Consider the following 72089-nt stretch of genomic DNA (forward strand, 5'->3'; position numbering starts at 1 on the left):
TCCTGGTTTAGCCAAATACTTAAGCATGTGCTTAAATGTTTTGATGAATCATGGACTCCGTGAAAGATGACAGAGGCAGACTGTGGTGGAAGAAAAGACCAGCAATTGCAGCTGTAAAAGTTAATGAGTATAGCTGCAGAGAGAGGTGATTCCATTCCACAGTGGATTTCAATATTTATTTGGTTTCATTCTGATTTGGAACAAAATGAAAAATGTTGAATTTTTCTATGGAAGGGATTAGTGCCTGCATGGCTGGCTTCCATGCAGCCATGGATCCTAGAAACCCTGGGGTAACCTATTCAGAGGAAGTCCATGTCATGGGCAGCCTCAGCCATGGACTGCTGAGAAGCCATGAGCATAGGAGCCAGCACTTCCAAGTTCTTAACTACCAGTCATCCTGTTTGGTGGGCAGAAGGACAGCCTAGAAGCTGTAGGAGCCCTAGCTCAGCTGGAAGCCATGACACTTGGGAGCCATGGTTTCCATACTCCCAGCTTCCTGTCAGGCCCCCTGGCCTGGCAAACTGAGAGCCTGGAAGCCCCATTTTGCTGCAGTCCACCAAGAAAACTCTGGAGGACCTTGGTATCCAGGTTCTCCAGGGTCTCATCTCCCTGTCACACATCAGGCAGGCTGCTGAAGAGCCAGGAGCCTGGGTTCCCCAACAGCCCGACCGGGTGCATGGGAAAGCTGGCAGGCAACCAGCCAGGTTTGGGATGGAAACAGATAGCAAGCAGGTTTGGACTCCTGCCTGGTTTGATGTTGAACTTTGTCAAAATCGAACCACTTCTGTGAGACATTTTGCTGAACTGGAATTCTCTGGTGGGAAAATGTTCCATTGGAGTACTTCCAACTAGCTCTAATCATGAGAGGCTTTATTTTATATTCATTTTTTGATTCCTCCATTTTTATTTCTTATATACTTAATTTGTGATCAAAATAAATGCTCCCTAGCACTATAGATATTTTAACAGTCAAATGGGCAGGAATAGTGGAGTGGAGGTCAGCAATGGAAGACTGACTAATTGAAGTAAGCCTTGAGAAATGATTCTCAAATAGACTTGCAATAATTTTCTCAGTTTCATTGTAACCTTGTAGATTTCCTGCCCTTCTAGCCCTTAAAATAATTTTAAGTGACATTTTACAAAGTTGTTTAACATTATTTTATTTTTATAAATATAAAGTTTTTTGCAAATGCACTACACCTTACAGCTGCAAAATGAATTTCTTCCCACCAGCTGGCTTATCATTAATGGTGTACATCATCAGATGAACATGACTCTTATGATGTTTTATGTTAATACATCATCAAAATGATGATGTTTTGAAGATTTTTTTTTTAAACTATGAGGCCATCTGGCAATAAGATATATATTGAGATCCCTTAAGTTTTGCTAGACGTTTCAGTTTTCTGAGCTGTTTTACAATTCAGTTTTAATTGAATGTGCTGGTAGAGTGCTACCAAAATGCACTGTCTTTTACTTCATGACCATTAATATTTTGTGATTTCCCCCCCCCCACACACACACTGATATTTGGTCGATTCCATGTTAAACTTTGTAGAACATTTAGAAATGTAATGACTCAATTGGATCACATTCCTCACTCATATGAGATGACAGGGACTAATAGATAATGTCATAGGTGCCAGAACTAAGGATGCTGCCGCACCCCCTGGCTTGAAGTGGTTTCCATCATATACAGGGTTTAGTTTGGTTCAATGGTCCCCACCATAAAAGTCGTTTCAGCACCCCTGGCTAATGGTGATATGTACTGATTGCCTACGATACTGAATCTGTGCGCTCTGCTTCCCTTTTCACAAGTACCTTTTTGTTCTACTTGATGGGAAGGAAAGCACTTTCTACATCCAGTATGTAGAGGTGGGATAGGAACCTAAACATATAATTAATCTTGTACTGAGACTACTCAGTTGTGTCATATTTGCTGTGTTAATTTTAGTCAAAAGTAATGATATAGTTTGAGTATGCCAAGGAAGCAAAATTGTATGCTAATTATTCCAAAGAAAGCAGGCATGATTGATCATATTTTATATTAACTACAAGTATGTATGAGAGTGAAGGTCACTCTTGAACTTTGTGTGACATGCTAATAAAATCTGAAGCGTTTTATCAAAATGCCCATGCTTCAAATTAATGTAAGATCACATACCTTTATTTGATTTTATTTTTTTCACTTATCTCTACACATGAGAAATCTTGAAATACACACACAGAATACATTAAGTTAAATATTCTCATGTATTTTAGCAAATGAACATTATTTTTTGGTTAAAAATTTCTTTTAAAAGAAGGGAATTTATGACACCATTGTACAGGCTCCAGGAAGACAATGGTAACTGTTAGTTATGTACCCAAAATTATACATATTCTTGGTTATTGTTTAAGATAAATGCCTTCCCCTTTGTCCAGAAAAAACAAGGTAGGCACGTGCTTATCTGTAAAATTTATAATGTTTCGTGACAAATACTATATAAAATGAATAAAATTATGACAATATGTCTGATTGGCTATTTTCAATTATAAGTGTGTGAGAGTAAAATAGAGGCCCATGCAACATTTTGTGCTATTTTGGGTACTTGGATTCATTTTGTAAACCATTTACTAATAGTATTTAGCATTTACATATGACTTATTCTTGCAGGCTTCTGAAAAGTGTGAAAAGCCAGTGATAGCACTCCTTGGGGCTAATCCACAAGCCATTGAAGTCAAGGGGAGTCTTTCAGTTGACTTCACTAGAATTTAGGTCAAGTCCATTGTTTTGCTTAGTTGCTGTTGTGGATAAAGAGATTCAGAATATGACCGAACGTCTCATTGCACTGGAAATGGGCACTAGTGAGAAGTGAGAGGGGATGGAGAGATGAGTCCTGGTCAGTAGGGCTTATAGGCAATCCGTGAATTTATAGGATGTGTGGTGTGGCTAATTTTTCAGTCACCCCCAAACTGCGTTAGGAGAGAGGATTGTCAACTTTCTAATTGCTGCAAACTGAACATCCTTGTCCTGCCTCTTCTCCAAGGCCCTGCCCCTGCTCACTCTCCCCAATCCCTCTGCTCGCTCACTTCCCCCCTTTCCTGGACTCATCCGCTGGCTGCAGAGCCAGGCTGGGAGGAGCTGACATGGAGCCTGCCCATCTGCCCAATCTGGAGGTAGGGGGGGCGTTGGTTCCCAGAGCAAGGGGCTGGGGCTGGTAGGCGTTGGTCCCCATAGTGAGGGGCTAGGGCCAGGGCAATCAGCAGAAGGGGGTGTGGACAGGATTTCTTCCCTCCCCCCGGGGCAGCGGCACCTACCTCTTGGAGCCCAGTTCAGAAGCCAGCCATTGCTCTCTGTCAGGCATCAGCAGCTGAGTGAGAGCAGCTGCTGCTCTTCCCACTCCTCAGTGGCGGAGGCCAGTTACTGTGGCCAACCGGAATTTTAGTGTCCGGTCAGGGGGGCTGACCAGCTGCTTCCAAATCCCTTTTTGACTGGATGTTCCGGTCAAAAACGAGACCCCTGGCAATCCTATTAGGAAATATAGAACAGCTCCTGTTCATAGAGGGCCACTGACACTCAGAGAGATACTTTAGGGCATGGACAGATCAAATAGTACTCTTCACAGCTGGCTGTTCAGTAACTCATGAAATAATTGAGCACAATTCTGGGCACACAGTTACTGGACACTGGCTTATAAGCCAGTTCAGTGAACTCAGAATCATCAGCATTTTTAGCTGACCCTACTGTCTTTTGGGAACTAGCTCATGCAGAAGGTGCATTTATTCAGTGGGGAAGATTGGAGCAAAAGCTGAGTTTTGGGCTTTTGTGATTTTTAGTATAGTTGGGAAAGAGTCAGTTTAACCAGCCTCTTCTCATAGTGCACTGAGTCACCACATCCATCTATTGCCCTGGACATGCACCTTTCCAGCTTTCAAGCTGCACCCCCATACAGAAAGTATCTGATGTTTTCTGCTGCTGCAGCCTCATTCCATATATTGCGCTGCTGGATCACTCTGCTATTAGCTATGCCAATACAAGCCAGTGTTGACTCAGGATGGAATCTGGGCGTGAATTTAGAAAAGCTAAATATAGTCACAAATCAGCTTTTAAAAAGCCTAAAATAAATTTTAGGCCACAATTAATTAAAAAAAATTAGAGGCCTAAAGTCCCTCTGAGTTCTTAAATCCATATTTAGGTCTCTGTATTAATTATGTAAATTTTCAAAAGTGCTGAGCATCCATTAGCTTCCATAGACTATTGTGGCAGCTGCTGGGTCCCTCAGTATGGATTTTAAAGCCTAACTTTAGGGCACTCAGTCTTGAAAATCTTGTCCTAACTGTTTTTTTAATTCTTGATAATCAAGAAGTATGACTTTTGACGGGGGTTGGGGGTCATGGGGTAAGCAGTCAGGTGGCAATATTCATAGATGATACAAAATTACTCAAGGCAGTTAATTCCAAAACTGACTACAAAGGGTTACAAAAGGATCTCACAAACCTGGGTGGCCGAACAGCAAAATGACAGATGAAATTCAGTATAGGTAAGTGCAAAGTAATGCACATGGAGGAAAAAAATAACCTCACCTATACATACAAAATGCTAGTCTAATTTAGATGTTGACACTCAAAGAAATATTGGAATGATTGGGGGTAATTCTCTGAAAACATCTGCTCAATGTGCAGTGACAGTCAAAAAAGCTAACAGAATGTCAGGAATCATTAGGAAAGGGATAGATAAGACAGAAAATACCATAATGCCTCTATATAAATCCATGGTATGCGCACACTTGGAATTCTGTGTTCAGTTCTGGTTGCCCCATGTCAAAAAAAAATGGAAAAGGTGCAAAGAAAAGCAACAAAAATGATTAGGGCTATGGAACAGCTTCAATATGAGAAGAGATTAAAAAGACTAGGACTGTTGAACACAGGGGAAAAAATGACTGGGGGGGGAGGGAATATGATAGAGATCTGTGAAATCATGAATGGTGTGGAGAAACTGAGGAGGGAGGTGTTGTTTACCCCTTCACATAACATAAGAGCTAGAGGTCACATGATGAAATTAATTGGCAGCAGGTTTAAAACTAACATAAGGAAGTATTACTTCACACAATGCACAGTCAATCTGTGGAACTCATTGTGTGGGATGTTGTGAAGGTCAGAAGTAAACTGGTTTAAAAAAAAGAATTAGATAAATTAATGGAGGATAAATCCATCATGGTTATTAGCCAAGATGGTCAGGGACACAAGTACCAGATGTCTCTAAATCTGCAATTGACAGAAGCATCTGGCATTGGCCACTATCAGAGAGGGTATACTAGGCTAGATAGACCATTTGTCCGACCCAGTATGGGCATTTTGATATTATCTTGGGCAAAAAGCTGTTACAAAAAGGTAGCCTTAAATAACCATATGAAAATTTTTTAAAAGAAAGTTAGGTGACACTTCTGTCGTAATTAATCCCTTTAGACTAATTTCACAGTGTTCACCGATTCTTAAGTGTTGATGTGTGCCACTTTTTATTATGTTAAAATACCTGCTGCAAACACAACCGAGTTACAGATGCTTTCTTTAGCTTTGCTTATTATTCAAGTGTGGTTTTTTTGAACATTAAAAACATCACCATAATTAGACTTAAGTCTGAGAGGGAACATACGTTTTCAAGTACATAAAAGGTTGTTACAAGGAGGAGAGAGAAAAATTGTTCTTAACCTCTGAGGATAGGACAAGAAGCAACTGGCTTAAATTGCAGCAAGGGTGATTTAGGTTGGACAGTAGGAAAAACTTCCTCACTGTCAGAGTGGTTAAGCACTGGAATAAATTGCCTAGGGAGGTTGGGGAATCTCCATCATGGGGATTTTTAGAGCAGGTTGGACAAACATGTCAGGGATGGTCTAGATAATACTTAGTCCTGCCATGAATGCAGGGGATTGGACTAGATGATTCTCGAGGTCCCTTCCAGTTCTATGATTCTATAATTATATTTCTTATTTTTGCCTTCATAAGTGTATGAATTAAGTTAATACTGAAGTAGCAAACTCTCCTTGTTTATCTAAAGTCTGAAAGACACAGAGGGCATGCAAGCAAAGGCTGAACAGGGAAACACTGTGACAGGAAAATTCTCAAGATTTTCAGAAACTGCAAGATCTTAAAAAGTAGAATAAATATTTATAAAGTGTAAAACTTGCAGGCATTGGAATTCTGGAGAATTTTTCTGTCTGTGTATTCTGTTACATCCTTTGTATATTCAGAGTGTTTCTCAAACTTTAGATCTGAACTACAAAAGCTCTTTTCTCCATCTGCCATCTTTTCTGGCTAAAATAAAATATAGATTAAAAAAAACCACAGTTGTGAGGTAAAATGTTGTGGGATATCCGTAGATTCTCTGCTTATTACTTATTTTCTTCCATCTATAATTCATATGGATTTATATTTGTACATTCTTCTATGCTAAGTGGCAAAGATATATTGTCAAAAGATATATAGAAAACAAAAGGTATATAATTTATTTAATTCATCTCTGAAAGTGACTCTGATATATGGTGTAATGATTTTGAATATGGTCTTGTGGATTTCTATTTTTGTATCTCCGTGATTTCTCAAACAAATGTGCTCAGTTTAATATAAACTGCCTTGGACTGAGAGCCAAGCTGGGTTCTTTCCTTCTAGCACATGATCACCATCAGTAAATGTTCTGCAGACCAAGCTTGTGCTGCTGGTGACACTTGTGCAATCTCATTGCCTTTTATGAAGTTTACAAGTGTTACTGAATACTAAATTCTGGTTTCTAGCCAAACAATTCTGTTGATACAAAAGAAGGAAGAGAATCCAGTTCAATTCTCTTTAGCTCTGCAGAGCCAACAAAACTAAAAGGAATCAAAAGTGGTAAAATCATTTATTTATTTATTTGTAATTCTGAATGCACACAGAGAACAGATCTGTGGGCAGAATGTAATTTCTATGTAGTCACTTTTCAGAGCAGACCTGTATTTTTTAAATCCTCTTCATAATTTTCATTTTACCACTAATTTTAAAACCTATTCACTTGTATGTTGCTTGTTATGCACCAATAATGTGCTTGGCACCATAAGTCGCAGATAAAGACAACCCCTGCCTTGAGGAATTTACGATCTGCAAGACAAACATACACTCTCAAGATGAGACACAGGGAAATCTAGAAGTGATGAGTCAGAATTATGAACTGTGTATTTGTTAATTTGATTTTATGGAAATATGAAAAGTCTGTTATACATTTTGGTTTCGATGTATAATACTAACGGCTAAATCTTCATCTGTGCTAAACTCTGCATAGTAGCTGAGGAGAGTGGGAGACAAAGATATAGATTTCAGTCATCTCTATGCTGCCATGATAAATTTGGCATCAGTTCAGCCCCTGGCATAATTTAGAACAGCCTCAGGGATGTTCTAAATTCTACTGGCATGTAAAAGCCATTACACCCAAACCACAGCACACTTGAGTCATGCCCCCAGCGCTCAGTGAAGGAAGGAAATGATGAAAATAAAAATAAAATAGCTAAACGTAAAGAACTATTAACAAGAAATATATTTAAAGTATGTCAGAAGAAGAGCTGGAAAATGCCAGTTCATCAAACTTGAAATGTATTGTAGAAACAGTTTGGGTCTGAAGAATTTTTCATCAACTCACAGGCAGGATTCCATCAGAAACCTGCCTAGCAGGCTTCTGGGGACACCAGGGCTTCCAGGGTCTGCAGCTCTGGGGAAGCCCTGGCATGCCAGAGCTTCCAGGCTGTCCGCTGTGGGCTAGACTCCTGGCTCCACAGCAGGGAGCATGGAAGCACTGGGGGCTCTCATGGGTGCCAGGATCCTTTCCATGGACACAGGAACTTGGAAGCCTCAGGGAATCAGCTGGACTAGGAGTTTGGAAGTCCTGGAGTCCCCAGCTCTGAGGCAGTCACCATGGCAGGGATTTTGGCAAAAGCTGAGCAGTGGGATGTCTCAAAGTTCTGGACTAAGATTGTTTAATGTTGTTGTTCCTCTGCTGAATGATGGCAGATGTTAGGGCATTGCAGGTCAGCTTCCCGTTGGAGGGAAAATAAATGACACATGGTATATGTTTTTAATGCAGTTTGTTTTATTTATATATATACACCAGTCCTAGCAGTCTTAAATGGCTGACAGGCAAACTCCTTTTTCAGGGAATCTCTGATCAGATACCAGTGTCTGATTCTAGTCAGTCTCAAGCCATTGATTCATGTTAGGGATAATAAGGCAGAGAGAACTCCCTTTCTGCCTGCCACAGCTTTCCCAAAAAAATACATAAAAAACTCACCACTATCACCCCAGTTTTCTTCCAGGACTTAAAAAAATCTTGCTCTCACATTAAGAAAAAGAACTTGTAAGACACTGTAAGCACCATCTGGTGACTCCTGTCCTAACAATATATATTGCCTCTCTGGATACAGCAACTGCAGTAAGAGGTGATGGTTGGCTGGCCAGCCTGCTGTGGTGCAGTTTTTTCAGCAGCCGTTCTGTTAGTCCCTACTATTGCTCAATTAAAATTTTGTATTCTCTGGGGGTATGTTTGCAGAGTTTTGGTGTAATTCCTATGTTGTCAAGGTTCCTCCCCCACTCTGAACTCTAGGGTACAGATGTGGGGACCTGCATGAAAAACCTCCTAAGCTTATCTTTACCAGCTTAGGTCAAAAACTTCCCCAAGGTACAAAATATTACACCCGTTATCCTTGGACTGGCTGCTACCACCACCAAACTAATACTGGTTACTGGGGAAGAGCTGTTTGGACGCGTCCTTCCCCCCAAAATACTTCCCAAAACCTTGCACCCCACTTCCTGGACAAGGTTTGGTAAAAAGCCTCACCAATTTGCCTAGGTGACTACAGACCCAGACCCTTGGATCTTAAGAACAATGAACAATCCTCCCAACACTTGCACCCCCCCTTTCCTGGGAAATGTTGGATAAAAAGCCTCACCAATTTGCATAGGTGACCACAGACCCAAACCCTTGGATCTGAGAACAATGAAAAAACATTCAGTGTTTTACAAGAAGACTTTTAATAAAAAAATAGAAGTAAATAGAAATAAAGAAATTCCTCCTGTAAAATCAGGATGGTAGATATCTTACAGGGTAATTAGATTCAAAAACATAGAGAACCCCTCTAGGCAAAACCTTAAGTTACAAAAAAGATACACAGACAGAAATAGTTATTCTATTCAGCACAATTCTTTTCTCAGCCATTTAAAGAAATCATAATCTAACACATACCTAGCTAGATTACTTACTAAAAGTTCTAAGGCTCCATTCCTGGTCTATCCCTGGCAGAAACCAGCATACAGACAGACACAGACCCTTTGTTTCTCTCCCTCGTCCCAGCTTTTGAAAGTATCTTGTCTCCTCATTGGTCATTTTGGTCAGGTGCCAGCGAGGTTACCTTTAGCTTCTTAACCCTTTACAGGTGAGAGGAGCTTTCCCCTGGCCAGGAGGGATTTCAAAGGGGTTTACCCTTCCCTTTATATTTATGACATATGTACATGAGACTTTAATTTCATGAAGGTCAAGATGTTATCAGAGCTGTTAGCTCCACAACAAGGTTGTTGTTATGGGTGGTCATGGGGATGTAGGAAAAGGGTACAGTGTATTAGCATTGACAAGATCTATTGACAGGTTTGGGATATTAGCATCTATCCTGAGATCCTGCCTACTTTCTCTTTTTCTAAGCTTGTTAACCAAACTACTTTGAACCTCTAAGGTTTAGATTCTGTTTAAGCAATAGGAACCAACTTGCATTTTGTCCAGGCAAGTTTACCTTATTTAATATAAACCTTGATCTAGCTCTATCACTGGGTTACCCTTTTAAAGTTTGCGGCCAGAATCTCCTGCAGTTCTCTCTGAGTAGTTTAGAAGCTGGAAGATAGCTGCAAAGAATATACTACATGCAGTAGCTAAAAGGAAATTAGACAACTGAAAACTTTTAATGGGAATCCAAATCTATTGAGAGGTTGGCTAGGCCATCTCTCCTAACAAGACATAGGACATAGTCATTCATTTTACGCAGACCTTGGTAAGAATAAAATGTGAAACTTTTTTTTTTAAAAAGTAAAGACTTCGATTCCCACAAAGGGAGTAGTTTTTTTTAAAAAAAAGAAAAGACTGGGATACATGGATTACATAGTTAAACACCGTACAACTACTATTTTGATTCATTGCAAACATCCACTGAGAGCAGTCAGGCAAGTGAAATCAGACCAGTGAATTACAAGAATCTCCCAATCAGTATGTAACCTGGATATGCTTCTGCTCAAATAGCTGCCCCGCTGAGATTGACTGTTCAAACAATGCTAGAACCGTTTGCTATGGTAAGACTTCAGACCCAGAAATCTGAAGGCAGAATTAGATCCTCAAGAGAAAATAAGGCAAATATTTAATTACAAAGCTATTATTCCATGTACAAGTTCTGAGAACTGCCCAAAGCTTCACTGATGGTGAATGACCTCCCCAGAGGCTCTCAAAGGTATTACATAGACTTCTAATTCATAGTTGTCAACCATTTGTTCTACTTTATTCTATATAAACAACCACTCATTTTTTTCCCTTAGTTTGTCTTTCTTTGGGTCTTTTATGTGGAAGTAACTGTGAGTAATTATAACCAGGAACAAACCATGAGATTTTTAATTATTTGGTGGGGATAGATGGAATCACTTGTTTTTACTCAAGATAGTGCATGTCACCCACTTAAGCCTTTGGGAGACCCAAATTGTGAATGGAATTTAGGAACATATTCACTTTTCCTTCCCAACTTCACATCTGTGCAAGTGGATTAGATACTGTGTGCATATGCTAATACAGAAAAAATATGAAGGGAGGGGGGTTTCTGTGTAACCACTTCATGGTTGCCTGAGTAGTTTGCGGGAACGTGCTGATGGCATTGTCTCTAGTGAACACCCGATCACTGATATTTCTAGTCTAAAATTTTGTGTGCCTGTTGGTGCTTAATTTTAAATTAAAGATGTGCCGGGGCTCAAGCAATTTTTAAAGTTTCATAACTGACGTGGCAAGCCCAGAGGTGCCAGGGTTATGAACCGCCAAGCCTACAGGTACCAGACCTGGTTCAGCTCTGGCAAGCCCTAGTCCAAAGTAAGCACTGACACCTTTGTGATAAAGATTTAATAACTCATATTGCTTACTACAAATTTGTCTCTGTTATACTATAACATTTTATTTTACTTTATTTTATTTCATGCGGAGTTTACTGTGAACACAGCAGAATAGTTAGTAGTTAGTCTAACCAAAATTTGTTTTATTAGGAGGAGAGGTGACAGAGACAGAGGCGAAGAGGTGGGAGGAGAGGGGGACATGAGGGTTGGTGATAGGCAGCCTTGGATTGGTTGTTTGAAAACATCTGTATTTTACTAGCCCCTGGAGTAGGGGTGGAAAGGCAAGTGATTATTTCTTGATCTCGGAGCAGATTATGGTGGTGTGTCCAAAAACATGTAGCGTGGAGGTTTGGAACTGATAGCTTAGGTATCTTGACTTCTGAGGAAGAAGAAATATATGCCTACTAGTGTTTCCAATATGTGTATTCTGGGTGATTCCTGGATCACGACATTGCAGAAAGAAAAGGAGTACTTGTGGCACCTTAGAGACTAACCAATTTATTTGATCATGAGCTTTCGTGAGCTACAGCTCACTTCATCGGATGCATACCGTGGAAACTGCAGTAGACATTATATACACACAGAGACCATGAAACAATACCCCCTCCCATCCCACTGTCCTGCTGGTAATAGCTTATAAGATATAATGTCTACTGCAGTTTCCACGGTATGCCTCCGATGAAGTGAGCTGTAGCTCACGAAAGCTCATGCTCAAATAAATTGGTTAGTCTCTAAGGTGCCACAAGTACTCCTTTTCTTTTTGCAAAGACAGACTGACACGGCTGTTACTCTGAAACCTGACATTGCAGAAGTTTGCCGGAAAGGAAGAAGCAAACATAGTATAGGGATTGCTGACTACAGGCTGATTTAGGGGGAGAGAGGTGGCCTGCATTGACATAATGTTTTACCCACTCTGCAGCATCTAGCCTGCGACTTAGGGGGTTGTGATCTACCGGACATTGTGATGACTCACTCGGGTGGAAATGAACTGGGATTTATTCCTGGTATATACCTCATACAAAGTATATGAACAGATTTGAACCACATCAGAGATTTGTGTCCAGGAGCGATGACCGTTTTCTCTGATTGGACTGAGCCTCCGAATAATTGCTACGCACACCGTATGACCTCTCTTAGTAAGTGTTGGGAGAACATTATTTAGGAAATGGGAGTGTTCTTGGCTGACGCCAAAACGTGTACTGTTTGGCATAGAAACGTTACAAGCTCTGATGCTTCATTGTTTCTCAGAGATGGGGTACATCTGTTAGGCAGGGGACAAAGAATCTTTTTCTCACAAGTAAAAGTGTAAGTATTGTGGAACAGAACTCTGTCTGTGATTTCTTTCCCAGGCCCTGTCACAAACTCCACTTTCCAACCATTCTGTAACATAACCAGGAACACCATTCACTGTAATGCAGTTGTCTATCTCTCCAGGCACTACATGTGCGCTGAGTTATAGGAGTGTGGAGGGGAGGAGGGACAATGACAATAGAAATGTTTGCATACCAGAGAATGAGGACTTCAGGGAGATGCTTTCCCTGCTTGCAGTCGGGGTAGGCAGGCTGGAAGGGGGAACACAGTAAATGGGTCAGGGGCATGGCTGGGTGAGCTGAAGAAGGGCTGATAGGGCCCAACTGATGGGTTAGGCGGGAGTGGGAGAGAGTCTGGGTGGCTTCATTTGCAAATGGCAGGACATGATATGTACAACTGCCTATATGACTAATAATTCCTGGCAACAACATCTCTTTTCCTGTTTAAAAATTTTTAAAAAAGGAAATCCAATGGCAAAAAACTACATTAACAGAGGTAAGCGTGCTAGGTGGTGTGTCACCCCTTGCAGAACACTAAGTTGAGCAAAACTCAAACTTTGGAAAACCAGGAAATGCAGAGTTAAGATTCCTATGCAACCCTTAACTCTGCCCTCTTTCAGCAATCCCCCTATATGCCCTGTTTACACATACATCTTTATTCTGCCAACTGCACAGTTGATGAAATACACAAGCTCTTTACCTCTTGGTTCAACCCATTCACTCCCATGGGGATCCATCTAACACTATTAGAGGACAAAAATGTTGGAGAAAATGGGAGGTTGCCCATAGCATCTTACTTTTACCCTTTTCAAATAATGCTTGAATATGTGCATAATACATACTCTCACTGGCTCTTGGCACTATAAAATTCAGGAGGTTTCAGATCCTGGCATGCACTCACACACTTACCCTACGCCCCAGAAAGAATACCACATGTGCAATTTAAGAAGTATTTCAGATCTTTTTACAGCTCCCTTTCACTTACTCACATGATACCATCTCAAGCCACATTTTCACTTAACTGTCATTAAAGTATTACAATCCTGTCACATTCTACTTCAAAGTATGCATCTAGAGCAGTCGTTTTCAACCATTGTTCATTTTTGGACTCCTAAAACATTTCAAATGGCAGTGCAGACCCTTTTTGAAATCTTAGACATAGTCTACGGACCCCCAAAGGTCCACAGACCACAGTCTGAAAACCACTGATCTAGAAAGATCTTCTAAATCTTGAACACTTGCTTTCTGCTTCTTTATGCAGTGCCTGAAATGGTTCACAGCTGAGAGAGCCAATCTCAAGTCAGACTGTCAGAAAACAAGATCCATTTGAACTGATGGTATGATCTATAATTAAATTTAAAGAAAACTAGCAACAAGTGTGTGCTCCTGGGTCACTGTACTAGCATACTGTAAAGCCACAGTCAGTCCCCTTAGACGCTCCAGTCTATATTACCATCCAGACAAACTGGACTTAATGATGAAAGGTTATTAAACCCCCAAATCATCACACATTTCATACTCCCAGCCCAAAAGGGCCAGTCAGTTACCCGGGGTCGAGGTATACTTCAGATCTCACCAAAGACAAATCTGAAGCCAATTTCTTTAGTGAACTAAGCTAAAGATTTATTAGCTAAGAGAAAGAAATTTAGAGTTTTTGAGAGGTTAAAACAGATAAAATACATTACAGGTGAATCAAAGTTTGTCGTCCAATATGATTGCAGAGGTGCAGTAATTTGCTGGTTTCCAATAGTCTCTCAGGGTTACCTAGAATGACTCTAGGGATCTCAGTCCAGTTGCTCAGAATTTCATCCTATCAGAATTTATCAGTCCAGAGATGCAGGATGATTCCCTTAAACCAGCATTTATAGATCTTGCTCACAGCAAAAAAACTGACAGATGTCTCCTCTCAGGTGGGTTTTGATGAGTAGAAGCTGCTGATTGAGCTGTGAATGTCCATTATTGAACATGAAAGGACCCTTTCTTTGAAATTAACATTCTACTTCCTCTGCATACACAACTAATCTAGTCACAGTGACAGACATAATGCAATTGCTAGCCATTCATTACATTAGGGATGGATATGTGGGAGCAATTTAGGTATCCTTCATTAGTGTTTGTGAAGTTCTGCACACTAAGTAAATTCCAGTCTTTATAAACTAACACACTTTTTTTGATTTAGTGTTATTTACTACAGGGCATGCATTAGAGCAAATGAACAGGATATAGTCAAGCGTAACAGTTACATCTTCCATATGAATTGGCTTGAACACACTATGACCTTTTAGTATTTCTTTGATATACATACATCAGTTAATTGCCCCATTGCTCTGATTTCAGCTGGTCTGTCTGTCACAGAGTTGGTAGCCTGTTTATATAGCATACATGTGGCCTCTCTATTACTGGAGGTTTGCAACAATGGTGGCCCATTATGTATTATCTTCTGCTAATCTTTGTGGATCAGTAATTCTTATGATACATGCTGGATACCACATCATCCATCCAAGATCATCATTTTTCTGCCTCATGTTATTCTGCCATCAACTTTCCCTTCAAGTTCCCCTAAACATGCTGTCAGGGATGGGTAAATATAAAGGGAAGGGTAAACACCTTTAAAATCCCTTTAAAACACCTTTAACAACCCTTTCACCTGTAAAGGGTTAAGAAGCTAGGATAACCTCGCTGGCACCTGACCAAAATGACCAATGAGGAGACAAGCTTTTTCGAAGCTGGAGGGGGGGGGGGGAGAAACAAAGATTCTCTCTTGTCTGTGGGTTGCTTTTGCTGGCAACAGAAAAGGAATGGAGTCTTAGAATTTAGTAAGTAATCTAGCTAGATATGTGTTAGATTCTGCTTTGTTTAAATGGCTGATAAAATAGCTTTGCTGAATGGAATGTATATTCCTGTTTTTGTGTCTGTTTGTAACTTAAGTTTTTGCCTAGAGGGATTCTCTATGTTTTGAATCTGATTACCCTGTGAGGTATTTACCATCCTGATTTTACAGAGGTAATTCTTTTACTTTTTTTCTTCAATTAAAATTCTTCTTTTAAGAATCTGATTGCTTTTTCGTTGTTCTTAAGATCTAAGGGTTTCGGTCTGTGTTCCCCTATGCAAATTGGTGAGGATTTTTATCAAGCCTTCCCTAGGAAAGGGGGTGTTGGGTTTGGGGAGGATTTTGGGGGGAAAGACGTTTCCAAGCAGGCTCTTTCCCTGTTATATATTTGTTAGACGGTTGGTGGCAGCAGCAATAAAGTCCAAGGGCAAAAGGTAAAATAGTTTGTACCTTGGGGAAGTTTTAACCTAAGCTGGTAAAAATAATCTTAGGGGGTTTTCATGCAGGTCCCCACATCTGTACTCTAGAGCTCAGAGTGGGGAAGGAACCTTGACACATACATTGCCTGCTGAACCTCGTAAAATTCGCTTGGAAATCAAATGTTTTTTTAATTAGCTCTCTCACTGGCATTTGCTAAGTTCCAATACTTTTTCATTGGTTATTCAGTCTACCCAGCTATTTTTTTTAGAATTCTTCTATAATGTAATGAGAAGATTTTAATTTCTTTATTTTCAATTTTTGAATTCTATGTTTAGCAGCCATAATTTAACACATACCTAATGTAAGTGGTTGTTTGTTCGTTTGTTTTTAATAAATCTGAAGACAAAATTCCCTTGTCATCACATGTTTAATATTCTGAATGTCTCTTTCACCCATGCTATTCTGACTTTAGTATCCAATCTTCCATCTTCTGGAATTATACTCTCTACAAAGCAAAAATTTCTCACTTGCTTACAGCTGTGTCATTCACTGGAATCTTGAATATTTTACCAGGATCCTTGTGTATCACTATAGATTTTTGTCTTGTCCACATTCAATCCTAGACAATATTCTTTCCATATTCATATACAATCTACACCAATGTCAGACATTTTTCTGAATCAGCCAACAGCACTGTCATTTGCATAGTGAATGTTATTTTCCATTCATATTAGTACCTTCTTCTGTTTTTTGAATTAATTTAATCAAACACTTTCTATAAATGGTAAAAGTTGGTAACATTATACTACATTGTCTCTCTTCTCTCTTAATCTCTGTTAGATTTTCATTTCCCATTACGATAACCTTCTGATTCCAGTACAATTGTTATGATATTTGGAATTTATATCCATCAGACTTTACTGATCTTAATTTGGTGAGTGATTTATAGGGGGTAGATTCTGTCCTATGCTTTTTGGAAGTCAATGAAAAACAAGTATACCACCTTTCCCATTTTAATTGATCATTCTAATATGAGATTCAAGTTAACAATAGTGTTTATCATGCCCTTTCCATGTTTTAAGCCATATTTTTGTTCAGTTATTTCCTTATCAGTTCTGTCCTTGCATTTTCTCTTGAACAACTTGCAGAAGTATCTTGGAGGCTGATTGTTCAATAGTCTTCTTTTGGGGGAATTTGGATACATGGTGAGGCTGAAAAGTCTTCCGGCAATTCTCCTGTCTCAAACATATTCTTTATCTCTGACAGGGCTTTCAAGCCTTCATCCCCTATGCTTTTTAACAATGCAGCTGGTATTCCATCACAATCTAGTGCTTTTCCATTCAGAAGTCTTTTTCTTGCTGCCATTTCCTCATCCATTATTGATGGGTTTACTTGATTAATCTCCAGTTGATCTTTTTCAGGCCCATCATCACCATGTAGTTCCTTGATATATTTTTGCCATTTCTTGCTCTTGCCTTTAGGGTCTGTCAAGTATTGTCCATTTTTGTCCATAAGGGTTGCATTATTCACTTTTCTTCTGTAATTGAAGGTTCTTATCTTTTGATACATCTCATTTTGTTTGTTCAATTTCTTTGCTTTTTCTCTTTCAGCCATTCAGACTTTATTAATCTGAATTTATGATTTATATCTTCTTTTTTGGTTAAAATAATTTCCCAGAGAGGGGAAAAAGAGTAAATTGTAACAAAACAAATCTCTTTTCAGTATTTTGTTTACAAAGACTGGTGAGACATTATTAAATCTGTGACGTTGTTGCTTGTTGAATGGTGGAATAAATTCCTGCATATAACTCATAACATCTGGCATTTTTATATCACTTATAATCCTGGACTGCAATAATTTGTATTCTAAAAAAAATAAGATGTTAACAGCACTTTATTATACGTAGGCATCTTCTAGCTTCTCTGAATCTGCTCTTTTCAATGTTGTGAGTTACTTAGGTTGGGGTATAAAAGAGAAATCTGTCACCTTGTACATATGAGCAAAGGAGTGGAAAACCGTGTAATAAAAACTCTTTTGAGTAAAGAACCTAACGTTCATGTAGAAATCAAACAAACAGTCCTGTAAGGATCAAGCCTTAAAGATAAAAGTATCAGGTGGACCTTTTGCCCTATTCCTCCTTCTTGCCAAAGTGAATTATCAGATTAAGTAGGCCCTGCAGCCTACTGTGGATTGAAGTTGGAATTGATTCTTCACTTATTAAATGTTTGGAGTATTGAGCACCACACATTTGTGTGTGGTGCAGCTTTGGGTACTCTGTTTCCAGTTACAGTCGTTTCTCTGATGCCATTATATGCTGTTAAACAATCTGTAAATGCTGAGAAAAAAACATTCTAGGTTGAAACATTTATTTTGACAGACCTTATGACCTGAGATGTGAAGAAGTAATCGATCAGTAAGCCTGTTTTGCAGTTTGTTTGGGTGTTCAAGCATATTGGTAGTATGTTTCAATTACAGTAAAGTATGTAGGAAATGAACATTCAGAGAAAAGAATACAGAACACTTCTGAGTAGGATATATTCTGTTGGGATTACATGTTCTAAACTGTGGAATATATGTAATTGTTTTGAAAGCGAGCAGCAGCAATCAGACAGGGTTGAAAGAATGTTATTCTTACCAGCACTGCCATCCTAGGGCTTTATAGATTTGATTTGATCAGTGAAGTTGTATGGAGAAGGAGCTTCTGCTTAGCCTCTGTAGGTTTGAAAGTGTCAAATTACTGTTCTCAATATCGCACTGTTTTTGATTTTTAGGATCACTCTGCTTAATTATTTTAAATATAGTGATGATCCTGAAACCCTTGAATTGTGGGGGCGATAGGTGTAGTATTTTGCCCACAGACTTGGGGGACAACACTCTGCTGCCGCACAAGACATCACCTGCTTGCTGCAACCGCATTAAGGTTTTCAGAATCACAATTTTTCTCCATTATCCCTTAAAAACCAAAGAAACAACATAAAAAACCCAAATCCCACCACCTACTTTGACTTCAACAATTAGATTGTGTTCTAATAGTTACTGATTGCATATCCAAATGAAACAATGCCCCCTTCTGAGTCGTCTGTGGGGGCTGAGCTTTGGAACCTCTGGGTGTAACAAAGTACGAGTCTTTACCCCTTGAATAAAGGAACCAGATCTCTGAAGTACGAAGGTAGTAGCAGAGTCATGAACCTCTGTGTGTGGTCTACTCACTAGAAGGTGGCACAGATCACTCTGTGTGTGTGTGTGTGGGGGGGGGGGGTTGTGACATTATCTGATTAAACTATGACCATGTAGATCATTGTTGCTACCACTGTTATATAATTGGAACACATCTTGTACAAAATGTGGCATGTAAGATGTCTATGGAAAGGTTATGGTTTGCTGAATATGGTTATGCTATTTGAATGCATGCATTATTTTTGTATCTGAAGTTATGAGTATTGACTCTATACCTGTGTTTCTAATTTGTTTGTTTCTGGGAAACACCAACGAGATGTTTATCCAGCACATTGTGAAGGAACTATTCAAGTTAAGTGGATCATCAAAAGGACATTTAACTCACAATGGAAGATGTCCATCTGCACTGAATGGACTGTCCTGTGAACATTCTGTCTGGAGTATAGGTAATAGCTTCTTCTGTGACTAAGCGGAATCATGCAGGGACATGTGACTTACCCATGTGACTCCAAACTCCATCTTTTACCTGTAATTTTCCACTAGCTGTATTGAGGGCTTTGTTTGAAACAATGGATTTCCCTGCACATGGCGAAAGCTAAAAAAGGCACTGGAAACATCTCCATTTTGCTTCTTTCCTGCTCAAACCTCTGGACTATGGACTTATACGAATGAGAGCATTCTAACCAAGGGACTGAGGACCTTCCAAAGATTTGGAAGCAACCAGAGACTTGACTTAAGGCAGTAGTTTATTTCATCACTGCAACAAGCCTGACTTTGCAATCGTTGTAGGTGTTTGATTCCTTTGACCAATTTTACCTCTTCCTTCCTTCCTTCCTTCCTTTCAATTGGCAGGCCACATCCTTGATCTAGCATCATCTCCTTTGCAGCCCTAGTAGTGCAAAGAAAACAGAAAGCTGGCTTAAAGAGACAGATGGGAATTCTCTTGTTAAGAGAAATGCCCAGGGGACATTGAGCTGCCTCTACTCCATCTGCTTTTGACCCTGTCCCCTGAATCTGGAATGAAGTATGGTGGAATTAGCCTCCTGGACTATGCCTGCCAGCACATGTTAGAGCAGCCCAGAGGCTGCTTTAGTTTGTGACAGGGACAAAACTGACCCCTCATTGTTTCCAGGAGTGGAAAGGCAGAAAGGTGATGGGAAGCTACCTATGTCCCCTCCTCCCGGTTAGGTGGATGGAGTGCTACTCTGGCCATGAGACATTCTGGCAAAGCATGCACAAAAGCCATTTATAGAAGTAGGTTGTGCTCATGTTAATTTATCACCAGAGTTTGTGCATGCTATGGTTTGAAAAGTGCACATGTAACATTGCAGGTGCACTAATGGAAGCCATTTTGTGAATATTTGGCTTAAAAGGAAAAAGTGGAAGTAACCAAACGCTTTCTGTGCATTACTGGTATATTCTATAGAGTTGTACAAACTGTGTAGAATTGTATCCTGTTTGAGCCTTCATTACCAACCTAACATTTCGGTCAAGATGCCCTAAAAGATTTTTTAAAAAAATTTGACTCAATCTGGGTCAAATTTATAAATCCATTTCCTATTCAGATGTACCCCCCCAAAAAATATCATTTCAACTTGAAATGATGTGAATCACAGTAGTTTGGACTCGGAGTTTTGAGCTTAATTTGAACTTGAAAATGAAGTTTGGGGTGTAAATCCAAATTAAAAAAGATTTGTAGTTTTAACATGGAGTTTCATGTATTTCCAATTCTCCATATTTGAATCTCCAGAGTCTTCACAGAAATTAAAAGACAATACATTTAAGTATGCAAAGTATGGCACATGCTTCTCTGATCATGTTTTAAGACATATTGTATTTGATCCATTAATGGGGAGGGGGAAGGGGAATCCAGAGTGTCAGGGATCAATCACACCACAAATGGCTTTTTTTTTTTTTAGCACACACACTGAAATTCTAGATTTTTCACAGCTGCTCATCCAGTGTTGTATGATACTGATGGAGACTGTGTAGTGGCAGAAAAGTCATACTTAAGTCATTACAAGCGTCTTTTAGATCTCCAACTCTGGTTACTTTAGTGCTATTACAATTGTAAAATCTCTAGAATCATAGCATGGAAACATGCAGTCAGTTCTACTGGATATTTTGCACTTTGGAATTATGTCTTCCATGTATTTGTGAAAACGCTGTGGGACAAATCCTAGTCCTCATCCCCTTCCACAGCCAAAGAGTGCCCTGACTCAGAGGATATGCTAGGAAGATGTGAACAGGATCTTATGGAGGTGGGTACATGTATTCTGTGCCATAGAAAAGGCTCTGTGTGCCCCCAAAACTTTAGGGACCTGATTGTCATTTATACTATATTTTGAAGAGGGAACACTTTTGGATTTGTGACTAGGTGCTGCTCACCTAGTCACAACTGGCTATTCCCAACAAGAAATGGCTATTGCCAACAAGAAATGGAAATTCAGGAAAGTCAGATGCTGTTACAGGAGCTCTTCTGCCATTCCATATTTTGGGGAAGGATTCCTTTCCTCTGTCCCTACAGACATCTCTTGCACTTCAACCATTACATGGGCAGTGGAATGGACCAGGATTTGTCTGTTTTTTAAAGGTGAAAAGGACTGCAATTCCATTGTTTGTATTTTGTCCAATTTTTCACTTGTCTACACTACAAAGTTAGGTTGACTTAAGCCGCGTTGTTAATGTATGTGTCTACACTACTGAGTCCCTTCTGCCAACCTAAAGGGCTTTTAAAGTTGACTTCTGTACTCCACCTCTGTGAGAGACTTAGCAGTTGAGACGACGTTCACATGTCTACATGGGGATAGTGTAGACACTGCATTATGTAATTTGAATCAATTGGCCTCCAGGAGGTGTCCCACAGTACTCTGCTGTGACCTCTCTGGAGAGCACTTCAACTCCACTGCACTTCAGCCAGGTAACCAGGAAATAGCCACCCCCTTTGGAACTTTTAACTTTTCCTTTCCTGTTTGATCAGCATGGAGAACTTGTCAGCACAGCTGACCATGGATGCTCAAGGCCGCAAACACGCTCCAGCATGGAGCATACAGGAGGTGGTGGATCTTATTGTTGTGTAGGGAGAACAGTCTGTGCAGGCAGAGCTCCAATCCAGCAGAAGAAACGCTAATATCTATGTCAAAATCGCATGGGGAATGGGGGAGAAGGGCTACATCAGGGACACATAAGTGCTGCATGAAAATCAAAAAGCTTCGTCAAGCATACCAGAAGACAACGGAGGCAAACTGTCATTCTGGTTCTGAGCCACAGACATGCCGCTTCTATGAGAAGCTGCATGCGATTCTTGGCGGTGACGCCACCACTATCCCCAAATGCTCCATGGATACCTCCCAGGAGCCCCGGGCGATCTCGAGCAACAATGAGAACATTGTTGAGGAGTAGGAGGAGAATGTGAGACAGGCAAGCTAAAGATCCATTCTCCTTGACAGCCAAGAACTTTTTCTAAACTCCGGAGCCTCACCGGACCAATTGTTGGCAGGGGTTACATGCTGCTATTGTTGAATCTGAATTTACAAATTGAGATAGTGGTTATCAATGGCCATTCCAGCTACAAGGAGGGTGCTCTCCGTAAAAGACTGTTTATGTGCACAGGGTTGGCCCTGGAATCCTCCATGGAGATCTCTAGGAAGCTTTCATGGAGGTACTCTGCAATCCTTTGCAGAAGGTTTCTGGTAAGGGCTGCCTTATTTCATCCATGGAAGGACACTTTCCCATGCCACTCCAGTATTAACTCTTCTGGCATCATTGCAGCACACAGCATTGCAGCATAAGGACATGTTCTGTACTTGGTCTTGCAGCATCTTGCTCCCTTGCCGCCTCTGTTACCCTCAGGAGAGTGATATCGCATATGGTCCCCTAGAGGAAACAGGGGAAGTTTTAAATGCTAGCCTTTAAACCACTAACAGTTCAACAGGTAATCCACCTCCAGTTTGGTGAATTCTGGGTCACACAACAACGCTTTCCCACATGTGTCCTGGTTGTGGTCGGAAGGGATCACGGAACATTGCAGCCAGCATTTAAAAAAGGGTGTGGGGATGTTTCTTGTTCGTCTGCCTTCCACCCAACCCGGTGCCACTTTTGTAATAAACTGTTTGTGGGACTTTATGCTGGTGCCTGTTCTCAAGCACCATCCAGGTTGCTAGGGTAAAGGGGGCATTTCTGAAGTTCCAACCAGTGATTTCCAAGGATGTCTTCACAAAAGCAGCAGCACAAGACCTCTCGCCCATGTCTCGTGGCCTTACTCACCATGGCTGGAGCAGCAAACTGACTCTTGCAGTTGCCAGTAGTTCTGATTACGCTGTGACTTGCAGGGAAGTGCATTGAGGGGTGTTTCTTTTATAAAAAATATTTAACCTTGCACCAGAAACAATATATGCACAGTCAATGCCTCTCTTGTGCTTTGTGTTCCTTGCAGCTGAAACCTTTTCTGTCAGCACAACCTCCACATTGAGACAGAGACTTCCCAAGATTAGAAGGTGGAAAAAGAAGACTCGGGAGGACATGTTCAATGATTTATGAGGGAGCAAACAGTATGTTGAGGCATCTGGCTGAGGTTCAAGAAAGGTAGCCTATGCTGAACCTGCTGCCATCATCGCCAAGTTCCACATCCTCCTCTCCCAGACATCCTAGGATATGGCTGGGGGGGGGACAGGGGTACAAGGACCAGAAGGTGCCCATTCCCACACCTTTGATTGTTACTGCAGTGCAGTTGTAAGCAAGCTGTCCTTGTTTCTGCCCACCCGCAGTGTTATCAGCCCTTTTGCCCCAAGTGATCTTACTTTTCTTTGCTGTCTGTCGGTGTTTGTGAGCATAATAAAACTTAATGGATTGACGAGAAGTGCTCTCCTACTGGACACTCAATAACAGACTTAAAAGTGGCAATTCTTCAACAAAAAAAACTTCAAAAACAGACTTCAGTGAGAAACTGCAGAACCAAAATTAATTTGCAAACTGGACACCATCAAATTAGGCCTGAATAAAGACTGGGAGTGGCTAGGTCACTACAAGTAATTTTCCCTGTGTTGATATTCACCGCTTCTTGTCAACTGTTAAGAATAGGCCACTTCCACTTGATTGAATTGGCCTTGTTAGCACTGACCCCCCTACTTGCTAAGGCAACTCCCATCTTTTCATGTGCTGTAATATATATACTGCTTACTATATTTTTCATTCCATCTGATGAAGTGGGTTTTCGCCCACGAAAGCTTATGCCCAGATAAATTTGTTAGTCTCTAAGGTGCCACAAGGACTCCTTGTTTTTGCTGATACAGACTAACATGGCTACCACTCTGAAACCTGTCACCTTACTGTGCGTCATTGAATAAACTTGTTTTCAAAGCCTAAGGAGACAGTGTCCCTCAATGTACTCTTCTTGTTGCCCTGGTGTTTGGCTGCCAAGCAATCTGCCTCAACCCTCCACCCTGCTGGAAATTTTTCTCCCTTTGTTTCACAAATATTATGGAGCACACAGTCACAACAATGAGGATACTGCTTTCACTGAGGTCTAACCTAGTAAGCAAACTATCCCAGTGGGCTTTTAAAAGTCCAAAGGCACATTCCACCACCATTCTGCACTTGCTCAGCCTATGGTTGAATCAGTCCTTACTGCTGTCCAGGCTGCCTGTGTATGGCTTCATGGGACATGGGAGCAAGGGGTAGACTGGGTCCTGAAGGATAACTATTGACATTTCAACATCCCAAATGGTTATTTTGCAGTCTGAAAAGAAAGTTCCTGCTTGCAGCTTTCAGAATAGACCAGAGTTCCTAAAGATGTGTGGAACCTTTCTTGACCGTCCCATGTTGATTTCAGTGACATGGCCCCTGTGATCCATCAGCACTTGCAGCACCATTGAGAAGTACCCCTTGCAGTTTATGTACTCTTTGGCAAGGTAGGCTGGTGCCAAGATAGCGCTATGCGTTCCGTCTATTGCCCCACTGTAGTTAGGGAACCCCATTGTGGCAAAATCATCCAGTATGTCCTACAGGTTTCCCAGAATCACAAGCATTCATAGCAGAGGTCTATTGATTGCCCTCGCAACTTGGATCACAATAGACCCCACAGTAAATTTACCCACTTCAGATTAATTCCCCACTGACTGGTAGCAGTCTGGCGTTGCAAGCTTCCACAGACCTATCACCACTTACTTCTCAACTGTCAGAGCAGCTCTCATTTTAGTATTTCTGCACTTCAGGGCTGGGGAAAGCTCTTCACACAGTTCCTGGAAAGTGGCCTTATGCATTCGAAAGTTTTGCAGCCACTGCTCGTCGTTCCATAGCCGCATAACTATGCAGTCCCACCAGTCAGTGCTTGTTAACTGGGACCAGAAGCATACCAAGGTGATGTGCGACTGTTCCCAGCATCTGTAAATTGCTCTGCTCCATGGCTTCCAGCATCACATTGTTCTGTGCGGCAGCTTTGGCTGTGCAAATACTGCTGGAAAAGGCACAAGGTATTTGTATTGCTCAAAACAACAGTATACAGCTGAGCGGGGTCCATGCTTGCCATGCTATGGCATCTGCATGGATAACCCAGGTTTAGGAAAAAAGGTGCAAAAAAGTCTTGGTTGGTTTGTCGTTGATTTCAGGGAGGGAGGAGGGAGGTAAGTGCATCATGGGAGGCTAATTTCATGTTCCCTCAACCACCTGTGCAAATATTTTGGTCCCATGAGGCGTTGGAAACCCAAGCCAACATTCTACTTAGCTCCATGCACCATGGGATAGCTACCCACAATGCAGCGCTCCATGAGTCAATGCATGCAAGCCCTGCTAGTGAGAATGCACACTTCTGACCCAATGAGCATAGTGGGGATGTGCAAAATCAACTTGCTTAAATTGGAGGCTCAATGTCAACTTAAATAAAATCAATCTAATTTTGTAGTGTAGGCATACCCTTAGAGTGCAGACTAAAAGCTAGATCTGCCATATTTGGGTTCCTTCTGCTGAAGAGTACCATCCAATGAGCAATTTGCTTCTGCTAATACCTCCTCTTTGTTAATACTGTATTTGTACAGGAGTGAAAAAGAAACCTTCATTGGAGCATCATCACAGCCATTCTTTTTGTGACCATGACATCCAGATGTTAGAGAATCTTAAAATTTTCAGATAGGAGCCAAGGGAACAAAACTACATTTTCAAAACATTTTTTTTCTTTTCTCTTATTATGTTGTTTAAGAAATGGGACCAATACTGGAACCACTTATCCAAATCTCTCCATTCCAACCTGAACTTCCAAGGTTTGGACAAAATGGGATAAGTTACCAACTCTTTTTTGTTTTAAATCTACCTTTCTCTGCTTTTCACCCATCTATTTTTCTTAATGTTTTTTGAAAAATAAAACAAGTTACTTCAAGTTCATTCAAAGAGACTTTTTTTCCTACAGCTCTTTTCTTCCTTGGTTTGTTTGCCTGTGAAATTATTTAGGTGCAGATTGGAGTTTTGATTTCTTTATGTCTAACAGAAAATTGAATAGTCTTAGGAGTACTCCAGAGATATACATTTTAATAAAGGAAACATTTAGCTGTCATAGTCTTCAGTCTCACTTAAGAATGAAACTGGCTCTTCCTGACACTTAAATGCAGTAAAATTGTAGCTTGCAGAGAAATCATTGTAAACTAAGAGAAAATGTTAAAATATTTTAGATTCTTTTTAGAATTAATTGTTACTTCTATTGAAATGGATGTTTTTTAAAAACTAATAATTAATTGACACATCCTTGTAAAAAAAAACCTATAAAACTGCTTCCTTTTATTTCATTTTTAGAGTTGCCATTAAAATATAGTTAGGCAATGGGACTTTGCAATGCAAAGTTCATGCCACCTTTGTTCCCTTTATCACAGGAGGAGTATGCTGCCCCTAGCCATCCTTAAGGCAAAAAATTTGTAATTCACTGAGCCTGCAACAGCTGGCAGTTTAAAAACAACTATTTTTTAACCTTTTAGAGATCATCGAGGCAAGGGGCATGTCTAATGGAGTTGAATGGAACTTGGAGTTGCAGTTGAATGGCAGAATCCTACCATTCTAGTTGCCACTCCATATAACTGAAGTACTATAGAGATACAGTATCCATATTCCTATTATCCATAGCCATGTAGTAATTCAGGGGATGATGAACTCATAGAATGCTCCCCGTGGAAGGAAAAGGCCTGGGTAGAGACCGTCGAATCATGGAAGTCAACGAATGGCTATGCAGGTGGTGTCGGAGAGAGGTCTTTGGATTTTTTGACCATGAAGGAAGAGTGCTAGGCAGACACGGGCTCCACCTAATGAAGAGAGGGAAGAGCATCTTCGCAAGCAGGCTGGGTAACCTAGTGAGGAGAGCTTTAAACTAGGTTCACCAGGGGAAGGAGACCAAAGTCCTGAGGTAAGTGGGGAAGTGGGATACCGGGAGGAAGCACGAGCAGGAGCGCGCGAGAAGGGAGGGCTCCTGCCTCATACTGAGAAACAGGGACGATCAGTAAGTTATCTCAAGTTCCCATACACAAATGCAAGAAGCCTTGGAAACAAGAAGGGGGAACTGGAAGTCCTGGCACAGTCAAGGAATTTTGATGTGATTGGAATAACAGAGACTTGGTGGGATAACTCACCTGACTGGAGTACTGTCATGGATGGATATAAACTGTTCAGGAAGGACAGGCAGGGCAGAAAAGGTGGGGGAGTTGCATTGTATGTAAGGGAGCAGTATGACTGCTCAGAGCTCAAGTATGAAACTGCAGAAAAACCTGAGAGTCTCTGGATTAAGTTTAGAAGTGTGAGCAACAAGGGTGATGTCATGTTGGGAGTCGGCTATAGACCACCGGACCAGGGGGATGAGGTGGACGAGGCTTTCTTCCGGCAACTCACGGAAGTTACTAGATCGGACGCCCTGGTTCTCATGGGAGACTTCAATCACCCTGATATTTGCTGGCAGAGCAATACAGCGGTGCACAGACAATCCAGGAAGTTTTTGGAAAGTGTAGGGGACAATTTCCTGGTGCAAGTGCTGGAGGAACCAACTAGAGGCAGAGCTCTTCTTGACCTGCTTCCCATAAACCAGGAAGAATTATTAGGGGAAGCAAAAGTGGATGGGAACCTGAGAGGCAGTGATCATGAGATGGTCGAGTTCAGGATCCTGACACAAGGAAGAAAGGAGAGCAGCAGAATACAGACCCTGGACTTCAGAAAAGCAGACTTTGACAACCTCAGGGAACTGATGGGCAGGATCCCCTGGGAGAATAACATGAGGGGGAAAGGAGTCCAGGACAGCTGGCTGTATTTTAAAGAATCCTTATTGAGGTTACAGGGACAAACCATCCTGATGTGTAGAAAGAATAGTAAATATGGCAGACGACCAGCTTGGCTTAACAGTGAAATCCTTGCTGATCTTAAACACAAAAAAGAAGCTTACAAGAAGTGGAAGATTGGACAAATGACCAGGGAAGAGTATAAAAAATATTGCTCGGGCATACAGGACTGAAATCAGGAAGGCCAAATCACACCTGGAGTTGCAGCTAGCGAGAGATGTTAAGAGTAACAAGAAGGGTTTCTTCAGGTATGTTAGCAACAAGAAGAAAGTCAAGGAAAGTATGGGCCCCTTACTGAATGAGGGAGGCAACCTAGTGACAGAGGAAGAAGCTAATGTACTCAATGCTTTTTTTGCCTCTGTCTTCACGAACAAGGTCAGCTCCCAGAATACTGCACTGGGCAGCACAGCATGGGGAGTAGGTGACCAGCCCTCTGTGGAGAAAGAAGTGGTTCGGGACTATTTAGAAAAGCTGGACGAGCACAAGTCCATGGGGCTGGATGAGCTGCATCCGAGAGTGCTAAAGGAGTTGGTGGATGTGATTGCAGAGCCATTGGCCGTTATCTTCGAAAACTCATGGCGATCGGGGGAAGTCCCGGACGACTGGAAAAAGGCTAATGTAGTGCCCATCTTTAAAAAAGGGAAGAAAGAGGATCCTGGGAACTACAGGCCAGTCAGTCTCACCTCAGTCCCTGGAAAAAATCATGGAGCAGGTCCTCAAGGAATCAATTCTGAAGCACTTAAAAGAGAGGAAAGTGATCAGGCACAGTCAGCATGGATTCAGCAAGGGCCTGACTCATCTAATTGCCTTCTATGATGAGATAACTGGCTCTGTGGATAAGGGGAAAGCAGTGGACGTGTTGTTCCTTGCCTTTAGCAAAGCTTTTGACACGGTCTCCCACAGTATTCTTGCCAGCAAGTTAAAGAAGTATGGGCTGGATGAATGGACTATAAGGTGGATAGAAAGTTGTCTAGATTGTCGGGTTCAATGGGTAGTGATCAATGGCTCCATGTCTAGTTGGCAGCCAGTATCAAGTGGAGTGCCCCAAGGGTCGGTCCTGGGGCCGGTTTTGTTCAATATTTTCATTAATGATCTGGAGGATGGGGTGGATTGCACCCTCAGCAAGTTTGCAGATGACACTAAACAGGGAGGAGAGGTAGAAATGCTGGAGGGTAGGGATAGGATACAGAGGGAGCTAGACAAATTAGAGGACTGGGCCAAAAGAAATCTGATGAGGTTCAACAAGGACAAGTGCAGAGTCCTGCACTTAGGACGGAAGAATCCAATGCACCGCTACAAACTAGGGACCAAATGGCTAGGCATCAGTTCTGCAGAAAAGGACCTAGGGGTTACGGTGGACGAGAAGCTGGATATGAGTCAGCAGTGTGCCCTTGTTGCCAAGAAGGCCAATGGCATTTTGGGATGTATACGTAGGGGCATTGCCAGCAGATCAAGGGACGTGATCGTTCCCTTCTATTCGACATTGGTGAGGCCTCGTCTGGAGTACTGTGTCCAGTTTTGGGCCCCACACTACAAGAAGGATGTGGATAAATTGGAAAACGTCCAGCGGAGGGCAACAAAATGATTAAGGGACTGGAACACATGACTTATGAGGAGAGGCTGAGGGAACTGGGATTGTTTAGTCTGCGGAAGAGAAGAACAAGGAGGGATTTGATAGCTGCTTTCAACTACCTGAAGGGGGGGGTTCCAAAGGGGATGGATCTAGACTATTCTCTGTGGTAGCAGATCACAAAACAAGGAGTAATGGTCTCAAGTTGCAGTGTGGGAGGTTTATGTTGGATATTAGGAAAAAACTTTTTCACTAGGAGGGTGGTGAAACACTGGAATGCGTTATCTAGGGAGGTGGTGGAATCTCCTTCCTTAGAAGTTTTTAAGGTCAGGTTTGACAAATCCCTGTCTGAGATGATTTAGTTGGGGATTGGTCCTGCTTTGAGCAGGGGGTTGGACTAGATGACCTCCTGAGGTCCCTTCCAACCCTGATATTCTATGATTAGTGTTTTAATGTGCTGAGAGGAGGGCCATATGTGCTGCCACACCCCCTGGATTGAAATGGTTTCCGTTATATCCCGGGTTTACAGTTTGGTTCAGTGGCTGTCAGCACCCCCACTATACAAATTGTTCCAGCACCCCGATGAGGGGAGGTGATTAGAGCCGTGTGTACTTACCACAAATACATTTTTTCACTTCTCATCTGCCATTCGGAGTGTTTAGTTCTGAGAATGCTACTAAATTAGGTAGTGACTCTGATGTGACTGGCTTAATTCAGATATCTGAGTATTCTGTGGGCCCTAGAGGGTCTCCTCACCCTGTCCATGTGGGAAAGTGTGTGTGTGCGTGCGTGCACACGCACACTTTGTCCCTGAGTCTCCTATTTTAATGAGCAAAAGAAAATTTTCGATTTCCCCTGCATGTGCCTCCTCCACCCACAACAGAAGAAAAAGTATTCTCAAAGAAGTTTTAAATTAATGCCTTTGATTTTCCAATATATGCAAACACTTTTACCATATAACTTGCTAATTGGGAGCTCATCTGGTCATCTCAGCTGCTGAAGAGCCCCCAAAAGGGACACGATCGTTTTGCAGTTAATCGGGTGTACTAGTGAAAGGCCCTATCCTGTGAAGCACTCACTGATGCTATTTTTAAAAAAAGGCTATAAGCTAAAACCTAGCAAGTATGACATGTAAATGGCTGATGGTAAAGACAGATTGATGCTCTTACATCCTGTGTTTTACAATATCTCGGTACACATATCAAAACTTTACTAGCTAAATGTTGTACTGATATAATTAGATTTCCGAAGCTTGGTATGAAAAGTGCTCCCAACAGCCTAATATTATATTCTATATTTTTTATAGAAAGAAAAACAGGATAGGAAACTTGACATATGGTAGCAGCATCAGAAACGGAATATCATTGGAACCCTTCTCATTTTCCCATTTGTCTAATAGACAAACTAAATCCTCACCTTATATGCTACTATTAGTATCAACATTTTAATATGAAAGCTTAAAAGTTCTTTAACCAGTATATTCCTTCTATATAGGAAGCTGTTCTTTCCATTCAGTGCCATCTCACTATCTGGCTAACAATGGATCCTACCATGAGATGTGACGAAGTGGGGATTTTCCCTTGCTATGTTGTATGTGAGTCTTGCTGTTTTGCATGAATACTAAGTGCCTCAGTTTCCCTGCGTGCTGCATCAATACCTTGGTGGTGGGAATAAGGATGTGTGACTTTGGCTGAAACCTCTGGGGCAAGTGAGGCTGCTCCAGCTACCTGCACATATGCTATGACCGGTGCTCTTCATAACCTGAGACCCAGGAGGGGGATGCAACCAGGTGACTCTTTGCTCTGGAAGCGAGACAAAGGCCTGATCTACATTGGAGGGAGGGGGATTGATCTAAGTTACGAAACTTCATCTACGTGAATTACATAGCTGAAGTTGATGTACTTAGATCTACTTATTGTGGTGTTTTCACTGCAGTAAGTTGATGGCTGATGCTCCCCCGTCGACTCCACCTGCATCTCTCACTCCAGTGGAGTACCAGAGTCGACGGGAGAGCGCTTGGCGGTCGATGCTGACTGAGGAGTTGGGGCGTAGGGCCTTCTGGCTTCCCCAGGAAATCCTGCCCGTGCGGACTCACTGCGGGAAGCGCACAGTGTGGAAGGGGATGCTGACTGCTCCGAGGTCAGACCCAGGAAGGTTGAAGCTGTGTAAGCTTCTTGTCTTGGAGACAGTATGCTCAGAGAGAGGAGGCTCCCCCAGAGTCCTGACTGGCTTCATATGGAGCAGTTCCAGAGCACTGGCCTGGTGACTCTGTGACATGAAGTTTTTGCAATGAAGAGAGTGACTAAATCAGAAGGAGATGAAAAAGTGGGAGATATATCTGCAAATTTTGCAAAGATTAACTCAATTGATTTAGATTTGTAATAGATATTTTTGAGGCACTTGATGTCTGCTTGTGGTTGAGAAACTCAACTGTGACTTCAGTAGAAGTGTATATAGCCGTAGAACCAGTCAATATTTTTTTTTTTGTTGAATAATAAATTTGCCCCAAATGCATTTTTCTGGGCACCAAAACTATTCACAAATTCACATTGAATGTAGTTAATATTTTATCCACCCCTGGGAGGGGAAATAAACAAAACAAAAACCTTGAAAATGTTTTTGAAAGTATTGAAACAATTTGTTTTGATTTATAAATGAACTGTTTTGAAATATCGCTTTAAAATATTTTGAAATTATGTTCAAAATGTTAAATTCAACCCAAATGATTTTTTGTGTGTGAAAAAAACCCAAAACAACTCAGTTTCAGAAAACTTAATATTTTTTCCTGATTTTTTTCAGTTGGCTGACAAACTGAAATATCATCAGTTATTTGCTCGGGTGTATTCAGAACCTCTCTGGACAGTGAAATGTGAAGCCACCATCTTAGCCATTCCTTCAAAATCACATTACAAAAATATCAGCAATAAAACCGACAGTCCAACCTGGTCTGGAATCTCAGGCACTTGGACAGCTCATGGATAAGCTTCACTTTTGATCCGTCAGTGTCTCTGTCGGCCCTCCCTTCAGGTGATAGGCCTTGACTTTCACTGCATCCACTTTAGACTGGATTACCAGGCTACCGTGCCCTCTATTCCCACCATTGTGCCACTGTTACAGGATGAATGGTTCTTTATGGCTCCTTACAGTCCCTGATGAGTGTACCCTCAGGTGCCAAGTTTTGTTACTTTCAACTCCCCCTGGGTCGAACCCCACAGTTCTACCATTGTTAGACTGGTCACCAGGGTGGCATGCCCAATCCCAGCGATTGCAGTCTCAAAGATGAGGTATACCGGGTGGATGAAACAAAGTGTGGCAGGGGATGTAGGCTGGGAAGACAGGACAACAAAAATACAATGTGCATAAGTCTTAGCCAATCAGGGGAAGTGTAACAGGATGACCTGCCCATAAAGGGCTGGAAGCCTGAGACCAGCCCAACCCTGAATACTAAGGAGGCGTACATGAAAAGGTTTCACCTGGTTCCTCTGTAAAGAGCAACAGGAAACTGCAGAGCGGGGGGCATGCTCAGGAGTGAGCAGAGAGTCCTGGAACTTGGGACTGAGACTACAGGTAGGAAAAGCCTGGCAGGAGCATTGACAAGGGGGTAAATGCATGAACTCAAGTAGACTCTATTATGAACTGTTTTGGATGGAAAGAGAGCAGACTCCACATGAGTAAGGAAAGACACTAGCAAGGTAAGGCTGAGAGTGACCTGCCACGGCAGGGAATTGCTGCAGAGAGCCAGTTTGGATGAGGAGAGAAGCCCCAGGACTGAGTTTTGTTTTATGTTGTATGTGAAGAGATTAGACCCTGGGAGAAGGAACATTATTGGACATAAAAGCCTATGTGTGGGTTTATTGAGGAAACAAGGAGAAACTGAGGCAAAGGGACACTTGCAGGTAGGGCTGCTCTGAGGCCGCTGAGGTATCTAGGAGGAAGGTACGTGTTGATGGGTAGCAATCACAACTTGTCTCTTACCTAGCCATTACCAGATTTCTGCATAAATGTATGCAGTTTACATATGCATTACTGTATGCTTAATGGAACAGGTTTGTTTTGAGTATAGAGTTGAAGAAGGCTAAGGTGGTCACTTTACAGTCTTCTTCAACTCTTAGCCAGGCCATAGCAATCATTCGTCATTTGGTCTGTTCCTGCGCAACCGCAAAGGCTTGATGGCCTGAGAGTCCAACATCGGAACAGACTTGATCAACCCATGCAATAGGAAGTCTGCCTCTGGGCTGCCTCCACCCCTCAGTTGGTGGAATTTTATCCCAGATGTTACAGTCCCCCCGGAGAATGGTGTTTGCTGGAACGCTTTGTGGCATACTTGTGACACATCTGAAAAGCATAAGGTGCCACCTGCAGACAATGGCCCCAGTAGTCTGTAGACCTGAGCGAGCGTAAACATCTGTATTACAGATGCAGTCATTCTACTGTATGCCTAATATACAACGTTGACATTTTGTGTGGAAAGCCTCCTGCTTTATCCAGTCTGAATGGCGTAGTGCCCATGTTTCACAGCTGTACAACAGCATGGGAAGGATTCAGTTTGAATAAATCCTGAACTTGGTTGCCATACCAAGATGATGTTGACTCCATAACTTTACAGTGGAGAGTTCAAATATCCATAGCGTACAGGGAAAATGCTTAGAGTTGGAAGTTTCTCTTCATTCAACCTGCCCTACATTATTATTGCTACCCCAAACCTATGCGTTTACATCATCTTCGGATCCTCTTTCTGAAACTCTGTAATAATATAAAATAAATCTCACGCACAAAACCAGGTCTTTCAGTGGCAAATATAATTAATTAATACGGAGTCATGGGAAATTAAAAATGAAGTTTACTAAACCTATAAATTAGTATTCATTCCAAAAATGCAGAGTAGTATGTAGCTTACCTTAGAGAGTTTACTTAGGTGTGGAACCTTAAACAGTTCCATGTTAGACAAAGTTACTTATACTCGCAAAAGATCAAAGAGAAAAATAATAGCCTGTCACTACAGTAAAAACCATTAGACTGTTGGGAAAATTCCAAAGCAGACCCGTTTTACCTTTGCTGCAGCAGAAGCCCCACGCTGAGACTGAAGGTGTCTGACTGACCCTTGATCCCTGCTGGAAGCCTCTGCCATTCTGTTAGCCTTGACTTGTATGGCCTCAGAATAAAGTGCTGATATTTTACAATTGATGACACACAAGAAAAGGAAAACTGAAAGTAGAATATAATTTTCAACCACTCAGTGCTTTCTTGAATGTCTGAACTACTTGGGGTACTACCAGTTTTAATATATTCATTATCAGCAAAAGGGCATTTTGCTAGGAAAAACTGGTTCCCAGCAAGAAAGCATCTCAGAAAATACAATTAAACAATAAGACACAATAGGATGTGCCTTATTGGAGCAATAGTGCATATCTCAATTATGTGTTCCCACAGCGTATTGGTGCATAGATGTGCCAAAAATGTTCCAAGAAGCAGTCAGATGATATTTTGTTTTATTTTTAAAGGAATAGAGATGACAATAAGATTTTGACCTTTAAGCATTGACGGCTTATTCTTTTGCACAGAACCTCATTCCAGTCATTCTTAGCCTCACACCCCTCCATATTCACTTCATTCTTCTTCTGGCATTGTGGAGGGGAATCTTCAAACAGTTATATCCTATGGCTCTTTTGGTACCTCTAAAGCCAAAACCTTATTAACTGCATTGCTCCTTTTCAATATTTTATAGTGTCCTAATTAGATTCAGTACATTATTCCTTTTGGACTGTGTTGCCACAAACACTCCAATTTTTGTTCTTTAAATATAGATTGCAAGTAACAATTTTATTTAAGGGACTTCGTGGACATCTTGCTTCAGTGGGATTTGACAGACAAGGAGAAAATTTTGTCCATTTGCCTTGGCCATGTGCAACCCAAAGTTTCAAAATTGATGTGACAAAACTGTCTCTCCAAATCCCTCTGTAGAATCTAAATATTTTATATACCCTGTGCAGACAACACAAACAATGTAAAGTACTTTCAATTGATGGCTGTGAATTATGAAACAGCTCCCAGTTTTCCTGAGACCCTAGGTGAGATCTAAGAATGCATGCCAAGATGTGTCTTGTAAATAAATCAGCTCCATCTACAGACACAAATACTTTAGACAGATGGCCATTTAGAATTCAGTGTTTCAGTGGGGAGGAGAAAGATGAGAAAGGGGAAAGTGAAGAAAACAAACAGCACATTAGAGCAAATCTTATAAAGGATATTAATTGTTAACTACATTTTTAATACACCTCTGAATGGGAAGTGCCAACTAATTAAAATAAGGAAAATAGACATGCATAGCTACAGTATTCAAAATTATGGTAGCAATTTCTTAAGGTGACATTTGATGTATTCATAGTAACAGAATGATTAATAAAGTTAGATTCTTCATGATGAAGTATGCAAATATGCAGGAGTAAATGTTTACGAAATGATACTATAACATGCTGCTACACAGACTGACAATGCAGTAGGCATTGTAGGAGTAACTGTGTGCATAACCATTTTTTGATGTGGGACAGGTGGCCTTATGTGTTCTAGGAATCTTAGATTTTAAGGACTAGGATGTTTAAAAGCGGAATAACTGTTCCCTTGGGCGAGCCCAACCAAACTGCATTTGAATTTTCTCAGCACATATTGTTATTTTATTTAATACAAAGGTTGACATTTGATCCCAGAATTACACCCCCAAAGAGTGCCTTGTTCCATCAAAGCATAGAACATTTACATTAGAACTCAGAAGCAGTTTCACATCACTAGAAATAACAGCGAAATATTATATTCTCATGAGATTTGTTTAAAAGAAAATTGCTTGATATTTTTGCTCATGTTTCTTTGTATGACCTGGAAGGGAGACGAGGTGAAAAGCTGCCATCTGTCCTTAAAATCAGCTGAGCAAAATGCCGCTGGGGCTTACCCTCATAAAATGTGTTGACACATGAGCCCTAAAAACTAAACTTTTATTATGACTATACTAAATAAGTATTAGAAGGAATTCCATGAAGCCTGCAAGTAATGCTAAGAAAGAAGCAATGAACATTTACTAGGAATTAGAAGTTAAATTGTTTTTGAGGCAAAACTTCGTAACATACTTTCACAGTCTATTTTTAAAGTACCTTTCTGCGATGCTGATCTGTAACTGAAACCATAGGAAAGGAATAAGTCTCATAGGCACATAAAATTTTCCATCTGCAAAGGCCATAATGAAGTAATTGGCAAAAAGCATGTTTTTCAACTTGTCTTCAGGTATACAGGTCAAAGTTGATGTGAAGGAAATCTGAAGCATAATGTGTAAGCTGTGTTGTCATCAAGATTGACTTTATTGATAATTGAATGGTATCAGTCACATCACTAATCACAAATTGCAATATAAATAAACATCTTGTCTATAAAGGTCCATTGAGACTGTCACAGATCAGAACAGGGTAAATTGCAGACTAGACCTCCAGAATTGGTATCACCTTTTGTGTTTGTGCTGCTTAATCCTAGATTCAAATCTTTGATTAATAAACTGACTTACATTGGACCATCTAATGTCTTCTCAAACAATAATCCAGGTAGAACCCATTTACTATCTTCTTAGAGGGACTACTGTCAGGATGTCATTTTACTAAGTCTCAAACCTACCTTGCTTATTTCAGATTAGGGTGACCAGACAGCAAGTGTGAAAAATTGGGACGGGGTGGGGGGCAACAGGAGCCTATATAACAAAAAGACCCCAAAATTGGAACTGTCCCTATAAAATTGGGACATCTGGTCACCCTATTTCAGATGTCTGACTTTCTAGAGGGATAGTAATATGTTCTGTAGCATCTTTCCAGCAAGTAGCTTGCCTGAGAGGATGAAGTAATCCAGTCTAGAGGTGCCGATAATTGATCATGGTTTTGGTCCAAATGACTTGTTTTGGAACCTAAATATTACAGAGTGCACAATATCCAATATTTGCACTACTCCGTGCACTCTTTTTTTGCAGCAGAATGATACCTGAGGGGCACAGACTCATGATTTTTATTTACTTTTTAGGAGGAGACTTTCAAAAGCACCTAAGGGCTGAAAGTCAATGGGATGTGTGCTCCTAAATCCCTTAGGTGCTTTTGCAACTCTGGAAATCCTACCCTTAGTGTGTTGCAGGGGAAAGTACAGGTAAGTCTTCACAAGAATAACAGGGAACTGGTGGATTAAGTGAAGAGAGGGGATCCAGTGCAGAAAAGACTTTTCTCCTGTTTTATAATTTGCCTTGAAGGCTCACACTTACCACGTCCTCCCATAATTTAGATCTAGATTGTGTTTTTAACTTTCACTTGCTTTATTCAATCAAATTTGGGTGTGATATCAAGTAAACGCCTATTTTGATCTGAGGATAGCATACCTATTACTTCCTCGCTTATTACATAATTACAAAGCATTTCTTCCTTAATTCAGTAGCAGCTCTGTCTTGCTTTCATTGAAATCAATGCAAAACATACATCAGACCTGATTCTCCTGTTCTGAATGTGTTTTTGACCCATAAGGCTCCATTGACGTCAGTGGAGATATTTCTGAGAGGAGAATCAAGACCACTTATTTCAGTGGAAGCAGGATGGGCCCGTGATTATGAAAATGACGAATCAGCATGAAATTAAGTTGGTATTTCACAACTATTTCACTTATATTTGTTTTGACTTTTCCACTTCGTACTTGTCATACAACCGTAGCAATATTTACAGTAAATAGAAGTATCTGTTTTCTCAATTTAATTTTTTTAAGTGTAAACATAAATTAACGTGCATAGACCTCATTCAGGACCTACCAGTGCAAATGTTGTTGATATCAGTTCATGAATCACAAATCAGAATTAGAAATGCATGCTGCCACCATTGCTTCTGCTTTTCTGAACAGGATCAGTGAGGTGCAGTCCATCAAAGAAAACTCTGGCATCAATACCAGCAGCCAGTCTGAGATAATCAGGCCTCTTAGAGAACAATTATGGGCTTGATCTTCAGCTGAGGTAGTCTGGCATTGACTTGGTTGGAGCGATATTGATTTATGCCACATGTGGATCTGGCCCTATCAATGGCTAATTCTCCTTCTGTTTTTCCTACCTTTACTAATAAATTACTGTTAGTGGAGGAAAACGGCTTGCGTAATTTGTTGTCTGAACATGAAATTTGGTTTTGCTTCTCCCAATTTACCCTCATTTTCTTACATATATGAAGGTAAGTAGAGCAGTATTTATTATATTGTTTACTACGACACATAATACATATAATTCATATGCATGTATTATGAATGAATGCATTTCATAATTATTTATACATGTCACCTTAAAACAGAGTGTTATGAAACTCAATCAGGTATAGTGATGGGTAACTTTTGTAGTCATTGACTTAGGGGATGAATTTTCCATTTTGAAGCATTTAGATTTGCCATTGGAGGATGCAAAGGCGTTCAGCGAATGGAGTAGGAATGGTTCTCATCATTTTCCTTATGAGATTAAAGGATTCTAATGAGAGCACTAGAATCTTGGGAAGAACAAGGAAGTCTTATAGCAATGTTATCTTTAAATCCCATAGATTCTCCAAAACAAACTAATAATGTGGCTATATGAGAAAACAGCACAAACCACCCCATCTTTCATCACTCTGCCACTTCTGTCATGTCTACCTATACAGACAAAGAAGCATCCAAAATAAAATGTTTCTCATTTGTTAATGGACAAATGAATGTCATGTCTCTTTTTGATATTTTGAAAGTGAAGTTGAGAGCAGCACCCATCCTCAGTTATGCTAATTCTAAATAGATCTTTTATTCATCAGACTGATGTGTGCAGTGAAGGTTTATAGGAGCTGTTGATTCTACTTTACTTCAAAATACAGCACAAAATATGGCTATGTTGTTTAGATGCTAAATATCCTGAAGCTGCTGATTGTTTACTATGCATACTTGGTAAACTTATAGTAAAAAAATACATTAAAATGTTTCTTAGTGATCAACATTAGAATGTTCAAATGTTTGCAGGAGACTTAATGGCATCAAAGTACTGTGACAAAGTTCCTGCTCTACCTTGGTGGGTCTTGCGCTTATTGGCGGATTTGCTTGCCTTAGAGCTTCGCGGCAGCCCTCAACTTGTCCGTTTTTCTGAACCCACAGTCCAGGTTGACTCCTCCTGTGTCTGACCAGGAGTTAGGAGGATTTGGGGGGAACCCGGGCCCGTCCTCTACTCCAGGTTCCAGCCCAAGGCCCTGTGGAACAGCCTCCTGGAACAGCCCTGCAACAGCTACAACTCCCTGGGCTACTTCCCCATGGCTTCCTCCCAACACCTTCTTTATCCTCACCATAGGACCTTCCTCCTGGTGTCTGATAATGCTTGTACACCTCAGTCCTCCAACAGTTCTCACTCTCAGCTCCTAGTGCCTCTTGCTCCCAGCTCCTCACACGCACACCACAAACTGAAGTGAGCTCCTTTTTAAAACCCAGGTGCCCTGATTAGCCTGCCTTAATTGATTCTAGCAGCTTCTTGATGGCTGCAGGTGTTCTAATCAGCCTGTCTTAATTGTCTCCAGAAGGTTCTTGATTGTTCTGGAACCTTCCCTGTTAAGGAGCCGGAATCGTTCTTCACTCGCTCCTGAGCTATTTGCTTTCCTTTCTTTCCTAAAGCCCCCCGGCCCGGATTTTTCACACTTTTCCTTTTGCTTAGTTTCTCCCCCCGCGTTTGGGCCGGACGCTTTGTTTTTTTGGTTTCGTTTTTTCCCGTTTTTTTGAGCTGCGTCAGTGTGCTGGCCGGTCGCCAGCACCCCCCCACCCGATGCCTGCTTTTGGACTTTGCTCCTTGCTTACTTGAAACCCCCGGAGGAGGGGGGAGGACTGCCAACCTGCTGTCCGGAGAGGGGAGTGGACCCCCCCAGACCCAGCTGTTTTGTTTTTTGCCTGGACTTTTTCCGAGAGCCTTGGGACAGAGCCAACAGCTGTAGCAGACGCCAGAGGCCGGAGAACTCCCGGGCAGCTATGAATCATCGTGGAGAGAGGCCGTAAGACTGAGGGATTTCTTTTGAATTTCTACCCTCGGGGGAGGGAGTTGACTGCATTTCAGCTGCGCCTGCGGCGGCACAGGGGTGTAGCAGGGAGCTACCCCCAGATCCATCGGTGCCCCCAACCCCCCCCCACTATTACAACTATCACGGCCCCCGCTGCTTCGTCCCTGCTGGCAATCTGCCATCTGCCTTCGGATCCAGCTGTTTGCTTTGGACTTTGCCTTTTGGACCAGGCATAACAACCAACCAAGCGAGACTCTTTGGACACTTGTGGTGGGTTGTCCTCCCCCCACCCCCCCCCCCCCGGATTGTTTACCCCATAGCCTACCCCTACTACCGGACCCCGATTTTTGCCCCCCCCCCCCAGTGTTTCCCTGTCTCTCCCTGCTTACAATGGCAGAGAAGGAGGGACGCAAGGCCCCTCCACCGAAATTGGTTGCCCCTTCCCCATCTACCCTCCTGCCCACCCCTCAAGATTTCCCCACCGCCTCCGTTGTTAGAACCCCTGCCACCGCCCCCGCTGGGGCATCGGCAGTGGGAGGCACCGGGGCGATTACTACTGCTGCTCTGGTTCCTGCCCCACTAGATTCTAGGAACCCCCCCCCCAGTTAGACGGAAAAATCGAAGCGGGCCAAAAGGGAAGGGCCCCGCTAATGCCGCTGGACCCTCCGTGGCAGAGGCCGCCCCCACCACAGTGGCCTCGTCATCGATCGCGGCACCCCTCCCAGCTATTCCCTCCACCAGCTCTGCGACCATCCCTCCCCCGGCCCCCAGGACGTATGCCCGGGTGGCGACAGGCCCCCCCTCACCTGCCGCCTCCTCATCTCGCCCACCCACTGCCTCCGCTGCCATTACTAGCAATCGGGGCCCTCTTCCCGCCCTGACCAGGAAGCACGGTGTCCGTTGCCTCCTAGTGCCCGCCTCGCCCCACGTGGAGGCATACGTGCAGGCGTTGGCGAAAGTGGTAGGACCCATGGCCATTGTGGCGGCCTCCAAGATGTATGGGAAGGTCGTTCTCTTTCTGGCCTCGGAGACTGCCGCCCAGGAGGCGGTGGAGAAGGGCCTAGTGGTGGGGGGGGTGTTTCTCCCCCTAGAACCGCTAGAAGATCTGGGCGTTCGCTTCGTCCTCACCTCCGTTCCTCCCTTTTTACCTAATGTTGCCCTGTTACCTGCTCTTTCTGCCCTGGGGAAGCTTGTTTCTGTTATTAGCCCTCTCCCGTTAGGCTGCAAGGACCCCGCCCTCCGTCACGTCCTATCGTTCCGCCGGCAAGTGCAGATTTTACTGCCGGCGGGGGTGCGTGACGGAGAGGCGCTCGAGGGGTCCTTCCTAGTTCCCTACCAGGGAGCCCGCTATAGGGTCTTTTATTCCACCGGAGAGGCCCGGTGCTACCTCTGCCGCTCGGCAGGGCATGTCCGCAGGGACTGCCCTTTGGCCCGGGGGAGAGGGGCACCTGAGACCCCCGAGACCCGGCGGGATATCGGCCCTGTTGTTGCCGACACCCCTGGCCACCCGGCACCCGATACCACCCCCCCTCCCACCCGATCCACCGCTGCCCCCGTCCGGGCCCAAGAGGCACCCCTCCAACAACGCCCGGGCGACCACGGGAGTCCTACTCTTGCCGTAACCACCTCGGCAGAGCCTATGGAGGGGGGTGTGGCAAAGCTTTTACCGGGTGCAGGAGAGGGCTCGCCCCAAGGAGAACCCCCCGCCCCTAATGTTGCCTTGCCGCTACCCCCCCAAACCCCTGAACCTCTGCCTCCGCGCCCCGCTCCGTCCCCTGCTACTCAACCCCCGGACGACGCCATGGAGGGCTGGACTGTAGTCCAGGGGAAGCGAGGCAAGCGGAGGGCTCGAGCTCCGCTGCATTCATCTGACGCGGAAGCCCCCCGGAAGACCAGGAAGGGAGGTACCGACCTTGAGCCTCCCGCCTCGGCCACGAGTGAGATCCATTCGCTGGTGTCGGGAGGTGAAGATAGACCAGCATTGGAGGGTGGAATCCCCCCTCCGCGGGGGACCCTCCCCTCCGAAGCCCCGGGGGAAGCCCCTTCTAACCAGATACCACCTGAACTCCCAATGAACCCCGACGTGACCGCCGAGGCGGGCCCTAGCGGAGAGGCCCCTGGGGTGGTGGGAGTCGGCCTCTCCTCTGTGTACGCAGAGATTGAAGCCCTGGATTTGACCCCGGTCACCCAGGGAGGGGATGATTTACTGCCGGCCGGCCTCGATTTGGGCAATTTCACCCCAGGCCCCCTCTCCCCATGCCCTTTCCCCCTGACTGCCTTTCCGGGTGAGCACCCCACGGAAAGTGGTTTACCGCCTGGGGCCATGGCTGCCACGACCACCCCGGAGCCAGTACCTAGCATTCCTCGGAGCCCCCTCCCTTGCCCCTTCACCCCCGACCCTGCTCGGGAGGCGCCTTCTTTTCGCTGTGCGCCTCCTGAAGCCCAGGGCCTTACCTCTGCCCCTGCCCCCACCCCTATTCCGGTTCAGTTTCCCTCCTCCTGCAAGGCTACCGCCGCCCCTGGGGTTATTTCTTTTCCGCCTTTTGCAGATTCCCCCCAGGGAGCAGTCTTTATGTTTTCTAGTTGCGACTCCCCAGGAGTTGCACCTTTCCCCCTGCCATCCCCGTCCGCCCCAAGGCACGAGATGGAGTTAGTAACCCCAGCCTGTCAGACACCCCGTCGGCGGTCCGCACCCTGCCTACCCGCCTTAGCGGACCACGAAGCTGCGTCGAAAGCCCCACCGGGGACTGCTCTGGGAGTTGTAACCCTACCCCCCCATGAGCTGCAGCATGCATTACGGGAGTTCTTGAAACGATGCCGTGGTGCCCGCGATAGGGCACAGCTGGCTCTCCAGCAATGGGGGGACTTTGATCGACTCCTTCGGGCCGCGAGAGCCCTTATGAGGGAGGGTAGAGGGCAGGGGAGGGGCGGTGCCGCGGCCTACGAGCGGGCCCGCAGCTTCCGGAAAGAGTTACTTACTCACGGGATGGGACACGGGTTGCTACGCGACCCGCCGGGGGCCATGAGTACCCCCACCCCTGAGAATTCCCCACCCCCCCAGCCCTCCGCATGACACCTCTCATCATTGTAACCCTGAACACCAGGGGCTGTAGGATGGCTCTCCGCAGGTCCCAGGTGCTCTCCTACCTTCGGGAGGGGAGGTACTCTGTGGTTTTCCTGCAGGAGACCCACACGGACCCAACCGCCGAGGATAGGTGGCGGCTGGAATGGGGGGACGGGGTATACTTTAGCCACTGCACGGCTTGGCAAGCTGGAGTGGCGACCCTGTTCTCCCCCACCCTGCGGCCCGAGGTGCTCGGAGTCACTGAGGCCGTGCCGGGCCACTTGTTGCACCTCCGAGTTCGTTTGGAGGGGCTCGTGGTCAATTTTGTTAATATCTATGCCCCGCAAGTGAGCTCACAGCGGCCGCAATTTTACCAGCAGGTGTCCGAATTTCTCGACACCCTGGATTCACACGAGTGCCTGATCCTGGGAGGGGACTTTAACACCACCCTCGAGGAACGGGACCGCTCGGGGGCCGAGCCGAGCCCGGCCGCCGCGACCATTCTTCGAGACATAGTCGACTATCACTCCCTAGTGGACGTCTGGCGTGACCATCACCCAGATGATATTTCCACGTTTACCTTCGTTCGGGTGGAGGCCCGTCGGTCGCACCGCTCTCGGTTAGACCGTATTTATCTATCCCGTCTCCATCTTTCACAGGCCCACTCCTCCACCATTCGGCCGGCCCCTTTTTCCGACCATCATTTGGTTGCCGTCACGGTCTCCCTCCGTGCAGAGGGACCGGGGCCGGCTTACTGGCATTTTAACAACAGCCTGTTGGAGGACGAGAGCTTTGTGATGTCCTTCCGGGAGTTTTGGCTGGCCTGGCGGGAGCAGTGGCGTGCCTTTCCCTCGGTGCAGCGCTGGTGGGATTTAGGGAAGGTACGCGCCAAGCTCTTCTGCCGCAACTACACTCGGGGCACCAGCCGACGGAGAAATGCGGCGATAGAGCGGTTGGAACGGGAGGTCTTAGAGCTAGAGAGGCGCCTGGCCGCCAGCCCCGGGGACCCGTCCCTCTGCGGAGCGTGCCGGGAGAAGCGGGAGGAACTTCGAGCCCTCGAGGACCACCGGGCCCGAGGTGCCTTTGTCCGGTCCCGCATCCGCCTCCTTCAGGAGATGGATCGCGGCTCCCGCTTCTTCTACGCCCTGGAGAAAACGAGGGGGGCCAAAAAACACGTCACCTGCCTTCTAGCGGAAGACGGTACCCCCCTCACGGGTCCGGAGGAGATGTGTGGGAGGGCCCGTGACTTCTACGCAAACCTTTTCTCCCCGGATCCGACCGATCCTGGCGCTTGCGGGGTGCTCTGGGAGGAACTCCCCACGGTCAGCGTGGGCGACCGAGACCGGCTAGAGCTGCCTCTCACCCTGGCCGAGTTCTCGGACGCCCTCCGTCGCATGCCCACCAATAAATCTCCGGGCATGGACGGGCTGACCGTGGAGTTTTACCGCGCGTTCTGGGACATCCTTGGCCCAGACCTAGTCACTGTCTGGGCTGAGTCCTTGCAGAGCGGGGCCCTCCCTCTCTCGTGCAGACGAGCGGTGCTCGCCTTGCTGCCGAAGAAGGGGGACCTCCGCGATTTACGAAACTGGCGTCCCCTCTCACTCCTTAGCACGGATTACAAAATCGTAGCGAAAGCAATCTCGCTGCGGCTAGGGTCCGTGATGGCGGACGTGATTCACCCAGACCAGACCTATACTGTCCCGGGTCGCAGCATTTTTGACAACCTCTTTTTAGTCCGAGACCTTTTGGAACTCGGGCGGAGAGACGGTCTGTCGTTCGCCCTCCTGTCTCTCGATCAAGAGAAGGCGTTCGATAGGGTAGATCATGGGTACCTCCTGAGCACCCTGCGAGCGTTTGGATTCGGACCTCAGTTTGTGAGTTTTCTCCGGGTGCTGTACGCCTCTGCGGAGTGTCTGGTTAGGCTCAACTGGACCCTGACCGAACCGGTCAGCTTCGGGCGAGGGGTGCGGCAGGGGTGTCCCCTCTCAGGCCAGCTGTACGCTCTGGCGATCGAGCCTTTCCTCTGTCTCCTCCGCAGGAGGTTGACGGGGTTGGTGCTGCGGGAGCCGGAGCTGCGACTGGTCCTGTCGGCGTACGCCGATGACGTCCTCCTCGTGGTCCAGGACCCGGGCGACTTGGCGCGAGTGGAGGCATGCCAAGCCATCTTTTCGGCAGCCTCCTCCGCCCGAGTCAACTGGGTCAAGAGCTCTGGCTTGGCGGTGGGGGGCTGGCGGCAGGTAAGCCCCCTCCCACCCGCGCTTCAGACCATCCGGTGGAGTGCCGGCCCTCTGCTCTATCTCGGCGTTTACCTTTCTGCCACGCACCCTTCTCCGCCGGAGAACTGGCAGAATTTGGAAGGCGGCGTGATTGAGCGGATCAGGAAATGGACGAGGCTACTCCGATGTCTCTCCCTTCGGGGGAGAGCACTGGTGCTTAACCAACTAGTCCTGTCCACGCTCTGGTACCGGCTCAACACCCTAGCCCCGGCCCTGGGTTTCCTGTCCCACCTCCGGAGATTGATTCTGGAGTTCTTTTGATCAGGATTGCACTGGGCCCCTGTTGGAGTTCTCCACTTGCCCCTGAAGGAAGGAGGGCAGGGCCTGAAGTGTCTGTACACTCAGGTCCGCGTTTTCCGCCTCCAGGCCCTGCAGAGGCTCCTTTATAGTGCAGGTAGTTCGACGTGGAGCATATTGGCGCATGCCTTTTTACGCCGCTTCCATGGGCTCCGATATGACCGACAGCTCTTTTATCTTTGTCCGAGAGGTTTTCCGCGAGACCTCTCTGGGCTACCGGATTTCTACCAGGACCTCCTCCGGGCCTGGAAACTGTTCTCAACGACCAGGTCCGTGGCGGCCATCGTGGGGGCAGATCTCCTCACGGAGCCCCTGCTACACAACCCCCAACTTTGTGTGCAGGCGGCGGAGTCCCGCACGGTGCGCCAGAGGTTGGTCCTGGCGGGAGTTACGAGGGTCGGGGACCTCCTGGACTACGACCGGGGGGACTGGCTGGATCCCCTGACGCTCGCTCGACGCATGGGGCTCTCCAGCCTTCGCACCCCCCGGCGCGTGCTTCAGGAGGTGGAGGCCGCTTTGACCCCCGCCGCTCGGGCTTATGTTAGCCGAGCCTTGTGCGAGGGCGCGCCCCGCCCATCCCTTACCCCAGGCCCGCCGGACCTTTCCATCGGGCCCCTACCCTGCCGATCCCAACACACCCCTCATCCTTTCACTGCGAGCCGGCTGCATGAACTGCAACCGGTCGGTTTTCAAGTTGCATCACGGAAATATTTATATACACTCACGCTCCATACCCTTCATGCCCGCACCCTGGTGTCCCGCCCCGATACAAAGTGGCGAGATCTCTTACCACCTTTGGAGGGCGAGCAACCTCGGTGGGCCAGCCTGTACTCCACCTTGGTCCCGAGGCCCGTCGGGGACATCAGTTGGCGGCTCCTTCACGGGGCTGTGAGCACGGGCGTGTTTTTGACACGTTTTACCTCCCTTCCGGAGACTTGCCCTTTTTGCAATGTGAGGGAAACCCTGGCGCACGTCTATTTAGAGTGTGCCAGATTGCAGCCTCTTTTTCGGCTCCTCACAAATATTCTTTTGCGCTTTTGGCTTCATTTCTCCCCCCACCTCTTTATCTATACACTCCCCATCCGTGGCCCCACCAAGTCGCGGGATCTCCTGGTTAGCCTCCTCCTAGCCTTGGCTAAAACAGCCATTTATAAGACCAGAGAGCGGAGGTTGGCTCATGAGGCGTCCTGCGATTGCGAGGCCGTTTTCCGGCTCTCAGTACATTCACGTATCCGGGCGGAGTTCCTCTGGGCAGCGTCCACCGACTCCCTTGACACCTTCGAGGAGCGGTGGGCGCTGTCCGGGGTTCTCTGCTCGGTGACCCCGTCCGGTTCTCTCCGTCTGACCCTCTGATTGAGGGAAAGAGCGAGAGCCGCCAGTCACAGCCGTTAGTTGCTGTGAATACCATCATTACTGTCTTCTAGGAGGGGTCCTATAATACATGGGTGTACCCCCCTCCCTCCCAACCACCCACCCCGCAGCCGTGCCCATCTTGTCGGGCACTCTCAGGAGAGGGAGGGTCGGTGACCCTGGGCGCGGCACTAGGTAACTTGAGAGGGTGGAAGACCACGAGTGTCGAGGAAGCCCCCCCGCTCTAGGCCACCAGGTAACTCAGGAGGGTGGAAGACCACGAGTGTCGAGGAAGCCCCCCCGCTCTGGGCCTGGGCTAACCTGAACACCTCTCCCTCCTGAAAGCTGTTGTATACCTTCTGATTGCGTTGTTTTGTTGCTAAGTTTTTCTTTATCCTTTTGTATTCTTTGTAATTGTTACAAATAAATTTCCTTTCTGTTTCAAAAACCTTCCCTGTTACCCAGGGAAAAGGGACCTATTTAGCCTGAAGCTAATATATCTGCCTTCTATTACTCTCCTATCGCCGTCTGGCCCGACCCTGTCACAGTACCAATAATGATCAGTATGTAACACAAGACTTTAAGCCAACCTGCTATACTCCAGATGAGTAAAATTACAAAATATTTTTTTGGTTTAATATTTAAACACATTTACACTGAAAAATTTGTCCCTTTCATCATGTAAACGTTGGTCCTTGTGCAATGCTCAACTATTTTAGGCATCCTCTTAATTAAAACACCCTGGTGGTTGAATACCAATGGCTTTCCAAATTAAGAAAAGAGGCTATCATAAACATAACTTGAAAGGACATAAAATAAAACATTATAATGAGTAAAAATGATACTCGCTGCATCCCATTTTTGCTTCCTTCACTTTCTGTCATCTTCTTTATTAAAACATACAATATACCAAACATGTCTCTTACTCACTGTTCCTTCAGTTAAAACCTCAGTCCTGTGTTAGTTGTCTCTTTCATTGATTACTGCAACCTCCTCCTTTCTGATCTCTCTTTTTCCCCTTCAGTACATCTAGCCATAGTTCATGTTCCTCATGAACTGTTCAGACTATGTCATGCTCCTGTCAGGCTCCTACCCATTCACGTCCTTGCCTTTAAGGGGTGGCTTCAACACTGTTCCTGTCTTCATCTCTACTGTTCTTTCTTATCACATCTCTTTTCCTTGCAGAAGTCATGGCAGACTTCTGCCTGCCTGCAGTTCATTCTTTCACTCTTCTCTTCACACCTTCTTACATGTTGCCCAATGTCTAGAATAGCCTTCCTGAGCAATTTATACTGGACTCATTTAAATATTGTGCCACTTAATTTAAATCCTCCCTGAAAACCCATTTCTTCCACAAAGTCTGCAAATTCCAACTGTCAGCATAACATTATCACTACTCTCATCTAGTAAAAATAAGCTGTATATTATCAGTATTCTTTGGGTCTCTCAAGTGTGTGCTTACATGATCTTTGTCTTTTCCATTTTAAGCAACTCTGGGCACAAATACGTCTTTTATTTGTCTTGTTATAGCACTTAGAACACTGTCAAAACTTTAATGAAATTAAAGATATTGTTAAACAAGTTGTTCATTTCCCCCCCCATAGATGTAAATAAAGTCCATACCTTACGCAAATCCCTGAAGTACCCCATTTTTCCCACATAACTCATTATATTGCTGCTTTTCATTAACCTTTCTTCATGGTTTTCTAGTCAATTTTCACTACACATAACACTGTTCTTATCCCAACTAATGCAAATTAATATTTCAGTGTGATTATCCATGTCAAATGCTTAGTTAAAGTGCAACTATATTTCACCTACTAAATTATTTTTTTCTGCAGATTTTGTAATTATACACACACAAATAAATCTTATATATATTTAAAAGGAATCAAGTTTGTTTGTCCAGATCTATTGTTTATAGACTCTTTTATGCTTATTGATAATTGTTGTTACCCTCTAAATGGTAGTTACTTTTGCCTCAATAATTTTCCATTTCTTTGAGGCCTAGAAATTACATTTTTAGTTTTTAATTGTTAGGATTGCTCTATTTCCTTCTTTTGTAACTCAATATAACATTTGCTTTTTCCTTTTCCTTCTCTACCTTCTCAGCAGTCCACGAAATTTCAAAAAATATTTTCAAGTATTTTGAAAAAAATACCTGTATCAAGATATTTGTTCACTAGTAGATGGTCCTACCATTGTTTAAATTGTAGATAAAAATAATAGCTTGTACAATTTCACTTAAAAAATAAATCTTCAGAGCATTTAACTTACTGGATTCATGTACAAATAGACACTCAAGAGAAATTTAATTACCATACAGTGGGTGGATGTAGTTGTAATTCAACGGATATGGTTCAGTTTATCATACGTGCTTGGCCCAAGTGTATAATGGAAAAGTACACTAAAGTTCAAATCTCTACCATATCATCCAAGTTTTATATTATATTTTCAATTCTATTCAGAAATGTACTCCATGTCACTTTTAGCAATTCTGAGTATTCTACCTTATCACATCTTGGCACAGGCATAATGGGTTTCACAGAGTTGTATATATAGATTTATAATGGAACTGACTAAATCATCCTGTGGAGAGGAAAAACCTATTAACTCATTATTGCTGAATTTCTGCAAGTAAGTAAGAGTTTTTACTCACTCAAGAAATGTACTTCATACAGGAATACAGCCAGTACACAAACTCCAAATGTATTTTGTTGATGCAGCTGTCTAGAAGATCATAAAGTATAGGCAAGGGAAGCAGTGTCAAGAGGCTAAGGCAAAGAACCTGTAAATCAAAATTCCTTTAATAGACAAAATTCTTGGTTTTTTTTCTGTTTTAAACAAACTACAGAACAGTAAAATTCTAAGTTATAAAACAAGCTCTCTCTTTAGGGAAGTACTCTAGTGAAAAGCTAGACAGCTAGTCTCATATCCAAAATTCTGTCTCTTGGGAATTTTATTTTTCTACTTTTGTTTTTTTACATTTTTGTTTAACAAAAACAAATAGCTGGCAGAAATATCTCTCTGGTTTGAGGGAAAGGGGGTAGGGAGATAACTTGACCCCTTATTGTTTCACCATCTGTCACTGAGAAAACAGAAGCATATCTCTCTACCAATATCACTTCCTGGAGTTCCTGTTGCTATATACAACAGAGGGGTGAAGATATGAAATCTGGCCTCCCTTATCAACATATGAGCAGCAGTCCAAGAATTAAGAGCCCAGCTGGAGTTGTGCTTAGTCATGTTGCCAACTGGACAAAGATTTGTTCCATTATTCTTTAGTGGTATTATATATTTTCTTTATTAAATATCAATAATTTAGCTGTATAAATTTTACATGGTGCTTTACAAACAGATAGAAAGATCCAGGTACGTCAAGGACCATTCACTTTAAACAGACAAAAGTCCAGAAAAGGCATGGATTAATGTTTCAGGAATGGGAAGATGTGGGGAGATATTGAGGGAAGAAAAGGTGGAAGGGAGTATTGATGGATGAAGTGTGTTTTGAGAAGCTATCTAAAAATGAGGAGATTGGGAGAAGTTCAGGGAGCTTAAAGGGCAGAAAGGGGGAATGAGATCAGAGATGAGGGTGTAATAGTTAAGGAATTTAGTCTACTTACTGAGGAAGGAGGGCTAATAATGGCCAGCAACAAGATGTCTGAAGGTTAAATGTCTAGTTTACTTCAGCTTTCAGTAAAAAGGTAAAATGTGACTAGGTAATTAACGCAACTAATACACCTCTACCCTGATATAACGCCGTCCTCGGGAGCCAAAAAATCTTACCGCGTTATAGATGAAACCGCGTTATATCAAACTTGATTTGGCCTTGAGCATTTCTGTTATTAATAGTCACTTCCCGCCCCCTGACTGACCCCTCGACCCATCCAGTCCCCCCTGCTCCTTGTCCCCTGACTACCCCCTCCAGAGACCACCCCTCCCAAGACCCCACCCCCTATCTAAGCCCCTCTGCTCCTTGTCCCCTGACCGCCTCCTCCAGAGACCCTCCCCATCCCTAATCACCCCCAGGATCCCACCGCCTACCCAACCCCCGTGCTCTCTGTCCCCTGACTGCCCCGACCCCTATCCACACCCCCACCCCCTGACAGGCCCCCCCGGGACTCCCATGCCCTTTCCAACACCCCCATTCCCCATCCCCTGACTGGCCTGCCCCCAGAACCTCCGAAGCATCCAACCCTCCCTGTCCCCTGACCTCCCACAAGACCCTCTGCCCTTTATCCAACCCCCGGCCTGGCACCCTTAATATGCTGCTCAGAGCAATATGTCTGAGCCAGACATGCTGACGTGCTGATCCTTCGGAGCACGCAGCCCTGCCCCCCAGAGCACTGCTTTACTGCATTATACTCAAATTTGTGTTCTATCACATTATACCGGGGTAAAGGTATATTAACAACCAAAAAGAAGCAATGCAAGTGAAAATAGGAAAAGAACAGCTTAAAGAATATTTAGATAAATTAGATGTATTAAAGTTGGCAGGATGTGATGAAATTCACCTTCGTGTTCTGAAGGAACTAGCTGAAGCAATCTCAGAACCATTTACAGTTACCTTTGAGAAATCATGGAGGATGGATAAAGTCCCAGAGAAGTGGTGAAGAGCTAACATAGCACCTATCTTTAAAAAGAGGAACAAAGAGGACCCAGGAAATTATAGTGCTCTTAACTTCCATAGCTGGAAAGATACTGGAACAAATTATTAAGCAATCAATTTGCAAGCACCTAGAGGATAATAAGGTTATAAGTAACAGCCCACATGGATTTGTCAAAAACAACCTAACCTAATTTCCTTCCTTGACAGGGTTATTGGCCTGGTAAGTAGGAGGGAAGTTGTACACATAATAGATCTTGATTTTAGTAAGGCTTTTGACACATTCTCATAAGGCATCTAGAGAAATATTGTCTAGATAAAATTACTATAATGTGGGTGTGAAACTGAAAGACCGTACTCACAGTAGTTATTAATGCTTCACTGTCAAATGGGGTGGCAGATAGGATATATTTACTGGGATGTTATAGGGGTCTCTCCTGGGTCCGCTCCTGTTCAGTATTTTCATAAATTACTTTGATAATGGAGGTGGGGAATATGCTTATACAATTTACTGATGACCCCAAACTAGGAAGGAATGCTAGCACTTTGGCCGACAGGATTAGAAATCAAAATGACCCTGAGAAACTGGAGGACAAGATCATAAAGATAAGTGCAAAGTAGTACACTAAGGTGAATCAAATGCACAACTACAACATGGAGAATAACTGGGTCAGCAGTATTATTGCTGAAAAGTATCTAGGGGTTACAGTGAATCACAAATTTATGAGAGTCAACAATGAGATGCAGCTGCAAAAAAAGGCTAATATTCTGTGGTTCATTAACAGGAGTGTCTTATGTAAGATGCAGGAGAACACTGTCTCAGTCTACTCAGTACTGGTGAGGCCTCAGCTGGATTACTGTCTAGTTCTGGGCACCACACTTAAGGCTTGTCTACATTACAGGGGGAGATCAATCTAAGTTATGCAACTTAAGCTACGTGAATAATTGGAGAGGAAAGATTTTTAAAAAAATTGGGGATGTTCAATCTTGAGGAAAAAAATAAGACAAGGGGGAGGACTTTATAGCAATCTTCAAGTATGTTAAGGCTGTTATGAAGAAGGTGGGGATCAATTGTTCTCCACGTCCACTGAAGGTAGGACTAGAAGGAATTAGATTAATCTGCAGCAAGGGAGATTTAGTCTGGATATGAGGAAAGACTTTCTAACTATAAGGATAGTTTAGCACTGGAATAGGCTTCCAAGGGAAGTTGTGGAAACTTTGCCATTGGAGGTTTTCAGATTTAAGAACAGGTTAGACAAATAGCCATCAGGGATGATCTAGGTATACTTAGTCCTGCCTCAAGGTTCCTTCCAGCCCTATATTTCTGATTCTATGAGGAAGGGCAGGAAGAGGGCAGAGAAGAGCAAAGCTCCACCCTACCAATTTTTTGCTAGCATTTGTTTCCTTGGGCTCTTGGATGGGAGTTTCAGTTATACTTACTGTTGGCCTACCTCTGCTCTTACTTAAGTCAATGAGAGTTCTACTGTTAACTGCAGTTGGAGCAGAGGTGTGCCTATTCTGAGTGATTTTGAAAATCCCACTCCATCGGCTGGCTGAGTTACAGCAGCTGTTAGGCTTGCCAGTTCATGCCAGGGCCAAAAAAGACCAACCCAGTAAATCAGGGGGTAATAATTGGCTCCCTGATGGCCCTCCCGCTCCCCTGAGCCAAGTGGATTATGGTGCAGGAGAAAATCTGGCCAATTGTCTATAAACAGTTACTACAAATCTGTGGAAACCTTTGAAAAAGAATTACTAAATAATATATACGGATAACTACTAAATTAAATTAAGAATGCAAGTACTGTACAACAGTTGTAGCAGATTTGGCATGACACCTCTTGAACTACTTGAATTAAGGAAATATGAGGACTTTTTTTTATTAGGTGTATTTAGATAGTGTAAAGATAAATATTACTGGTCTCTTTACTAAATGAGATCATACTCCATTTACAGTCAAAGAAGTCCAGTCCAGCACAGTAACTAATGAATGTTCTTTGTTCATAACCCCTAGTGGCTATTCTGTTCATTCACAGTTAGTATTAGAAAAGATTGGCTAGAAACATACTAGGACAGAAACTCAATTGAGTGCTTTATCAGCTCTGATATTTAAAGAGTGATAGCCAGTATTAAAGCAACTCTTTAACATGAGACCAGTAAAAAAAGACTTGAGTGCCTATTCTGTAGCTTTATGTTAAATCTATTTAAGATTAAGTGTTGCTTCTTTTGCTCTTTTTGTCCACCTTCTGTAAGTCAATCAGTGATATCTCAAGCTTAGCATGAGTGCCTAGCTCTAACAGCTTTCTATACTGTGTATATGAGATGGATAAGGAAGATCCAAGGTAGGGAGAATGTACTAATATAAATCTGGGCAGTCATTTAGTAAATATACGGATTGCCATGGCTCAGTGCATCCTTTGATTCTTCGAGCCAAGATAATCTGAATATAGAGAGTCAAGTCAAACTGGACTGGACCAGGTTTTCTGCAACTACTGTAGGTTAAACTTTAAGGTTAAACGTCATTATGAGACTCATTCTTAGCTTCGCAGAATTAATACTCCCTACAGGGCAGTGCAACTAAATGTATACAGAATGTCTAAGGAGGCTGGTAGCATAAAAGGGATCATTACAGTACCTATTTACTTGGCAAGACAAAACAAAAACCGTATGTTGAATGTCACTTTGATGTATAAGTCTCGAGAAAACAAGCATCTTCAGTTTTTTTTCTATTGGTTAGAGGAAGGTGAGGCCTTTGAATATTGATTGGTTGCTGGTGAAGTGGATAGACGAACATTTATGGATGGTGATTTTTTTTTTCCTAGTCAAAAACTAATTTCTCTGCAGGCAGTTATTCTGTACAAATTCAATGTGTTTCAGAAATTCACTAAGTGATCATTCAGCCAGTTAAAAGAATTTGACTGGCTTGGGTAGAAAAGATATATCCCTACGGGATATGAATCCCTTTTAGCTTTTTTTATACTTTACCTTTTTGCATAGTTTTTTGCTTACTATGTCATCATGCTCAGGACATCCAGAACTTCAAGTTTTATCTTTCTGCCTTAGCAAGAGTGAGAGCTTAGCAGCAGCAGCAATGCTCTCAATGTCAGCTCCCAGATGCCCCAGCCTGTCTGTCTTGCCACCAAACTCCTTGGGATTCTGCCATTCAAAAATTTTCCTTGATGGTAACAATCTGTGAACCCCATTTGCCAAGATCCCCAGAGACGTCTCCTGGCAATGTCTAGTCCCCCTCACTGGACACTCATAGAAATTAAGTTTGCTGCCTTCAAAGAGACAGAGACCATGTCAGCCTGTTAGACTAACTGAAGACTTACACTTAACTTTAATACACTGTTTTGTAATAAAACAAGAAAAAGTTAATTAACAAAGAACACAGATGTAAGAGCTATTAAGCAAGACAAAGAGACAGGTTTGAGTAGGCAGAACAAAATAAACATGATTTCTCGTGACTAAAGCTTAATCTTAGCAATTCACGATCTTTGCCTAAGCAGTTTTCTTTCTTACTTCAAGTTACCAGCATCCCCAGATCTCCACACTAGGGAATCCAACATTCACAGGTTCAAAGAATGCTGTACCCTATGTCTCTTTGGTTATGGATCTCTAAAAGGTCTTTTTTTCTCCCCTTATATTTCCCAATGCCCATTGTCTCAAGAGTCAGGAAGGATTTCTAAGGTACAGTTTCTGTTCCCTGCCCTGTTTTATTAAATGGTCTTCTCCCCAGCTTGTTTAGTTGATAGCTTTGTTTACATTATATGTATATATACTTTCATTATTCCCTGCCTGTAACCAAGCCAGTCAGACAGGTGAATACACATTCCTTTGTCTAGGGCATACTGGGTTTATGCACTGTCTTCCAAACACATTTTAAGAATGTATATCCAGCACACATCTATAACTCTTTGTACATGACCTGTACATGCATCACACCATGATTTTTGGGACCAGCATGTCACCAGTTTACATATGATACCTTACATGGTACATTTGCGATACATATTATGACAACAGTGTATTGGAGGCAGTGAGAGCGACCAGATTGCATTTTGTCTTCGAGGAATTAGTTTGTACCTGTTTTTCTAAACTTGGAGCATTCTCAGTGAAGCCATACAGTAGAATCTTATAACTTTACATGCAATGTTGGCACACATATTTTACCAGGAAAATAATGACCGGAGACTTGAGTTTTCAAATGATACCTCATAAAGCGTACTTTGTACAAAATTTATCATAGCCTTGTAAAAAGGGTGAACATAAGGGTACAGACTGTCACAGCCACCCCTATCAATGGTTGATGCTTAATGGCCTATGTTGAATTTACACCTTTGACCAATAGGTCAGGGTAAGGTTCTATATGCCATTCCTAAGGTTAAGATTCTGTCATGGGTATTTTTAGTAAAGGTCAGGGACAGGGTCATGGTCAATAAACAGAAATTCAAGGAAGCCTGTGACCTGTCCCTGACTGTTACCCTGGGAGTGGGGAGATAAATAGAGCACTGCTGGGGGCTTGCAACTGCTCCAGCCCCACCACTTCTCCTGCAGCAGGGGCTGATCATCATTGTTTAAGCCCCACAGGGGGCTGACCCAACCCTGGCCACTGCTCTGGTGGGCTGTCGGCTGCTATTCCAGTGACCCCGGAGCTGGCATTTGCTCCAGCCCTGCTTTAAAAGAAGTCATGGAGGTCCTGAAAAGCCACAGAATCTGTGATCTCCATGACAGAATTGTATTCTTAGCCATTACCAATTATCCAAGATTAAACTCCCTTCCTTTGTGTATATAAAGAACATCCTTTTGTGCAGGAAGCTGGGAAAGACCCAGCAGGGATGTGAGACTTTTATTAGGTTGGGTGGATATTGTTTACAGGTTGCTTCGTTTGGGCTCTTGAACTCTAGTAGGGGATTCTGGGGATAAGCCAGACAAAGGTATACACAGAGAAGAGAAGAACAATGGTATACACAATTGCATTGTTTTTATATAGCATCCATAATGCAAACTGTATGCTAAAATGCTTTATTGCATTAAATAATATAGATTGTGCAGGAGATTAGGCTGATCAGTTATTAGTGGACTAAAATGAAGTACATAAAACAGGCAAATAAACTCTAGCTTTTATCTTAAACACAAAACCTAGGACAGTCAAGAATCCAGTCACAAAATAATAACTTGTATTTGACTGTGGAGGCGGGAAAAAACAGATCAATCCAGGTGGGTGATATCCAATTTATTGCATAGAGTCCAAATGTACAACTAATTTTGTTATGCCGAGTGGCCTGTGTGCATATCCGGTACAAGCAGCTTGTGGCTGTCAGAGCCTAAGTACATTAAATTGAGGCCAACTCAGAGGTTCTGAGTTATATACAAGAACATTGTAGAGAATTCTGTACTTCAGAACTGGATGTCCAATACTCCTGTTGAGGAAGCCAATATTGTTATAGAAAGAGATGAAGGTGAAATGGGGAGACAGACTACTTAGATGGGACCCACCTTCTGATAAAAATAGAGAAGGGTAGTAATTCCTCAGTTACCCTAATAGGGGACTCCAGGAGTAAGCCTGAGAAGAGCCTTCCAATCTGAAGAGGTTGATTAAGACTGATAAAAATCCTGGGAGTCACAGAAGGTGGTGAAGCCTACACCTTTTGAGTTATTGTATTGAACTGTATTTTGTCATTTGAAGTGACCATATTAATTAATTAACCTGCCACATATTCCGGTCTGTGTTGGAGAAGAATTCTTTAGGAGTCCTGAGAAAGGCTAGCCTCAGTTTCCCTATCTGCAGGGCCACCCCATGCTAGAAGGGGGCATTCCATAATTGTAACTCTATCATAGGGAATTAATGTGTGAATTAAAAGATGGTATAAAGAGAAAGGGTTTATATTGATTAGGTACTGGCAGGCCCTTAGGTGTGGGTACCGTGGAGAATCAATAATAAATAATAATAATATAATTAATTAATATAAATAGGGTGCTCTGAAGTTCTTTTTTAAAAATGTTTGAAATACCAGGTTCAATTTCTTGCATTTAAGAAAATTTGGCATTCATGAAAGCCTGGTCTACACACAGATTTTGTGCCAGTATAACTACTTTGGTAAAGAGTGTGTTTTGTTTTGTTTTGTTTGTTTAATGAAATAGCTATACCAGTATGATCCATAGTGCAGATGCAGTAATTCTATTATTATGGTGCCTTATACCAATTCAGCTTGTTCCCCTTTCCATATGGGAGTAACTATACTGGTATAAAGTATCTTTATACTAGTATAACTTTGTGCACACCAGCAAGTGTGTACCACTTTAACCATACTGACATAATTAAAATGATACAAGATTTGTGTGTAGATAAGACCTAAGCATGAAGAAAATTCTACGTTTGTGCCCTGTATTTAGGATCCATTGTATCCTAAAATGGCTTCTGCCTATTTTCTTGAAGAATAGTTTCCAAAATATGAAACCTCTTAAAGTAGTTAACCTTAATTTGCTGCCACATAATTAGATTTTTCCAGTTCTGTTACACTTTATGCATAAGTAAGGCTACTAAAAAGTGTTAGCAAATACTGAAACACACCAACAAAATTCAGCAAGAATGGTGTCTAGATTTTTTTTTCCCCTGAGGTTGGTTTGAAAGCAGATGATCATTTTTTTAAAGTCTTCTACATGAAATGGGGTTTAAAGTTGTATTTGCAAAAAGTCTGACATTCTCCACATCAAAATAGTTATTAAACCCTTTCATATAAGCATAGCAAATTGACACTCATTCAATTCTTTCACACTAAAGATTTTTGTGTTAATTTCTTATGTTTAACTTGCTTTTAATTCCTTTAAGCAATCACATTCACTGTGTCATTCAGTAGAACAAGGATTTATGTTTCCTTTCATCACTACAAAAAAGATGGATCAATAGAAGTAATAAATCTTTAAGTGCTTTTTAACCTTACATGCTCTTTATAGGTTGAAAGATAATCAATAGTCATGACAGAAAAATTGCATATGATTAATCTTTCAAGTTGGTTTGCTTTTTTATGACACAATGCCAATAGCTGGGACTGTAAATGCCATGATCAATTTTCCTTCTAAAAAAATACCCAAACTTGAAGGGCTATTCATAAGGATTACTTTCCAAGATAGAATTAACACTTGATAGATCTTTCAAGCTCACTGCAGTACACATGCTGTCAAATGAGACTATCCAATTATACAGCTAGTCACCGCTGTTTACTGCAAAGTAGTTTTGACTGTATGTTTAGCTGGCTGTTATACCCTTGTTCAAACAGTTTTCCTAATTCTTGATTCATTATTATAAGTAAGTGTTAGTGTTAGTTACTGCTCCAATAGTCATTCATTTTTAAAGCACACCCTTGTTAGTGTCTTCAACTAGTACATCCTAATTTGTCAGGCTGATGTCACTGAATCAATATGCTTGGACTCAAACAGCTAATGGGAAGAATAACAGTTGTCGTCCTGGTGATATTCTTTCCAATATAACAGTGTATTTGTGTTACAACTGAAGACTTGTATTACAAGAAGTTTAAAATTCAGCCATAAAAATACATGCTTGGTTGAAACATGAAACTGTAGATTCTCAGACTGGGAAAAATATGTATTTTTTTTAAATTTCTCTCCCTTTCTTTTTAATTAACTAAGGGTAATAGAAAATAGGAAGTCATTTCTGCATCTTTTTCTTTTTTTTTTTTAAATTAGAAAGATTCACTATGTGTTGGTCCGTATTACAGTTCAATACCTTTTGGTATTCTGGGTTGGGGGGGGAGGAGGGGAGGGCAGGGAGGGAGAAATCTACCTATATCTATTCAGCATTTTGCATTACATAAAAAATCACTTTGTGGTTTCCATGATATGGTAGGAAGAGGGATTTGGTGGGATTTTTTTAAAACACAATTTGTCCTAATATCCATTTTTTGGTCTGATCCTGCAACTACTTTTCATGGCCAGATTCTGATACCATTACTCATGTTGGATAAGATCCTGGCCCCATGGAAGTCCACAAAGAGTAAACCAATAACTTTAATGAAGCTAAAATGTCACCAGCTGAATAGTACTTACTCTGATTCAGCAAAGCACTTAACTTTAACTAGGTGAGTAGGCCCATTGTTTTCAATACTTCCATTGAAATAATCACAAAGACATGAGAAAGGGTATCAGAATTTCGCTCTAAATGAAGTAGGATTTGTGTGGGAATGGTGGGTCAGAACATACACTGTAACTTCTATTTTGATTGCTGTCTAACTGTGTCTGTTTACATAAGCTGTTTGCTATTTGTCTCAAGTATGTAGCATGAATATGAGTGCGTATTAAGTATACTGATTAGTTCCATTTGTGGATATATAGAGAGAGGTATATTTCCCTGTATTTTTCTCTTTTATATATGATTATAGATATAGAGGAGAAACTGAACTATAGGAAAACAAACTTAGTAGATGCAGCTAATTTGCTGTATTCATTTCATACATATTTATACATTGTTTAAAAATACATGTTATGCAAATCAGGCTGTCATGAGATTTTATATGTTCTGATAATATAATAATATATTAAACAATATAATATTTAGTGGGGAAAAGTGAGAAAGAAAAGGGAAATTGAAACAAATGCAGGAACAATCGAATGCCGAATATGTTTCCTGAGGAACTAGTGTCTCAAACATCCATTGTTGGATCAGCTGTCTCAGGTCCAGAGGTGTGTGTGGTTTTTGTTTGTTTGTTTGTTTTTTGTTTTAATTACCAAATACACACAAGTAACAAGTAAACCTAAAAATTAAGGTTGGGATTTTCAAACAAGCATGAGAGACATAGGCACCCAACTAACACTGGAGTTCAATAGTATTTTGGTTCTGAACTCTCTTAAGCTCCGTTAGAAATTCCAGCCTGAATACCTGCCCTGCTCAGCAAGAATTTCAAGCAAATGTTAATAATACCTGTTTCAGAACTATTAGCTGCCGTATACAAAAGACAAGATTCGTTGCAAAATGTACCATACATTCACATCATGTTCTACATTAAATGGGTTAAGTTTCTGTCTCAAATAATAGCAATAGTAATAATGTATTATTTTGTAATCATGGCACCAGTTTCTCTGGTGCATTAAAGTGGCTTTATGTACTCAAGGACATTTTCAGGATTTCCACTGCACACAGAAATTCTGAGGTAGTGTAGGTGATGTGGCTGGGAAAATGGAAACATGGTCAGTGTTACCTTATGCCCTGATGGTCACTTTCGGGTCTAATTTATGACAGACTGGCCCAGGACCTGGAATGCCCCATGACTGGGGAAGTGTAAAATTGACTTAAAACCTGCTTTCTCAGCTGAACCAGTGCTCCTCAGATGCAGCGGAGGATCAAGGCCATGAAGTCTTTTGTCTAAGAATACCAAAGCACTTTACAGACATTAAGCAAGCCTCAAAACAGCGCTGAGAAGTAGGTGGTAAATATTAATGCTCACTCTTTGCAGATGGGGAAATAGAAGCACAGAGGGGGTAAGTACCTCTCTCAAGGTCACTCAATAAGACAGTGGCAAAACCAGAAATAGATCCAGGAGTTCTTGATGCTCAGTTCTCTGTTCTAAACCACAAGACAATACTTCCTCCTTTTATTTTCTGGACTTTTCACCCCATCCCTCATTTTTATTACTTTTAGGAAATATATTTTTTTATTATTTTAGGGAAAGGGTATGTTGGTTCTTTAGGAGTTTTTCAGCTGTTGACTTTTTTTTATTCTCTACATAAAGTCAGTTTATTTCTCTGTGATATTCCAGTCATCTATATACATTGACTGAACTGGAAAAATCGGAACGTTAGTTCGATCTCTCTTCTCTTTGGTCACAATCAACTTGAATATTCCCCACCACGTGTCCCCAGGTAGTTTCTTCCCCTTCCTTTCAGTTGCTTTTATTGTCAGGGTCATAAAATAAAATCTAAGAAACAGAGCTAGTTAACAAACAAACAAAAACCCATGCTTTCAAGGGAAATAACTATTTTTGGTTGTTGTTTTTTGTTTTGTTTTTATTTTTTTAGTGGAAACAATTTGAGTAGAATGGTTTTTAATTTCAATTCTTTTTGTGTTTTTGTTTTATTTCCTTCTTTATTTCCCCTCCCCCTTCTCCTCCTCCACCCCCATACCCCGAAAAAGAAGAGAAAAGGGGAGAGAGAAATCAAAAGGAAATGAACATTTTCAATTTAAAACTAAGGGAAACAAATATTTTTGTTCTGATTCATGTAATTGACAAATGGAAAATTAAAAACCCAGTTAATTCTCAAACAACGCATGTTTTTCATTTGGTTCAAAAATTTTCATAGAAAATGTTTTTCAATCCGCCTTAAAAATTTAACTTTAGCATACTTTATTAAATGTTTAATCCTAAAGTTGTTAGGCCTCAGTTTTTGTCTTTTCCTCATTTCCTCCATATTATTCCCTTTTCTCTTTTCTTTTCTTTCTTTGTACTTCAATTTCTTTTTCCCTTTTTTATGTCTTCCTTCAAATTTCTGACTGTCCTTGTCTCTTTCATGAATAAACCAGCAGTCAACAGAACCAACAAATATTACCTCTGGAATAACAATGGAGGAAACCTGTTATATAGTCATTAAAATATTAGCAATATTTAAAATCATTCAACTGGCTTTAGTAATGTATCTCAGTGTATTTTGCGGAGTTCCATTATTTGCATTGTCCTCATTAGACAGTTACTGTACAAAAAACCTGTAGTGTCCTGTTCATTTTAGCAATTCATGCCTCTTTTTCATATTTTAAAACAAAACACCTTTAAACTGCATACAGAGAATTTACCACAGGCAAAAAACATTGCCCTTCTTAAAAATGCTGCTTCTGATGGCCCTTCTTGTGTTTGCATTGTGCACTACAGTATTAAGTCCTCTCTATGGGAGGAGTAAACTCCCAGTGACTCAATATAAGCAAAGTTCATGAAAAATTGGCTTCAGAGAGTCAAATCAAAAATTTATGGAGAGAGAAAACATTCTGGTTAGCTGGGTTCTTGCTTTGGTTGCACAGGTGAGGATAGATTAATAATAGTGCAGATGGCCACCTACCACTTTTTCATCTTATATTATAGTCTGCATAGGACAGACAGTGTAGCAATTACCAAGCTCTATGATAAACTACTCAATGTAGGCACTAAAGGTGTGACACAGGTAAACTTCTGGCTTTTGTTATGTATCACATAAGCCACGTGATAATGCTGTTTCACTCAATAGGATCAAAAATATTCATTGCGATATGGCGTAAGGCAAGTTGGAAGGCAAATATTCTCACCTTTGTGTTGTACATAGTAATAAAATTGATATACAGTAACTATTTTCATCTCAAAGCACTTTACAAATTATCAGAATTGCTTCACCCTCCACAGGGATGGGATGTGGCAGCTGCGTAGCAGCACAGAGCAATGCTACATAATGGTTTAGGCTAGGCGATAAAGAAGAATATCATATCAAATTCAAATTGCATTAGAAATTTAGGAAGGCAAAATGTAATAATCCAGAAAGGAATTTGGCAAGGGTGCCAGAGCTAATCTTATGACAAGTGCAATGGAATCTTTAATTATCTTGTTTAAATATCTCATTCAAATGATACCAGGCTGCAGTGTTGGTTCCATCACTGAGGCCTCTATCCTACAACAGTTATGTAAATGCTTAACTTGACACAGACCTGTAGTTCCACTGAAGTGAATTCAGAAGTTTGCAGGTCTTATAACTTTAACACTAAAAATGAAGCAGTTTATCATAGTCTGTGTAAATGCAACACTGTCCAATGCAGACTGAAATACATGAAATGAAAAAAATGTTACAGTCCATTTATAGTCTTATTAATCTTTCCTCAATTGTGTGACCAAAGCAAGAATCCAGAGAATAGGCATGTTTACCATCTTATGAGGAATTTGATTTCAGTTCTTTCTGAAGCTATATTTTGAACTCAACGGGATTATTCCCAAGCAGAAACTTGATCACGTATATAAGGGTTTACAGGATCAGGGTTTAAGGAAGGAAGAATGACATTCATTGAACTGCTAGGAGGTTGTGTTTTTCTTGAGTCTCTTGTTCAAGCAGTGACCAATCATGACCTGGTTTAGCATTTGAATTCAAAGACAGGTTTCAGAGTAACAGCCGTGTTAGTCTGTATTCGCAAAAAGAAAAGGAGTACTTGTGGCACTTTAGAGACTAAGCTTTGTGTGTATATAAGATCTTCTACACTTTCCACAGTATGCATCCGATGAAGTGAGCTGTAGCTCATGAAAGCTTATGCTCAAATAAATTGGTTAGTCTCTAAGGTGCCACAAGTACTCCTTTTCTTTTTGTGAATTCAAAGAGTATCTTAGACTTAAATAATGTGACTACAGGCTACTTGAACAGACTTTTAAACCCAATTATTCTAAAGGATTTTTTTTTTGAAAAATCCTAATTTTGCAAATTAAAAGTAGAAACTGGATCATAAATAAATCAACATTAGAAATTTCTCCACAGTGGGGAGCTAGCAAAGTAGTCTTTGGTCAAACTGAACAAAATATGGCTTAGCAAAATATGGCTTAGTGGTGTAAAATTTAATTGTCTGGTTTCCTCAATTTCCTTCCTTACTTTTAGCAGAAACCACTTGGGTAACAATCCACTTTTCTTTTCTGAAAGCTCAAGCTCAGTATTTTCTGAGTTCTTGTAATTACTGAGCGTAAACTAGAGATGTGAGAGGGACCTATTTAGCAACAATATGGAATAATGGATGAGGCAAGAAATACTGAGATGTTCCCATCTTAGTAGAAGAAAGGAGAATAAAACTGAACAAGTAACAAATCAACTGAAAGTAATAAAAACCAGGACAATTATATAGATTTAAAAAACAATCCATAGTTCCAAATAAAGACTCATGCATTAAACATATTTCCATGCCGTCTGAAGTATCCAGACATAGAGCAGTACAGCATACTGTACCTACTTAGTAGATTATTGATTTTTAAAAAAAAGATGGTAAGACATCTTTCATGTGAGACTGATGCATCACATTCACATTTATGGCTCCTTTAATTTATTTCTTTTTCTTAATCATCATCTGTGGCAGGACTTTGGTCTAAGATTAAAGCACTTTAATACAGATCCATGGATGCCTTTGGGAATGCTGAGTGACACACAGCATGTATTATCAAAATGTTGAATGTGAATCTATATAACATGTTAGAAATTTTGTAAAAAGGCATTGAAGCCAATTCTTGTCTGATGGATTAGGTAACATAGAGAGTACCTGAAAATACTGTGGATTATTAAAAACAAACAAACAAAAAAAACCACCTTACACCAAGCAGAGTTCTGACCCTATAAAGGGAGAAGTATCAGTGTCCATGAAATCCACTAGGAACTTCGCTATTGATATTGATTTTATATGGAAGGTGTTCAAATTCAAGGTTGATGAGTGGAAATATAAAGCTCTTAGATATATTTGTGTGTGATATATTAGTGAAGAGAGAAACATTGGGTAGTAAGACTAGTTACTGCTCAAAAAATGAATAAACAATATAAACACTCTGATTTGATACATAAAGACATATAGTAGAGAAGCCTGAGCCCCATATTTAGTCTACATAAAAACCCTTATATTCTAAAGATTAGATCCTCTGGATACTAATTATGTATTTTCATTATTTTTAAATTTTCAGTTTAGTTTTCTCTTAACTGCTAGGTCACTTTTTAGAAGAGGCTAATGTGCATAATTATCAATCAGATCTTATGAGGTTAATATGTGTAATTTGTTAGACTATCCAATTGTTTCCATTCTTGTGTGTTCCTTGACATCCTTTTAGCATGAGCATTTTAATAATTTACTGTGAAGACAATTGAAATGTCAATTAAAAGAAAGAACATTATTTTCTCATAAGTTATACATCAATTATATAATTGATATTTTTCAGCAATGTAAATGATGTGACATTTGAAGGTGTGCATTGTGTAGGTGATGACAGTTTCTTTCACCTCTTTCCCTGAAAAACACATGCCCCCACATCTCCAGAAAGTACAAAGACATAGGTGGATTATTCACTTTAGTAAAGCATTTCTTTAAATAGGTGGCCCCAAGTCATAGATGCATAGATTTTAAGGCCCTTTTTCTCTTTTTACATGTTTGATTTCAAATAAGAATATTGAATTTAAAAAAATGATCTTAACCCTAAATAGCAGAGGCTGGTGCCCTGGTATAAGAACAAATGTATTTTACTCCAAATCAAAATTATTTAAATCTGTTTTGTTTTCCCCAAGTTTTTCCTTCCCCCACCCCACCCCCAGCCCCGATAGATGGTTCTTGCCATATTAAATATTTGTTTTTATTTGTGGTCTGTGTTGTGTTATCCTTGATATGACAAATAACAATGTAAATTTCAAATATGATTGAATGAGTAGGAATAATATGCAGATACATTTACAGAATAAGGCTGAATACGTTTTTACAACCTGTATTTTGTGTTGATATGGAGTTATGTAGATTGATAGTCTTAAATAGAATATGTTTATATGTTAATGCATTTCATGACCTATTGTGCATGTAATTGTACTCTATTTGTTTTAGTGTTTCAGTTAAATGTACAGTATTTTGCTGTTAAATATCCTCTACTCCCAATTAATACCTCAATGTTAAATGGGTCTACACTTAATTGTGCAGAACTTTATTTCATTGTCATCAGTTTTATCTTTATCGATTTCTCAGCCAACCAGTTACTTTTGGGTCATGTGACCTTTCTAATTTTACTAGTCTCATGTCTTCTCATTTTAAATGTTTGTCTATGTGAAGGTCTACACTTAAAATGCTGCATTAGTGCAGCTGCTGCGCTTACGTGAAGATGCTCCTACGCCAATGGGAGACCTTCTCCCATTGGTGTAGTTAATCCATGTCCCTGAGAGGCAGTAACTATGAGTGATGTACTTTGACCAATATAGCTCTGTAGCGTAGACCTGGCCTATGTTAATGACGTCCTTCGGGTCTAGGTTCAATACCTTTGCCCCCTTTTTTCACATGTAGCCATGTCACTTCTGACTATGATTTTGTCAGATCTTATAAATTAAGCCAGCTCAGGTGACCTCAGAACACCTCAAGAGAAAACTCATAGTATTGCAAGTAGTGGGGCTGATCCTTCAGGAGTCACTCAGTCAGGTATGTGTGAGTCCGTAGTGAAGAGAAGAGGCTGAATATTGTTAACAACCTGCTTGCAAACAGTCTGCTAATCTAGAAACTGGATTTTGACTTGGAATGCTGATTCTCTTTAATATTTGCTGTTCACAAATATTTGACTGAAATTTTTATATAGGAATGTTCAGATAGCAAATTTCAAGCAGAAGCTTGTTTTATCAGGAAACTAAATTAATTTCATGATTAACTAAAATGTCTTTGGGGCAAAAGTAGTTTAGACCTGTAAAGATTAAGTTGTCTATTCAGGGAACAGAAACAATACCAGACAAAAATTTCAAATGGTGAGGTTAAATATCTATTAATTGAATGCATGCTCACTACAAACAGTCTGTAGAAAAAATCCATAGTTCAAATTTGTTCACATAAAAACTTCCAAGTAATTTAAAAAAAATATATATATATATATATATATATATAATTTATTTATTTTAAAAAGTGCTCTGTTCAATCACAATTCATGACCAGAAAATGGTTTGTTCGTCAGGTAAATTGTTTCCAGTGATTAGTTTGACCATCTCTATTAGTGAACAAATCCCTCAGCCTGATGCTACTGGATGAAGGAGGTGTCATCTTGTGGATGAAAATTTATGTCCTCACATTTTAAGGACGTGAAAGAGCTCATGGCTCTTCTTTTTTTTAAAAACAATAGGGGTATTTAGATTGATATACTGGTACCAACACAATTAAAACTCAAATGCATTACTCAATAATGTAAATTTATAGGAAATTGAGGGGGAAAATATGGATACAGGGGAACAAATTTTGCTTTCATCAATCCAGATCCAGGCAACCATTTAAGCACATTCATAACTTCAGTGGACTCCTCACGTACCTAAAGGCACAAACGTGCTTGAATTATTTGTTGTATTGAAATCATATTCCCTTGACAAGCCCTGAATGTAAATAATGGCAGATTTTTGCTGTCAGCATTTGAAGAAATTAAAATTGCTTTCATATATAAATACATTGAATAAATAGAGACAACTAGCTTATGTGTTTAGTTATTTCAGAATAACTTTGCTCTTATAATTAGATGCATACAACACTCAGTCCAATGCATTCATGATCTTGATAATATGAGCTCTCACTAGGTGCCTGATGAAGCCCCATAAAGTTAGTAGGAGTCTTTCTGTTGAGTTCTGAAGCCCTAACTGTGCATTAAGTTTTATATTAATTATTTTTATACTCATTTTATACTCATTTAGTAAGTTTATGTATGTATTCAGTTAGTAACACAACAGCCAGTTTTAGCCAGGTAGCCAGAGGCTACAATAGAAATACCTTTCCTCTCTTCCCCTATTGTAGGTAAATCCTGAAAACTATTGTAAATGAAGCATACCTGTTTAGTGTTGCAGTTGTTTAATTGAGTGATCATTTCAAAATGCTCCAAGATGCCTGCCTGAGAGAGGCTTTAGAAGTGAAATTAATAGATAACTGAACTAGACTTAAATGTCCTGGTAATGGTGAGCTGACGTTTACAAGTTTCACTAATACCAAGACAACTACATAAAAACAAATTATATGGAAAGACGGTCACTCTTTTGGATAATATTTTGGTCCAAATGTATTTAATTTTTTGCCAGTACGGAAACATTTCTAGAAATATCTTGCTGGCAATTAACTAGTCAGACTCTCCTTGCGTACACAGCTTAGGTTTTGAAATGGTAATTGATTTTTTTCTTGGTAGCTTAGTCTCATTTAGTATTAATTGTATAATATGTCTTAGTGTATGCTAGTACTCCTGTTGTGATGTGCCCATGGAGACCCATTCTAAATGAGACATTTCAATTCCTTGGTACCAAATAAAATATTTTAATTAATGACATAAATAAATACACAAATGTGAATGCCAACAGGCTAGGAATATGTAACTAGGAAACTATCAGTTACTTTACATTCATTGCCAAAATGTCATAAATAAATGGATAAATATGAACACAATTAAAGGAGAAGACAAAAACAGTAAAGAATCTCCTTTTAATCTCATTGTTAAAAATGAAGACTTTTAGAAATATTCAAATTAATTGCTTTAAATCTAACTGAAAATACTTTGAGTAAATATTCCTATAATATGTACGCATTAACACTAATGTTCATAATCACATCAGTCATATAGCCACATGCTTCCATCAATCAAAGTTTGTTATCTATCTATGGTACTTGCATAGCCGTGTGAGGTAGGGAAGTTCTCCATTATGTTTACTGACCAGAAACTGAAGCATAGACAATAGTAATTGGTTTGTTCAAGGTCACAAAGGATATCTGTGGGACAGAGTGAATGGCATGCAGGTCTGCAGAGTCCCAGACCACAATCTTAATCACATGACCAGCCTTCCTTCCAAGGGACAGCCAAAACTTAAAATGGTCCACACAAAGTATGGCTCAGGATATAGACAGGGTGAGAGTTGATATTTACACTGCGATAGTATCCTGGCTGAGGGCTTGTCTACACTTAAAAGGCTGCAGCACTTCAGTGAAGATGCTACCTATGCTGATGGGGAAGCTTCTCCCATTGGCAGAGGTACTCCATCTCCCTGAGAAGCTCTCCATTGACGTAGTGCTGCCTACACCAGGAGTTAGGTCAGTATAACTGCATTGCTCAGCGGTCTGGATTTTCCAGATTTACTATTAAGAACTTAAAGAAAAATTACAGCTCCTTCAGATTGTTTATATAAAAGGACAGTGCAGTATGGCAGTTGGCTTCCACCAGCCCAGTTGGTAACAGTGTTAACTTACCTGTGTTATATATTTGTTTTGTTTAGGTGTCAACTACATAGTTCTTCATGAAGTATGCAACTCCCATAGGAATTCTCTTCTTCATGTCATAAAACATGTAATTATTGTTGGAAAGGTTTTTTGTGTGTCAATATTTTACCCTATCAGCTGAATATGGTCATAACCAGGTCCTCAAACGATATTTTGTATAGATGCTACTTCATGTATCAGTACTTTAGCTTGATCCTAATGTGAAAGATTGATTTATTGAAATTGTCCAATTTTTTTCAGTTAAATTAAGAAAAGGTTGATTTAGTACTCTGTTTTTTTGGCACCCTTTCTGCTTAGTTCTGAGGTGAAATCTTCCAATAAGTGGCTTCCAAAAAATGAAATATGTACAGGGTACATTTGAAGGACTAATTAAGACATTTTGCTACTCCCAAAGACCTATTGGGATTGTTGCATGTGTCCAATATTACATTATGGTGCTCAAATATCCTAAAATGGGGATTTTAGGCCAATGGGTCAATTGTGATTTCCCATTGAAAACTGGTGTAGCTGTGCTTTTATCCAATAATGAAAGATATTTCATATGGTTGGTAAATAAACAATGCACAGGGGTCTTTTCAGAGATGTAATCTATGAAAACTGTCCACCTGCATGTGAGTTTACACAGCTTTCTTTTAAATGTAAAAACTGTATACACACTCTAGTACTTGAGGGACAGCATGTGGATTTCTAACCATCTCTTCGGTGGAGTTTAACTCCACAAAACAATTAATGGTTTATGTTCTTCCATATTAAAGATGGAATAAAGCTGCAAAAATACAGATCCACATTTCTGCCCAAGTACACGGTGTTCAGACTAAGGGTTTTCAGGAAGATCCACCCTGTGAGATATTCACTATTGATAACATTCTTCTTTAAGAAGTTAAAGTGTAGTTCACTGCAGGTTACTAATATACATTGTAAACATTCTTAATTTTATTTAGCTGTTTTATGATACTATGTCTGAAGTAAAACAATAGAATGGATATTGCTTTTAAAAATGTGAGGGAACTACAACATTTTATGATGGATGGTTGCCTCACAGAGAGGTTTAATGACATGCTTTGATTTCTCTCAGATATCTACCCCAGGCCGTGAAGTGGTGCAGCTAAAACTGGGCAGAAACTGTTCACAAACATTTGTTTTAATACAGAACTCTTTCACTTTTTGTGATCCCTTTTATTGGTTATATGAGTAAAATTCTGCTCACAAGAAAGTTCACAGAAAGAGAAAGTGTCACAGTACTTCTACTAACATGTATTCATTAATGAATACTGCATCTGCACAAGCATCCACAGTTCATGCAGACATCTGGAGATTTTTTGTGAGCTTGGGAGTCAGTCAGGGAGAAGAAACCATATCACCTGTCTTAAATGTCCATTTCCAAAGCATGAAACATGGAAACATTTTATTTTTTAGAAAAGAGAGAACTATGGTGGCATGACTGGAAGTTTAGTGGCCTTGGAATACTGTATAGAAGCAAGTTTCAGAGGAGCAGCCGTGTTAGTCTATATCCGCAAAAAGAAAAGGAGGACTTGTGGCACCTTAGAGACTAACAAATTTATTTGAGTATAAGCTTTCGTGAGCTACAGCTCACTTCATCGGATGCATGCAGTGGTAAATACAGTGGAAAGATTTATATACACAGAGAACATGAAACAATGAGGGTTACCATACACACTGTAACAAGAGGGATCAGGTAAGGTGAAATATTACCAGAGCGGGGGTGGGGGTGGAAACAAAGCTTTTGTAGTGATAATCAAGGAGGGCCATT

The sequence above is a fragment of the Lepidochelys kempii genome, chromosome 2 (genome assembly GCF_965140285.1).
Source record: "Lepidochelys kempii isolate rLepKem1 chromosome 2, rLepKem1.hap1, whole genome shotgun sequence".
NCBI lineage: Eukaryota > Metazoa > Chordata > Testudines > Cheloniidae > Lepidochelys > Lepidochelys kempii.